The 72,089-nt window shown below is 31.4% G+C and overlaps 1 protein-coding gene across 1 annotated transcript; it reads right to left on the bottom strand.

The window, feature by feature from the left end:
• Positions 1–11,694: 11,694 nt before the first annotated feature.
• LOC145246607 (ER lumen protein-retaining receptor 2-like) lies at positions 11,695–58,108 on the bottom strand. The gene is made up of 4 exons (XM_080108274.1): positions 57,898–58,108; positions 27,200–27,459; positions 19,364–19,616; positions 11,695–12,049 (listed from the first exon to the last, which is right to left on the bottom strand). The coding sequence occupies exons 1-4, from the start codon at positions 57,986–57,988 to the stop codon at positions 12,015–12,017; spliced, it is 639 nt and encodes a 212-aa protein (XP_079964400.1). The 5' UTR covers positions 57,989–58,108; the 3' UTR covers positions 11,695–12,014.
• Positions 58,109–72,089: the final 13,981 nt, after the last annotated feature.

Here is a 72,089-nt window from a genome sequence, read left to right as displayed (position 1 = left end):
TACGAGTGATATTCCAAAAGTAACGCCTTTTATTTATTACTAGACTACCTGTGACCCGTTGGGTCAGTATGTTATATTAGCTTTGGAATTAATGTATGAGTGTGACACTTGTTACGTAAAGAAAATAGCTTTTTGTGACCTAACAGAAACATTTCTATGAAAGTATATTAAAATGAAAAAAGAATATAGATAGATTTCTATGAGTTGTTCTGTTTATAATTGTTTATTTTTGAAAAAAAAACAAAAAAAACTTACAGCCATTGAATTATAAGTGGTTTGCCATACTTATAGATAAATGTGCACTGAACCATAATACTTAAAGTTAAATTCAAATTTTGATATATCTTTTAATTTAAACATGAAAAAAAAACAAAAACAATTGGGACACTGAAAACGTACACAGTAAAATGCTCTTATGATTGTCAACGGGTTAAAGTAGATTTATTTGTAAGAAAATTGTGTTAAAATAACTTAAATGTAATACAGAAATGAACGAGGTAAAAAAAAGCAGAAAGTATTAGCAATTGTTTATTTGGATAATTTAAACGCGAAAAAAAAATTGGGACGCTGAAAATGTACATAGTAAAACAATATGTTTTATTGTCGCGTTGATTATTTATTTGTCACGCAAATTAAAAATAACATTTTCAGGGTTATTTATTTATGTTGGTAGTGTAGAAGAAAATGTATGAATGTTTATTTGTTCACACTGTTATGGGTTTATGTTTATGTACGCATGCGCAACCGGAAGTCGTAAACTGGATATTGGGTTGCAACACCTGTTACAAGGTTTTTGAGTTTTATAATCATATAGATTTCGCCCAACGGTGATTGCAAATTGCATTGTTATGATGACTGAACTTATGCATTCATGACCTGAAAGTTTAATCTCTCTGTTGCAGATATTGACGGTGTGAGACTCTAAGAAAGCAACCTCTGTCATAGATATACATTAGAAGCAGAGATGCGTCATTGGATTCTTGGAGAAAGTGCTTCAAGAATGGTGGTGACTTTGTAGAAAAATATATTCAGGATCACAAAACGTCGCTTGTTTTAATGGTACCACACCTATCTTTGTAGCTCTTTGCTCTTTAATATTTTTAGTTAAAAATATAGGTTTTATTTTTGACACGACCTACGTATGGCAAAGAACGCTCCAGATGTCCATGCACTGCCATCGTTCATCGCTGGGAAAAGTGCATAGAAAATGGTGATGAGTATGCAGAAAAATAAATTTTGGAGCACAAAAAGCCAATTATTTTAATGGTCGTGCTCCTATCTTCGTAGCTCTTTAACTTTTTGAGTTTAAAAAATAGAAGGCTTAACTTTTGGAATGATCCCTATATTAGAGGCCCATTTCCATGAGAAATAGCTGTTGTCATCTTATTTATTAAACTGACATGATTGTCATGGTTAAATTGCGTCAACTTTTATGTTTTAAAATGTAACAAAGAATCTAATTAAATCTAATATATAAAAGGCTATATGTCTGTCTGTCTCCAATTTTCAAACTCTATCTCTACCGAAACTAAGAGTCGCAGAGTGGCAATAGGGGTTTCAAACGATTGGATTTTTTATGGACTGTTCTTCTATGGGTCTTTAGCCAGTTAAAATAATTTTTAATAGGTCAAAATTGAAAAAATCGTTATACATTTTGTACATTTATCTTATTGTTTATTTTTAATTATAAATTTTTAATCAGTTCATATGCATGTCACGTTGATATAGTATAACATCACCAGTTTTGAATGCTACAGTTTTGCTTTTGGTTTCAATTCCAGCTGATGGCACTGAAATATTTTTTTACTTTTGAAATCACAACTCTATAATAATATAAACGAAATCTGGACGATTAAAATATCATATTTAAACGTATTTTACGACCTCCTCCCCTAGTGAATTATATTTAAACTAATAAAAAATTAGTGAAGGTTTAGCAAACTCCAAATATAAAGGGAGATAATTCATCCTTTTTTTCTTTTTTAAATTTTCCAATGATTCACCGTTCAAGATCCAAATGTTTGTACCAAGTGAATGGTGAATGGCGAAACAAACCATTTGAGGATTGCAGATCATGGATATCATTTTGGAAGAATTTAATTATTTAACAAGAACTTCTTAGTAATAAAAGGAAAAAAAGAAGAAAAAAAAAAAACGACCACAAGTGGTTTTGGATGCTTGTTAAGATATAAATCGATGTTTTAAATTTATCATTTTAAGCAAAAACAATATTATGTACTTAATTGTCATGTCGAAAATAGTAATATATCCAAAAGTTACGAAAATTCATCGAGTAGAACAACTGCGTTTTTAGTAAAAAATGTTTATCGCTTTAGACAACAAATATTGCAGCCATGACACAAGTAATCTAAAATATTTGTTTCAGAGTTATATCCCCTGCATGTAAACTCCTACTGTCTACTTTATAACGTCTAATAAAAATGCGATTTTACCTACTTTTCTGTAAAAATTACTTTTAATTATAAGCAACTTTTTACTTGATTTTTTGTAATTTTTTAATATATTACTATTTTCGACATGACAATTAAGAACGTAATATTGTTTTTGCTTAAAACAATATATTAAAAAAAAATAGATCTGTCGATTGTATGAGGTGCCTTTTATAAGATTCCAGACTTTTTTTCTGTGTGGGCATTTTTATTGATAGTACACACATGAAACTTTAGTCCCCTTTGAAGTAATCTCCTCCAGCTGCAATGCACTTGTTGTACAGTTCCAAAATACTTCTGGAAGGCCCAATGGAAGTCCATGGAAGTGTGAGCATGCCAATAACCTTCGTCACAGCCTCTTTCATCTCAGTTGTTTCATGACAGTCTCTAAGGTTTTCCTTGAGTCACAGGGACCAAGGTCTGGACCTATAGGGAAGGTAAGGAACTGTCTTGATGCCCATCTTGGTCAAATAGTCTGTGACAAGGATGGAGTTGTGGAGTGGTACATTAAGACAAACTTTGCACAAATCTTCTGCATCCCCAGCTCCTCACAAATAATTGTGTGTACAGTTCCCACACTGACATCAAACTGTGCACTTATTGTCTTTATAGACACACGACGGTCCTTATCCATGAAATTCTTTATTTGACCAATCAATTCTTGTGTTAAGACTTTCTTACACCTTTCACACCTCTCATCACCTATCACAGATTCCATACCTTCCTTGAATCTCTTATGCCACTCAAAAACTGATGCTCGATTCATGAAAGATGGTCCAAAAGTAGTCTGAAGCATTCCATACATTTATGTTTTTCTAAAGTGTCCTCACGTCCAGATTGTATTTTTGAAATTCATCAACTGAGACAATCAGGTTTTAGTAGGGTGTATTCCAATTCCTGCTGTGGCTATTCATTTGAATCTGGAATTATAAAAATTGGTCAGTTATCTCATAAGATGTATAGCAATAACATACTTAATTTTCAAGAGTCCATGAAAATTTTAAATGCTTGTACAAAAAAAAAAAAAAGCATCTGGAAACTTATTGAAGTCACCTCATATCTTAAGAAGCACCTGGTTTTGCATTCTGTTATGAATGCCAGACAAAAGTTATTACAGCTTGGCTGGGATCGGTTACCCCATCTTCCTTACTCACTAGATATTGCTCCTTCAGATTATTATTTATTCACATTTTTGCAGAACAATATGAATGGCAAACACTTCAATTTATTGGATCCCTTGATGAGTTTTTGCCATGAAACCATTGCAATTCTAAAAAAAATGGAATTTTCAAGTTAAGAAAAAGATGTGGAAAAGTTGTGAAGCAAAATGATGTTTGGTTGATTAAATATTTAATCGCGTATATTTTTTTCTGACTTTTCATTTCTTTTAAAATTTGGCACAAACCTTCTAGACGATTTCATATTTTAATTATCTGATCTTCTACGTTTCTAGTTTCACAATGTTTTTCGCCTATGTAACATCTGACCTTCTTCAGGTCCATCTTTTTTTAACTCGAGAATATTTATTTCGGACTCAGAAATATACGTGGAATTTCAAACTGAAACCTTTATTTAATTGATGAGGTAGATTTTTCTCATTCTGTCAACCATGAGTGTTTAAAGTGTTAAATAATGTTTTAGTTATCACCGCCTGTAAGTAGGATTGAACCTTCAATCTCCAGAAGACTATCACATAGAACTGGTCAATACTCAATACATTTATCCATTGTGCCATCGGTTCCAAGTAAATTGCAGTTTTTATTAACTTAACTATTTTATACGATTTGTCTTCTGCATTTCACGGCAACTTTGATAAGGGGAGATAATTCCGTCAATTTTATGGCAAGAGACACCAATCAAAATGGCTTTTAAATTGTGATTTCTACAAATGAAATCACGAAATACAATAAGCAAAAGTATCAGTTAACTATTTTCTTTTCTTTTATAACTAGCAGCCTGCCCGGCGTTGCTTTTTTTTTTTTTTTTTTTTTTTTTTACACAGTGGTCACCACTTATCAAGGCCCGGAAGCCACTCAGGGATAAGGGTTATTGCAAGTACATTACGTTAGTGTGGAGATTTGATGAAGTGTTTACTCAAGGGGGCGGTTCATTAGGAATTTGTTAACGTTGGACTTGAACACATCCAAGTTGTAGTCAGGTGGGAAGCAGGCAGACGGAACAGAGTTCCACAGGCGTGCAGTTCTAAGAAAGAAGCTTTGTTCATGGAATCCACGTTTTGATTTAGGCACAGATAAAGAGTGGGGGAAATTTTTCACAGTAGATTCAGCTAGACGGGTGTTTTTCGTGAAAGATTGGCAAGGGGGGACCAGAGATTGTAGTTCAGACGAGCAACTGCCATGGAAATAACGATAAAACAAGGATAGGCTCGCAACATCTCTTCTGTGGGAGAGAGGTTGCAGGGTAGAGAAAAGAGCATCCCCCACTAAGCCACAAAGTCTATTTTGTACTCTGTCAAGGCAGGATAGGCTATTTTTAGCAGCTCCTGCCCAGATATGGCAGCAGTATTCCATCCTTGGATGTACTTGGCTTTTATATAGATAGAGAATTGCATCAGTAGAGAGATATCTTTTGGAGCGGTAGAAGGATCCCACCATCTTTCCAGCGACCTTGGCAACAGACTTGATGTACGTGTTCTATTTCAGATCAGGAGTAAAGGTCAAACCCAGAAGCTTGTCAAAACACAGGGCCTCTCCCAGACGAGAGCCATCCATCCTAATTGATGCCAGATGGGGATCAGAGCGTTGATGATGTAAGGATAGGAGTTTGGTTTTGTTTGCATTAAAGGTAACCAGCCATGTCTTCCCCCACTGAACCACGCGCTCGAGATCAGAGGAGAGAGAATCAGAGAGAACTTTGTCATTTACAGCCTTTGATGTGTTGCCATAGATGGTCGTGTCATCAGCATAGATGTCAACGAATGATTTAAGTATGTGTTTAGGGAGGTTATTGATGTAGATCAGGAAGAGAGTTGGGCCCAGAATTGACCCCTGAGGGACTCCAGCATTAATACTGCAGGCCTCCGATTTTTGTCCATCGACCACTACTCTTATGAGCCTATCGGAGAGAAATGATTTAATGATTGAGAAAACATTTCCAGTTATACCATAGCTGGAAATCTTGTGAAGTAGACCCTTATGCCATACCTTGTCGAAGGCCTTTGATATGTCAAGAGCAATTGCCCTAGAAAGGAAGCCTTTGTCAAGAGATTCACTAATCCTGCTTGGTCATAAAATATGCTTTAACCCTTGGGCTATGATGGTATTTTTACACACATTGTCTACGATGGGTGTGATTTTTTTCACATTACATAAAGTCTAGGATCTTTGCAAAAGAATTTTTTTTATCAAAAAAACAATACAAACATGGGTTTCATTCATTGATTAATGCAGTTAAAGCAAAGAAGAATTCCATAGTCCTTTCAGACATCATTGTTGCAGTTGTGGCAATGCAATGTTGTCTGGCGTCTCTTGTCACAAAATCCACATCTGGTCAAAGCATTTGGAGCATGTGCAACACGCTGTGGAAATAGTTTTTAATAGAAAACTACATGTTAAAAAATTAACAGCCAGCGTAGCCTAAGGGTTAAATAAGATATTTCAATTCATGCAGATTTCATAGTTATTATTATAGAACCAATACTCTATTGATTATTATATAGTATCCAATATATACTAGTAATTTCAAAAGTGTGTGTGTGTATATATATATATATATATATATAACTTGGGTGCCACCAGCTACAATCAAAACCAAAGCATTTAGCTCTCCAGCCTAATTCATTACCAACCATACACATAAAAACTTAAAAAAACTAATGTATAATCATGCATGTATAGAAATAATATGTGTAAATTTGTTCCACAGGTCCAAATCCCCTACATATCAAGTTACAAGTCTGTAAACCAAAAATTGACAGAGTAGTTTCGTAGAGACCATTTCTCACACAGGCAGACAGACAAAGCAACTTTTATATATAAGTGAGAATGTGCATGTGTGCATACCTTTCCATCTAGTGTTCCTTTGTTTAGTATTGATGTTCTGTCTTGCGTCATAGATCAGAATTTGGGCTGCTTTTTCCTCAGTTGCTTTTTTTTTTTGAACATCTGGCTTCACCTGGAAGTTTTGTTACTTCAATTCTACTTCTTGTTTATACTGGCTGGACATATTATTTAAGATAACTCATTTCATCTTACCTGGAACACCTCGAGTAGGTGTTGTATATACCAATCATTAATATGTCCTCGACACTCAGTCTGAGCCAATTTTTATGAGTTGGTGAACTTGCTTCTGTATGGCCCTTCTTAGAGGTTCACCTCACAGGCTTGACCTTTTATCTCAGAAGAGGGGTTAGCTGATTGCCTGAGGCGCTCCTACTGGCAAATGTTGACAGGGTTGCTCAGGCATTTTTTGCATACTAGAGTGCACTGGCTTTATGATACCTACTTGGCCTTGTGTTTAACCTCCTGAAAGAGGTCAATAAGTTCATTTCATCAAATTTTTTTTAAAACTTGAACAATTTGGAGGTTACTGCGTGTAATACTGTGTGAAAACTGGCAAATGGTAATTGTTCCATCATTTGACAGAGGGTGTACACTCACAAAAGATCATAATCAAAGACATGTCCTCACATTTCCAGTGATCTTTTAAAAATCGCTTAAAAAATATTTAGAAATACGTTTCTTTATTTTTTTATTTCTTTTTTTTGTAAAGTTTTCCAGTTTTAGACGTTTTCTCTCTCTTCTAATTTCTCTCTTTTTTTTATTTTACAGATTCAGCCGTTGTTTCATATGACTAAAAGTGCAAACACTGGTGAACTTTTTATTATTTTTTTTATGGAGGGAATAAACCTTATAAAAATTTGTACCAACAAGTTCCTTACTGTTTCACAAACAAAATGTACAAGAGTATCATTATACAGAAAATAGCACCGAGACATTCATTATCTGTTTTATATTTTGAAACTAAGGCAAATTGAGTGTAATGAATTTTATCTCAAACTGTAGATTATAACATCAGTTCTGACATTTGTAAATTTCTATTTCATGAACAAGATGTAGCAGATTGATGCCATGAAAAAAAGCGTTTTTTATATTATGGTATATCAACAATTGTGAGATTATTTAATTTAAAAAAAAGGTGTTTTTTATATTATGGTATATTGGTATATCAACAATTGTGAGGTTATTTAATTTAAAAAAAAAAAATTTAAAGTCAAAACTAACCAACAATAAATATTAGACGGATAAATTCTGGCCCAGCGAGCAGCAATTTTTCACCCTTTGTCAGAAACATTGCTCATGGAATGTGAGAACCTAAGGAAAAAATAAGGGAAGTTGCTCTAAACAACTGAATACAAGTTATTTTATTGATAGCAGAAGAAATTAAAGGTTTTTAACATTCATTCTCTTTCATTGTTTTTGTGTCGCAAACGATCATTTCACGAAAATTTGTTTTCTTTCTAGAAATCTATTGTTTTAAACTGTGCATATTTCTCCTTCCAAGTATTATTTTATGAACATTATTAGATTATTTTTTTTTTTTATTATTGAACACGTGGCATTTAAATAAAGCTGGTGAACTTGTATAGAATGATACGCTGCTCAGCGTATCATTCTATACAAGTTCACCAGCTTTATTTAAATGCCACGTGTTCAATAATAAAAAAAAAAAAATAATCTAATAATGTTCATAAAATAATACTTGGAAGGAGAAATATGCACAATTTAAAACAATAGATTGCACAAAATCGATCGAGATTTGGCTGTTTTATGGTGCGTCAAACGTTTTAGATTCTTTTGTCAAAGCAGAATACCTACTGCAAATGATTGTATATATTTTTTATAACGGTATTCACTCTGGTTGAATTGACCTAGCTTCTTCCCTCATCTGCATTGTATCCTGAATTATGGCGACCATATACAGAAATCCAGATTAAGGTGGACCCCAAAAATACAAAGCCCAATTTCCAATTCTTAAATGAATATAATTAAACAATTAGGTAAGAAGAAAAAAAAAATTACAAACCAACTACAAAGTACAAATTGTAATTCTTTAAGTGACTAACTTATACCTGAAGTTCTGCACCTGTTGCTCTACTTCCTTTTCTGTTCTTGCTGCCTGCCTGCTCATCTGTCATAATCCCTCAGTATTTAAAGTTGAATTTTAAACTAATTCATCAAACAGGTTTGAAAGAAATGCAGTTTTACTTTCACTTTGATTTCTTGCCCCTCAACAAAGCCTGATGAAATGTATCCTGCTGATTCTGCTTCACTGTCATCAGTAGAAAGTAGATGTAAAATCCAATTCTTAAGTGTTTTCCATGTCATTTTTTTGGAAATTTAAATCTTGCATCTTGAAAAGTAGACACACACAAGTTTTTATCCCTTAGTATGAAAATCTTGTTTCCATTAATTCATGAATTGTTCAACAGTGGTAAGGATTCCAATAAAGTCAGAAATACAAGAATTAGATTGGACAGCTTTTGAAAGAAATAACCTCAAAGCTAAAATTGTAGGTATTTTCATTGATATGGTTGAAGCTGTGTGACTTTGATAATTTCTTCAAATGAATTCACAGTAACTGGACAATTTTTGGAACAAGTCCCAATTGATAAGTTGTTAAGGTAGGAATCTTATCAATGGCATACATTACAAGAGCTTTTAGTTGTAAATTTCTTTTTAGCATATGGTATGTTGAATTGCACTGTGTGGTCACATGTTGAAGGTATGTTCTTTCAAATTAAGCTGATCCTGTATTTTAGTTAATTTGCCAATGGAGAGTGATTAAAGTGAGAGACTATATTTCTGTTAATTTCAATGATTGTTTTAACAGCCTGTTGGGAAAATAATGAGTCATTTATTGGGAGTTGCATTGTATGTATGAAACAGTGATTCTAAACCATTTTCCCAGCAACCATATTTGTTCCTGAATCCTTCAAAACCTTTTAAGATTTTATACTCATCCAGAACATTGTGCAGTTCTTCACTTATTCTTGCACCTGTGTGCACACCAGGGAATGGAACGACTAAACACAGCTCTGCACTGTTCAAAGTCGTTTAAAAGCCAATGACCTGTCAAAATCCGAAAGGGGCATTATTTGTAGCAGCTGCTACAAATCTGTAGTCAAAGAAATGCTAATTTCATCAAATGATTGAATTTTTCTTTTTAATACTGTAAATATATTGGAAATTATTTTTTAGTGAAGTACTTCTTTGATGGAATACTGTAATTTGGACAAAGTTCTGCAATAAGCCTATTAACTCCAGTGTTAGATGTTACAGAATATGGTTGAATATCAACAGCAATCTAATGGTCAATCTGTGGTCATTAAAATCCCAAATTTTCTTTTTGGTCAATATTGATTTTGTAGTAGTTTGGCATTTTGCTGGAGGCTCAAAGTTTCTACCACTTGTTCCTTGGATGTCTGTCCCTGAATATTCATTGTTTCCCTTTCTTATGTGCAACTTTTGCTTCTTCTGGACGAGCATTTCTAAAATGGTTTAGCATATTAATCGTAAAATATTTTGCTAATTTGTCACCCATTGACATCCTGGTTTGACATAACTTGCAGAAAGCTGTATTATTATTCTTGGGATTAACATAATACTTCCAGCAGAAACTTGTTGCCATAATGGTTGAAGGTTGTTGTCAATATTCAGTTAATTTTGTACGTATTTAAATTACTTATGTCTGACATCTAATTAGTAATTTATCTCAATAAAATATACATTATCTAAACCAGAAAAATAAAAATATATATATAATGGTAGCAAGACTCCAAAAATGAGAAACAAGAGTATGACTGACGAAGAATGTTTTATTTTTGGTTCACACATTGTTGCAATTTACTGTACAATTCCTCAACATGAAAACCGAAAGATGAAGTAATAATTTTCTTTGATTTAAAGTAAAAAAATAATGTTAATTCGATAGGAAGAAAAAAAAGAGGGAAATTTTTCACATGCTTTCATCTATTTGCCTCAAAGTCAGTGCAGTTGTAAAAGTTTATATGTTAACAGCACGTCATGCCTGTTATTTGATAATATGGTGTAGACAATGCATGTCTTTGATAAATTTTCACTGGCAAGCAAAAAAAAAAAGGGAGTTAACTTATTTTCGTTTAATTGAATTAATATTAGTATCACATATAACAAAATCTGCTGCTAAATCGGCATTATAAAACCAATTAATCGGTACATCCCTAATATAGATTTGTCTCGGCTATTCGTGAAGATTGATCAGATGACATTTGTAGATACACTTGTTTGTTGATATTGCAAAAAAAAAAAATAAAATAAAATAAAAAAAAAAATAAATAAAAGACAGTAATGCAATAAAAAATAATTTAAAAAAAAAAAAAAAGGTATAAATAAAAACAAGTCATTTCTAATGAAATATGATTTTATTCACATGGAAAATCGGAATAAACAGTAGGCATACAAGAAATATGAATCATTGAGATTTTGTTAGAAGCTTGTATATATTTCTTCTTTCTCTTTTCAGATATTGAAAAATGGAAAAGAAAATCCAATTGCAAAGTAGTTCCAGTGAATGTCTATGAAAAAATATGACTAATTAGTTGGAAGGGCCAGGGAATTCAACATCAATATTATACATGGTTTTAGTGATGACAAATCTTGATAGTATTTTTTTATACAAGAAACAAAAAAATAGAAAAGGAAGAGTGTGAGGAAGACAGAAGAGCAAGAAGAATGAAAAAAAAAAAAGAAAAAAAAAAGAAGACATTTCAGTGTCTATATAAATTATATATAATATATATGTGTGTGTGTGTGAACATGTTTAGATATGTTTGTAACAATTCTTTTGAATAAGTTTTGTTCATTCTTTCAGCAATCGATTCTTACAACAAATATTGCCATTTTTTTTTTTTTTTTTTTTTAGAAAAATCTTATGAAATCATGTTGGAAGTGTATTTCATTTAAAATTTGTTTTCTTTTTCATAAAAAAATATGAAACAAGAGTTTTAAATGTAATGACTTACAGTGTGTGTGCGTATATATATATATATATATATATATATATATATATGTTTCTTTTGTATGTTAATGTAGATATGCAAGTACTAACTGGGAAGAAAATAGGTCTAGGAGATACACACATCTTTACATATTTCTATATATAAAAAGGAGTTTCAGGACCTTTGGGAAAGAAAAACCTTACCCAAATGATCACGATAAAGAATTATGTAGAGTTTAAGCAGCTATATATATATATATATATATATATATATATATATATATATATATAAATAAATGAGAGATAGTAAGAAAGAAAGAACTGAAGAAAATGTTGAAAGGGAAAGGGTCTAAAAGGGGAGAAAGAATGGATTACCACTGACATCGGCGATGGTGTCGGCGGCAGCAATGATGGCATTTAAGTGAAAGCCCGCCATTAGAGTCCCATAACAAGTCCTTCCAACCCGCCAGAGATTAGGAGATGGAGGAAGAGTAGTAGTAAGAGTAGTAAACTTGCAGCCTTTTTTGTTTTGTTTCATGCCTCAGGCAACTCTTGCATCCTCCTCGCTCATGCTGGTAGAGTAATCTTTTTGCCTCGTAAAACTGGAAGAGGAAAAAAAGATGAATGACATCTGAGAGCGTGTTTGGAGAAAAAAAAGGTGCGCGGAATTATTGGGGGGAGGAGGAATATATATATATATTGCAACACTGACATGTAAAAAATGAAAATTAAAAGTCAAGAATTGGAAATCATAAAAAAAGTTTTTAATCTACATTAATTGTTGCACATAACATGTTTTATTACAGAAAAAACTAAAATAAAAAAGTAAAAAACTTAGTGTAAAATATCCAATTCTATGGTTTAAGCAAAAACAAGAAAAAAAAAGTTTGGAATTAGAATATATATAAAAAAAAAAAAAAAAAAAAAAAAAAAATTAAATTTGATATGCAATCTTGAATTTTCTTGAAATCTATATTATATATAGAGCCATATAGACAGATCTTGTAAAAGTAGATGGAGTAAGAAAAAGTTGAGATGGAGAGAAGGCAAAAAAATATTAATATAGAAAAGGCGACAGAAGAAACTGGAGAATGAAAGAAGCGAATGGAAGAACAAGCAAATGACAAGATCTTTGTTCGGTTGGCATTTTGTGTTGGTGCATTTTGTGTTGTGCTGTGTTGGTATTTTTAGCTGGAGCGTTAAACAAATATACTTTTGTGTTAACATGTTGTAGAGTTAATATTTTCTGTTATGTGGGCATATTGGGGTGCATTGATTTGTGAAGTTAAAGGTGGAAGCAATTCTTTGGTCAACAAAGTCAGACAAAATATAGCCAAGGATGAATAAATTCAAGTTTTATATAATACAAATATTAGAATATTCTATTATACTCAAAATTTTATTTATTTGCAAGGGGGGGGGGAGGACATACTTTATAAATTTTAATTATTCATCTTTCAATTCTTTGGATTATTGTTCTCATCTTAAGTGTTATTCTCAGAACATTTTATTCAATGTGACCTTCGACCTTCAGGTTTATCTGTCCAACTCAGAATCTGCATGGATTTCAAATGGAACCATTTATTTAATCAACAGGGATAGCATGCCCTCGATCCAGCAGCCATGACAAGGTAGAAATATGAAGTAATTTGTGATTATATTTTTAGTGTCGCCACACTGAGGTTGAACCTTCAACCTCTGAAAGTGTAACTTATAAATTTTACCAAGTACTTTATCCACTATGCCACGACTGCTTATGTAAGGAATCATTTGAGACTTCTACCCATTTATGACTAATGAAATGAGAGAATGCTACCCCTCTGGATTAAATAAAGGGTTCCCCTAGTTCAACAAGATCAAAGGTTACACTGACTGAAACAGTGTGAAGATAATTCTCAAGATGAGACCAGTAGTCCAAAGAATCAACAATGTATTTTCCAATAATTATAATCAAAAGAATTATACGTTATCTTCACATGTTTTATGGATTTGCATTCGGTTGGCAATTTGTTTTTTGCGTTTTGTAACACATACAAATTTCATTTAGTAAAAATGTACAAAGAAACAAGCCGAGCATGTAAGGTCTCTCTCCACGAGTGAAAAATGTACTTTCATCATGACTAACGTTTGTGCAAAATTTAAAAAAAAAATCCAAGAAATGGTTATTGAGAAAAGTGCGAACAAACAAACGGGAGTGAATTACTAGGTCCAAATCCCTCCTTTGTTGGGGACCAAAAATTGTCATTTATCAAAAATGATGCAAATATAGAGATAATGACTTACAGTGGAAGACGACAAATACTTCAACGCTAAACAGTTTTCGTCATGGAATATGCATTTCAAAAAAAATAAATTCAGCCATCAAATTTTTATTTTTAAAGATTTGAATTCTAAAACATTTCATCTCATTCAATCGAATAACAAAGAAAGAAATACTTATGATATGCACAAGATGAAATGGACATTTAAATCTAATCATGAACAATATTTGAAAGTTGTTTTATATTTAGAAAAAAATTTAGTGAAATAAATTTATCAAAAGTATATAATGAGCTTTAAATCGATTTTATGAATCCCGGATTTTCATATGAGAATTATTAAAACAAAAATTGATTCTAATGTTTGTAGCTTCCATTTGTTTTCTGTGAAACATTCCTCTAAAAAAATATAAGCATAACTGCCAGACTTTTGCTAGCAGAGTGCTGTCAGTTTCATTGAAACAGATTAAAATATATCAATTTCTGATTTTGCTTATACAACAGATGTCAAAGCATTTTTCAGTTCAGTGAGATACATATATATATGTGTGTGTGTGTGTGTGTGTGTGTGTGTGTGTGGAAATGTTTCTTTTTCAATTATATTTCACCTTTTATTTATACCAATCCTTTAATTTATGAAGCTCAATGTAATTACAGAGTATATAACAAATAAATGACAAAAGTCTATCTTCCAAATTTTTGGATTTTATAGTCATGCCCAAATGTATTTTATTTTCTTTTAATGAATTGATAGGTGCTTTTTCTACTGAGGAGTTCAGGGTAGAATAATTCATTCATTGATATATTAATTAAATAATTTTGTGCTACAAAACAGGCGCTGTCAAGAATTGTGCATATCAATGTACTTCAAGAAATAAGTTATAAGATGGTCAACATCTTGAAATTTGGAATATAGACTTGTCATTCATTCATGAAGGTGTGTGTGTGTATATATATATATATATATATATATATATATATATATATATATATATATATATGTATGTATATATATACACATACACACACATACATAGGATTGCAGTTATTAAGTTCAGGATTCAAATCATTTGATCTTTGATCAACAGTAGGTATATGTAAGATTGTTGGTGAACATAAAATAAATAATAAATTTGAATAAATATTTATTAATAAAAAAAATAATCTATTATATAAAGAGCAGTTGTGTGTGTGTGTGTGTGTGTGTGTGTATGTTCAGCTAAAAGTTAAGATACACAACAAATTCTCACAAAGTTGGTATTTAAAAATTTTTTTTTTTTTTAAATGTCCTCGGAAAACTAGTATCTAAGATTAAAAAAAAAAAAGAAAAAAAAAAAAAGAAAAAAAAAAAAAAGAAAGATTCATTCTTTATGGGTCAACAAGGCATTTGTATGCTTAAATGGTATCATGTATTAATACAAACCAGGAAATTAGTCAGCATTTGTCTTTTTTTTTCAAATTGAAAGATGTTAACTTTAGATTTAATTTACATTTTAAAATTGTCATTTCGTTAAAAAAAAAAAAAAAAAAATAGTAGGAAGAGAACATGATTTTAGTAGTGCTCTTGAGAAAACCAAATTTGGCACTTTTAATAACATTGCGAAGGTCTCCTAAAACTTTTTTTTTTTTTTTCTCTCACTGCACATAAAATTTTTTCTTCTAAGGGATTAGTAAAAAATGTAACATCTTAGTTTTCATCGCTCCGGTCAATGCAGGGTAGCCCTGCTAGTTATATATAAAAGTGTTTTTTTGATACAATGTAAGATTTCACATGTTTTGCTATTATGAGGGATGGCAGACTTTAAGGTGAAAATATACAACAAATCAAAAAAAAAAAAAAAACAATCTAAATTCTAGTCAGTAACTTTTAGGGCAACAACTATTTGAATATTGTTTTAATAAAAAAAACAAAACAAAAACAAAAACTCAAAACAAGATAAAAGTTTCAACGCTGTATCAGTGTGTATGCATGCATATCAGTGTGTGTGCATATATATATATATGTGTGTGCGTGTGCAGATATGTATGATAAAAATCTTATCACTGACTATTTTGTGTTTTTTTATTATTTTTTTTTTTTTTAGAGAATAAGCAGAAAATGGCTTCTCACAAGGAGTTATATAATAACAAATGAAAGCAGTTTCAATCAAATCTAAAATATCACAGCGCAAAAAATGGACGGTAAAAACAGAAGAGAGCCAACAAGAGAAATTGGTTGCCAACGACGAATTAGCTCATCAAGAATAATGTTGAAATGTGTTTTCATCTATTAAAAAAAAAAATTTTTTTGACTAACCAACAGTTATAGAGCTAAAGACAACCCAACAAACATTATGTTACAATTGTTCATATGAAATTCTAGTTTTAACATCGGCTGAATACGCACATGATTGCGTACTTGTATCGAGCAACCGTCAGGATAAACTCATCATTGGAGAAATTAAGATGCTAAACTTATGTTGGACATTTCATCAAGCAAAGAACTACATGCTATTCAAATGTAGTTGCGGCTGGGGGGGGGGTTGCTAAAGTGGAAATAAGGGGGGAAAAAACTGTTGATGTCAAAATTGAAAAAGGAGGCGATTACAAACATCAAAAGACTAAATTACTTTTTAAAATTTATTCCGTTGAAGGTATATGCTATCCCTTTATATACAAGGAATTAACATTCCCCTCCTCCCACACATTTCTACCCTTATGAAATCGCTCTAGTACTGAGAGAATTCATTCTTCTCAATTTCTGAATTTTACATTAGAATGAAAATATGCTCTCCATTAATCCCTAACACTAACCTTAAGTTGAGAAATGCCAATCAAGAATCTCAAGACCCTAATTCAGAATTCAAGTGATGGTGCCGCTCAAATTCCTCAATATGGATAATGGCTAGCAACTAAGCTTTATTTAAAAATGGCAAATATTTAATTAAAATTGTCTTTTCTCGTCTTCGTGTTGTATTTCTCCTTGGGTGGGTTGAGCCAGCTTTCTTCACAAAACAACGTTCTAGGGAGCATCGAATTCTACACAAGTGGCACTCAATCGTATGTAAAAGTGACTGAGAATTATTGATCCAATTTATTGATAATGATTAAAATAAAGAATCATCTGATTAAGGTGATGGAAGCAATAAAAAAAAAATTAAATTAAAAGATAGCAGGCTGAGATTCTTGTCTAGAATTCAACCTAATTAAAAAACAAATACAGAAACATCTTTATGTACTCATCACAGAACAAAGATTCCAAAAATCATATAATTGATCAAGTAGTTCTATTTTTAACTAAGACAATTTAATTTTATAAGTAAAAAAGGACTGCTTCATTCACCATATTTAAAAAACGAAGGCAGATAACTCCACAATAATATAAACTTGCAAGATCAGCCTTCACATTAATTGTTTAAAATCATTTAAAAATAATTTTTAGTTAAAATAAGCAAAAAACTACTTGATCAATTTACGTGATTTTTTGGAATATGACATTTTTGTGCCATGATGGGTACATCTTAAACATTTTTCTGTAGTTTTGTGTTTTTATTTAGATTGAATTGTGGTTTTGCACCTAGTTTTGTTTCATATTAATAGAAAGAAATCAGATCTTGATAAAAGAAAAAAAAAGGTCTATTAAAAAATAAAAAGTTATAATAAACAATGGTATTTTTGTTTCATATATACAAGTTTTCTAAAAAAACCTCAATGATTAAAAACAAAACCTCATTTGGTTTTATGGTGAAACTTTTTGCAAAGAACAAAAAAGTAACATTTATATAATGTGTTTGTTTTTTGAAATCAAGTGAAAAAAAAATGTATACCATTTTTATGTACAATCCCTTAAATGTAGATGCTATTCGCAATTACTTGAAGACAATAAGATCCGAACAAACATCAACATCTTAATTTCAGACACTATTAATAAGATTGGTCGGATATAAAGAACCAACGTGCGTGAATGAACAGGTGAGTATAGTAAACACCACGTGAAACTATTAAAAATAAGATTTAAGAACAAAATCTAATTTAATAATACAATTGTGATGTATGAACCCTAACCCTATTTACCTTTCTAGAAATTTGCATAATGTTGTAAAATTTGTAGAAATAGAAAAAGCTTAGTTAATGAATGCTGCATTTTATCGATATAATCACAAACAACTAGACTAACTTTGAGAAGCTAAAATATAAAATTGATAATTTCAATATCAATAGTCACCACTACCCTAATTCTGGAATTTCTATGGGTAAAGCTATTGTAATAATATAAATAAGGGTAATACCTAATGATGGGACCATTCCAATACAATTACTGATTCTGATCAGATTTTGTTTAAAATTTCAGATTCTTTTAAAATATTTAAATATTAAATCATAAATTTGTTTTTTTTTGGGGGGGAGGTGGGGCATTCGATTACTGTAAATAACTAATATGATTTTTCAGAAACGTAAAAATACACCTGTGGGTGAGTGGAGTTACAGATATTAGTTTTACTGGTTGTTCAAAATACAAATAATTATTTTATCATTAGTACTAGTAACAGAAAATTAAGTCTTAAACACAAAAATAGACAATTGAAAGAATCGTTTTTGGCATCAGAAATTTGGCACAATTTTTTTTTCCTGCGATTCCGATACAGATTCTTACACCCCCAAAGTTCTGATTTTTTCGATCCGATTAATCGTCCCAATCCTAGTAATAACTTTGTGTGTGTATATATATATATATATATATATATATATATTTATTTTAGTGATGGAATGATTCTAATATCCTCCCCATTCCATTTCGAGTTTTGAAAAGTCTCTAAATATATATGTAAGAATAAAAAATCAATATGAAAAAGATATGTTTATATCTTTTTTGTATTGATTTCCTGTGTTGACATGTAGGAATACAAAAAGTCTTTCGAAAAAAACAAAAATATTTCTTTCAAAAGCATATAATTTTCGACCGATCCTATATATAACTTTACCCATAGAAATTGTTCTATTAATTTTTTTTTCTAAATTTTCAGATTACATTAAAAACCCATACAATATGTGCATGTATTTCCAAAGTGGGTTGGAAGATCTATAAATTTTAGTTTTACTGGTTGTTTAAAATTAATAAAATTCATCATTTTATTATCAGTACCAGAAAATGCAAAAGTTTGTTAAAAAAAAAAAAAATTTTTTTAAATTGGAAATTAGGAACAAATTTTTCAGATTCCGATAGATTTTTCTGATTAATTGCCCCAACATTATATATATAAAATCTAACACCCCATGCAATTTGGATTTTTCAGCAAGTTAAAGCTACAATTGTTAAAATATTGAAGATAAATAAGGAAAAGGATTTTGGCAACTAAAGTAAAAATAAATGTATGACCCATACCGGAAGTAAATGAAATAGATGAATCTACACAACTATGAAACAAATAAAAAAAAAAAAAATTTTTTTAACCTGAAGGCTAACACACATTTAATATGAGAATATGTTAAAAACTCCCTAAACCTTAATTTCAATTTACCCAATGGAAGACATTTTCCATAAAATTACAAAACATTATGAAAATGTTAAACTCATTTACGAAAAAATGTATCCGTGTTTTGATGAATTTTATACGTTCACATGGCCGTTTTAAACAGATAGTATAGCACCAGTTTCTTTTGGTAGCGTTTTGTAATTACCTTTTGTAATATAAAGATAGAAGAAGTCACAGTAGAGTATAGTCTGCACACATCCAGATACAACAGCAATAAGATCGAAAAATCCTTCAAAGGAATAACGGTAAATCCAGTTGAAAATGTAGAGAAGACGGTAGCTGCCGAGAGCAAACAAATAATGACTAGTGATGCTTTCGGCCTCTCCAGTTTTGCTGACCATGAATAACTGTGGCAGGATGGCCACAGACTCTAAATAAATAGAGAAGGTCCACAGGATCTATACAAAAAAAAAAGAAAAGAAAAAGTGAATTAATCAACTGAAAAAGAAAAAAGTGCAATTGTTTAATATCAGTACGACACTGCTGGCTCACCAAAGTTAAGCAACATTGAACTTAGTCAATACTAAATGGGTGACCATTAGGGACTTCCAGATGCTGTATGCACTCTCCGCTTATCTCGCCATTGTTTCCAGTCGTCCTGGACTTTTCCTTGTCACTGGACTCAAACAGTGTCGATTCAAGAGAGGTGTGGTTGGTGATTGTGCAACCCTTGCCTCACAATTACATGCGCAGCTGCCCCTCCAAGGAGCATCCTTTGTCTTTCAAGACTGAACGGAGGCATCGGATAACAAGTTCATCCATATTTAAAAGTTTGGTTTCATTTACATCAACAATGTTTCAAGCTATTTAGAACAAATGTGTAAATGTTTTTCTCAAACAATCTTCAGCGTTTGATGATGTAAGTAGTTACTATAAATTTTAGAGAAACTTTTTTTTAAGCTCTTTCCCTCCAAACAAGGCAATATTGTCAACTAGGAATGTAAGGGGCTACTATTTAGGATTATGTCCAACAGGAGACAGAGGGGAATTGAGCAGCGAGATATCTGTTTTATACAATAGAACCCTGGGATATAGCATTAAAAATTACTAACAAAATACAATACACTATATAATACACGTGTATATAATCAAATAATATTATACATAACACCGTAAGGCGGGGGCAAATACTGTAACCAGGGGCCGGAAAAACATTGTATTTCACATCGTAACCGAAAAAAAAATAAAGAAAGTGTATCCTAGGGTCACGATATCCCGGGATTCTACTGTATTTAAACTTCTCCAGGTTAAAGTTCTGAATTTTTTAGATGAGGGCTGATTGTTTATATTACTTATATTGATCGAACTATTGTTCTCATCTTTAGTTTTATTTGTGCAATAAATTTTGGTTGGATCGTCATCGACCGTCTTTAAGCATGTTGGTTGTTTTTTAGTACAGTCATGGAAACAGGAAACAGAGAAGGAATTCCAAAGTCTAGCAGTTCGAGGGAAGAAACATCTCAAATGGGGAGTTGTGCAGCAAGATATTTGTTCACATTACATTTAAATTTCTGTATCTTGGTACATTTTAGGGAAATGGGAAGAGAATTCAAAAGGCTCAGTATTAGATTAGAAATCTTTTTGGTATGCGAGAACCTCTACAGGGAGTAGGTAAACAATGCTGATTGTGGAATTGGCTGTGGGTATTTACGTCGAGGGGCACCAGTGCAGCAAGTTCATCAGATCATGTTACATTACTGATAAAACAAGCATAGGGCTTCAACACAGCAGTGATGGGACAGGGGGCTTAAGCTTTGTAGACAGTGTGGGACTTATTAGGTTAAGGATCTTTTTTAGATTATGTCCAATAGACAGAGATTAGTGGTTGCTGCACAAGTCCAAACGTGACAATATTCCATGCATGTATGAATGGTGGCCTTGTAGAGATATACGATACTGGCAGGTGTCAGAAATTTTCGAGCAATTCCTAACTGCTTTGCAGTTTAGTTCTGCATTCAATAAGAAAACAAAGTTAGTCATCTCTACTGAGTTTGTGAGTTTATCCTTAATTAAATTAAAATCCTAGTTTCATAGAGCTTTGCATTGCTGCTTACATTAATTGGTGATACACATAAGTTTGGAAAATGCGTAACAGAGCATGTATGAGCGTAGTGGAAAATAGCAGCAGCTCTAAGAAAAAAACACATATGCAAATTAAGTGTGCACGATCTGGCGTCTGAAGAAAGAAAAATGGTAATAAATGACTTGAGTTAAAAAAAAAGAAAAAGAATAAAAGAGAAAAATAAAAGAGAAAATAAAAGAAAAAAGAGAAAAAGAAAAGAGAAAAAGAAAAGAAAAAGAAAAAAAAAGAAAAAAAAAGAACAAAAAAGAACAAAAAAGAAGAAAAAAAAGAAAAAATAAAAAAAAAGAAAAGAAAAAAAAGAAAAGAAAAAAAAGAAAAGAAAAAAAAGAAAAGAAAAAAAGAAAAGAAAAAAAAGAAAAGAAAAAAAAGAAGAGAAAAAAAAGAAGAGAAAAAAAAGAAGAGAAAAAAAAGAAAAGAAAAAAAGAAAAGAAAAAAAAGAAAAGAAAAAAAAGAAAAAAAAAGAAAAGAAAAAAAAGAAAAGAAAAAAAAGAAAAGAAAAAAGAAAACAAAAAAAGAAAAGAAAAAAAAAGAAAACAAAAAAAGAAAAGAAAAGAAGAAAAGAAAAGAAAAGAAAAAAGGATAGAAAAAAGAAGAAAAGAAAAAAGAATAGAAAAAAGAAAAGAAAAAAGAAAAGAAAAAAAGAAAAGAAAAAAGAAAAGAAAAAAAGAAAAGAAAAAAAAGAAAGAAAAGAAAAAGAAAAAAGAAAAGAAAAAAGAAAAAAGAAAAGAAAAAAGAAAAAGAAAAGAAAAAAGAAAAGAAAAAAGAAAAGAAAAAAAAGAAAAAAAGAAAAAAAAAGAAAAAAAAAAGAAAGAAAAGAAAGAAAAAAAAGAAAGAAAAAAAAAGAAAAGAAAAAAAGAAAGAAAAAAAAGAAAAAAAGAAAAAAAGAAAGAAAAGAAAGAAAAAAGAAAGAAAAAAGAAAGAAAAAAGAGAAAAGAAAGAAAAAAGAAAGAAAAAAGAAAGAAAAAAGAAAGAAAAAAGAAAGAGAAAAGAAAGAAAAAAGAGAAAAGAAAGAGAAAAGAAAGAAAAAAGAAAGAGAAAAGAAAGAAAGAAAAAAGAAAGAGAAAAGAAAGAAAGAAAAAAGAAAGAAAAGAAAGAAAGAAAAAAGAAAGAAAAGAAAGAAAGAAAAAAGAAAGAAAGAAAAAAGAAAGAAAGAAAAAAGAAAGAAAGAAAAAAAGAAAAAGAAAAAAAGAAAAAAAGAAAAAAAGAAAGAAAAGAAAAAAAAAGAAAAAAGAGAAAAAAGAAAAAAGAGAAAAAAGAAAAAAGAGAAAAAAGAAAAAAGAGAAAAAAGAAAAAGAAAAGAAAGAAAAAGAAAAGAAAGAAAAAGAAAAGAAAGAAAAAGAAAAGAAAGAAAAAGAAAAGAAAGAAAAAGAAAAGAAAGAAAAAGAAAAAGAAAACCCGAGTTGGATTTTAATTTATTTTCGTTTGTTCTTTTGCCAAACAGCGTAGGTCTCCGAGAAAAGTTTGAACTGTAATGAACACAGGTAAAGAGTAACAGCCACGTTACAAGAGCCTGCTGTATCCTCACAAGGATGAAATGTGAAATATTCTGTGTGGCTTAATTGCCATATATATTTTCAAAACTTATTACCCAGCTCTACTAATGTACTGAGCACTGTCGAAGTAGATACTGAAAATAGTGACAATATAAGCTCTTTGTAAATAAATGAAGCACTATTTAGTAGATGTCAATGTCTATAAAGCATCGAGATGTCTCATCTGCCATACACTTCAGATCTCTCACTTATCAGCCACCACTTTTTTAAGCATCTCGACAACTTTCTGCATAAGAAATGCTTAATAAACCTAAGCGATATCAAAAGCGCCTTCAGCAACTTCATCGCCACCAAAACGCAAGATTTTTATGTTACTGGCATAAATACATTTGTTTTGTGTTGGCAAAAGTGATGGTGCTTATTTCGATCAATAAATTTGTTTGAGCCAAGATATGTTCAGCAGAATTTAAAAAGTTAAAAACCACAAGAACTTTCTTTTCAACCTGATATTATTTAGGCTGAAAATGTAATGCAAGACAAAATTTAGCATAACCATTGATGGATTCATTTCATCACCATTTTTCGTTATTCCTGTAGGGATGTAATTGTTGAAAAAATTGAATATCAAATGTAGCAGCAAGTTCTGGAAACATACCAGAAAGAACCATTCACTGTGACTATGCAATTTCTACAGCTATGTACCAAGAAAATGGGGCTATTAAACCCGACAGTGATATAAGACAAGGGGAAAGAAGTGATGCTGGGTTAAACCGAGCCTGAGAGGGAAAGATAACAAGATGTCAAGAACTTAAGTATGACATGAAAAGAAACTGAACTCTTAAGATCTCTATAATTTCAGTAATCATAGGAGCAAGTGGATTAATGTAAAAGAATTTCAAAAACCACCTGGCAAATATACCTGATGAACAAAGTACAAGAGAGATACAAACAATTGCACTTAAAGGGATGGCTGGAATCTTAAAAAGATCTCTTGGTTGAAATGTTTGAGATAGCAGGTGAATGTCTAGCTCTCATCCTTAGCTAGAAAAAAAAAATCCAAGTTTTTTTTTTGCTTACAAATGCTTATTGAGGCTTCAGATATGTTCACTTGATGAAAGCGGTTCCTCATTCATTAGAGTTAGATCCTATTTATCCTGTGCCATATAAGCAACAACATGCACGTTTGTATCTAACTATTATCATTGTTACTCACATTACGAGTTGCTTTTACCAGCAAAGGAGAGCAATTTTTTTGTCATTATTGAATTATCTCCCTTATTCTCAGTCCTGTTCTGCAGTCGTAGAGAGATAATGGTTTTGGTGTACTTATGCCATATTAATCCTATTTGAGTTATTTAATGTTGAAACAATATCAACAGATTGCATACGACTAATTGAACAAAAGTTGCTATTTTTACAACTATTTTTATTCAATGAAATCTTTATATTCTATCTTTATAGAGCTGAAGTCTAGCTGCCAGGAAATATGTTCAATCTAAATTAATATCTTGTCAAATGTCGTTAGTGGATCCGTTTATATTAAGCCTCTTTCTGATATTTCTATTTCCTACATTATTTTGAAAAGTTACTTCAAAAGATAAATATTTCAGAGACATTGAGCTTCGTATCCAGCTCTACTAATAATATAGTCCATGTTTCACTTGCATATAGAAGAATAGAAACTATCAATGCTTTGTACTTGATTAACCTCAGAGATGTTGATATGTTCCCATTTACTTGCCTCCCCACGAGGCCAGAGTTAGATAAGATCGGTTTTTAATGTGGAGAAAATCCAGCTTCCCAAAAAAGGATACTCTGGATAAGAGCAAAAATAAAAATTATCTCAGTCATGAAGGATTTCTCCTCCACTGATAGAGGACAGAAAAGATGAAGTGTAGCATCAGAACAGATGCTACACTGTGATCTTGGCCAGAAAGCTATTCGAACATATTTTCTTTTATAAATGCAAAACCTGCTATTGTTATTCTTCTGATAATGTCAGGAGAATCTTGAAACCACAGTCAACAAACACGTTCATTTAATATGGGGATATATTGTTCTTATTGCATCAGTTTCGTCAATGTAGAAGTGTTAATTATTTAGTTATTATTGCTTGTAGTAAGGTTTGAACCTTCAACCCTCAGAAGACCATACTTAAAACTGATTGTGAATCAACACCTTTCCATATTATTCGATTCTAATGCAGCAAAATGAGTCGAACTGAAGGTGGGTAGAATTATGAGAACAAAAGACATTTCAAGACATGGACAATGTTAGAGTTTGTAAACGGAAACCAAATTGGACACAAATGAAGATTATAATACTTGGCCATTACAAATGTACTAGATTGATACAAAAAGTTAAGATAAAAAAACAATTTTGAAGGATCATTTTCAACTGGGTTCTAATAAAGGAAAGAGAGAGCGAAGTAATTAGTGTCAAGTTGTTTTGTGTCACAAGAATTAGACTTTTTTTTTATTAATACTTTTATAACTTTCCTGTCATTTTCAAAAGAAAAAGATAAAATCATGAACAGGTCTAATATCTTTGAAGAATAAGTATTTTTGTAAGAAATAAAAAATGCTACATAACTGAAACTCCCTATTTTGTATATTAAATCCATACTTTTGGGACATTTTAACTCATCAGCTGCCATGGTCTATTCTTTTTTTTTTTTTTTTTTAAGAACTTTTTTTAGGACTAAAAGTATAATTAACCATATTTCAGAGATATTAATCATAAAGATTCAAATGTCTTTCAAATATTACATTTACTGTTTGGTGTAGATTTGCAGCACTGATGTCTCAGTTTTCAGTAATCTTTTTGATCTATTATTTAATCCAAACTGAACTGATAAGTAGTCCTTATAACCCACCAACATTTACATATACATGAACACTATCCTATAAAGTAAATCTTTGGAAATAATTTTAATATCAAATATTCTATTCACAAAATATAGTAATAAATAAAATAAACATAATTTGGGCATTAATTATTGAAGAAGCATGGCTATAATATTAGTGAATATGTTGGATATGTATAGCGAGAAATCATTGACAAAAGCGTACACCTGGCGGCAAATGTAAGAAACAAAATTATCAAATGTACCAAAAAGTTATTTGAATAAAATTATGAACCTAACATAGACAACTACTGTGATCAATTTTCAAAAAGACAAGTTAAAAGTATAACATTTGAATGGTCATTTTTGGCAAAAGGTTACAAGTATAATCAAAACCAAGCCAATCCAATGAAATGATAATGGCCGAAAAAAAAAAAAAAAAAAAAAAAAAAAAAAAAAAATGCCCTTGCAGTGTGACTAGTGTCAATGCTGTCCAAAGGGGCATTTCAAGTGATCACAAATGGTTACATAATAACTGAAAAGGATATCGTTGTTGGGTGATGATTTGGACCCGAGAAAAACTAATCTACCAAATTCTTGTACATGCATCCTCCTCCTAACAATGTACCATCCATCTAATATAAAGATATATATAAAGATATGTTCATATAAATCTCACCTGTTGGTTGGTTGTTTTACGGCATATCAACCCGTTTCAGGTTATTTAATGCTGAATCCAGTGATTTTGAAGAAAATTTTTTAATAGAATATATATTTGTTTTCTTTTTCAAGTCGGTTTCTATTTAATCCATAGTTGGAACCCTAACAGGTACTACCACTCCGGGTCAGAGTGAATCTGGGAGCAATGGCAATTAAGGGGTGGCTCCACACTCCCCAAAGCCTGCAAGCTGGGGCCTCACCATTGGATATAGTTTAAGGTCATATCCAGAACCAAATCTCACCTGTCTGTTTAAGTGTATGTATGTAGGTATGTATGTATGCCTAAAACTTTCGACAGAGGCGACAGATTTTTATGAGACTAGTATCGTTTTGAAGCTCGACCCTTTGGACGATAAATATAAAAAAATTGGCTAAAAGCATTAATTCCTTCACCCTCAACTGAGCACTTTTCTACAGGGAGGAGTGGCTTTTTTCGCCGATATTTTCGAAAGACGCAACGGCAAAGACGTCACTTTTTTTGCATGTTCTTTTCCTCCTTCGCAGTACGGGTTCGAGCCTGCCTGCCTACTACAACATTTTTTTTTTTTTTTGCTCAACACCCCCCCAAACACCCGAGCAACGTGAGGCACCCAGGCTAGTATCTTCATATCTCAGTGTATGTTCATTCTTTTGAAAAGTAAAAATACAACATACCTTTCTGAAGGGCATTAGTCAAAGTGCTGCAGCAGCACTGACCAAACTAACATGTCAAGATGAACAGAGTCTGCACAGATAATCATCACACCACAATTACATTTTTGTAAAGCAATCTAGTTTGACAAGAGAATGTAGATTAAAAAAAAAAAAAAAAAAATCGTAATAACAGATGCATATGCTTACCTCCAGGGGCGTGAATTCAGAGTTGACGAGGATGGAGAGTCCACCAACAGGAACGACAAGGAACTCAGCTCGGAAGGTGTCATGATTGCTGTCGTAGGTGGCTTTGAACTTGTAGTAGATTAGGAACACCGTGAAGTAGGATGATACAATGAAGAAGATTTTCATGGTTGTGTTATACACGGAGACGAACGATGTGAATAGATCTAAATAACGAGTCGTGAAAACCAAGGCAAACAAAGCCTGACTCTTGCCTGATATACCTGTGCGGAGAGAGAAAAAGAGAAGGTCATTTACTATGTAATACATATATACACTAGAAGAATACATGTCCCTCTTTTTAACAGAGTAGTCATTACTAACCAGCCGTGGCAATGTTCACGAATGGTCGCCATTGATTCTGGATCTGTGCCATTCTGAGCAACTCAGCTATGCTAATGCCTGTGATGTCCTTCACGCTGTCTGACATTCTTGTTTTTGGTCTTTCACATCCACTTTTTTTGTGAAGTTGTCTGTTCTGGCCACATGTACCAAAAATCGCACTTTCCTGTTATTGACGTTGTCTAGCAGTCCAATCGTCCAATCGTCCATTCGTTTGTATGTTTTCCACCGAGTTTACATAAAGTCTATGGCAACACCACAATTCAAAAGCAAAATTTTTCCTTTTGTCGACTTTCTTCAAAACCCAACATTCTGCTCCATATGTTGCTATTAAGAATATCAAAGTTTGTTTCTCTGTGCGTTGTGAAATGGATCTGTCTTTCCAGATACTGGTTAGCACAATCATTGCTGTCTTTGCCATTGCAATACGTCGTCTTCTTTGGTGTTATACTTTGTGAAAACTGCACCCAGATAGTCAAAATCTACATTTTCAAAATTTTGATTATCCATAAAGAGGCTTTTATCATTTGGTTCCTGTGTTATTTTCATTACCTTTATTTTGCTGACATTAAGGAAGAGTCCTGCAGCTTCACTGGCAACTTTTACCTTGTTAGTTAAGTCTTGTAGTTCCTGCATACATGTTGCAATGAGAACTACATCGTCAGGAATGGTAAAATTGAAGATATGTTAACCTTTCTGTATTATAATTTTGATTCTAGAAAATGTGAAAAATTAATGATCTTCAGAAGAAATTAAAATTCAAAGAATCTTGTTTAATTGGCGTCTAATGATCACGGATCCAATTTAATGCAAATCTGAAATATTTTTATTTTAAATTGGAGATTGTGCCATATTATTCTTCTTTAAATTGATCTAAAGAAACTGAAATTGAGGGAATATATATTAATATAGTATAAATGACCCCCCCCCTCTGCCCTACTGAGGATACAAGAAAATAGAGTCAATGGATGACATCATTTATATAACATGGTGGCAGGAGAAGGGGATCAATAGGATATTATCAAAATGATTTCCAGAGAGTAAGCACTCAATTTAGACATGGAAATTATGTCGACCCGTTGACTGAAATAGTATATAATTTCAAATAAATACATTTCAAAAAGTGACGTTTGTTAAAAGAATATTTAGCTGGCAACTATTTCTATGGTAATAAGGCAGAATATTTATTTTTACTATACATGTGCATACATGTATTAGATATAACATTATTCAAGACTAAGCTTGATGTTTTCTGATGTGAAGTATTAGGTTTTAAAATACCTAGGTATAAAGAACGTTTATAATCGCTATTTTTATGTTTTTCTTTATTGAATTGACAAATAAATTAATAGATATCTATATTTATCTATCTTATGTCTTAAATTTTTTTTTATATTATGCTAAACTCTCAAATGTTGAGCTTTATATGAGTACCTATATAAAGAATCTATCCATATTCTTTCTAGCTGTAAACACTATCAATAATTCCCCCCACTCTTTATCTGTGCCTAAACCTAAACGTAGATTCCATGAACAAAGCTTCTTTCTTAGAACTGCACGCCTGTGGAATTGTCTTCCGTTTTCCTGCTTTCCGGCTGACTACAATATGGTTGTGTTCAAGTCTAAAGTAAATATGTTCTTGATGAGCCGTTCCATATAAGTTATCAAATTTACCGAATTTTCATTACTAATGATTACTATATTGTCCAATTTCTACTGTACACTCTTTAACCTTTATCCTTGAGTGGCCTCTGGGCCTTGATAATGTGGGGATGCCTATGTTAAAAAAAACCAAAACAAAAAAAAAAACCCAATATGACACATTCAATCTGATACAAGAAGCATATGATGGCTTATCATTCGTTAAGTGAATTCAACTTTGTAAGAAAAGCAGGCAGCTGTTACCAGTAAGAGTGAAAATCCTAAGCTCAGTTCTTAAAGGCAACATAAAATGAATTGCAAGATCAATATTTAAAGGCGGTTTTGTTGACCAAACAATTTGATAGACTAAAAATTACTTTTGAAAAGTAAAAGCAGAACAAGGTTTCAGCAAATGGATTTCCTTCAAATAGTTCATATGTAAATATAGTGCAATTCCAAATTGATTTTTTTATAGATTATTTTCATAAAATTTAGAAACAAAGTCTTATTTTTTCTCATAATAAATGTGCAAATCTTCCACTTTTGTCAGTTTTTTTTTTTTTTTTCTTAGGTTACTTCAAATTAGGTTAGTATTTTCAGTGATAGATGCTTAGTAATTTTATGTGAAAAAAATGTTGGTTTCCTTCAAATTTCTTATGAATGTTATTTTGTGACGATACATATAAAAGACTTGAAAAGAAAAAAAAAGGCACTTATGAATACGGTGAAGTTAATAAAGCGTTTTAAGTTGTTTGTAAAAAAAGAATCAAAATTGAACATATTGGAAAAAATATATTTGCCCTATTATCAAGATTTCATCATCCAAATCTGAAAGTTTTTTTTTGTTTTTTTTTTTAATTGATTTATTAAAAGAAAAATCTATATTGATCTCTTATGCATTACAAGTCAGATTCAATGAGTTAGCTTTTGAAATGAACTTTATATGAACTTTTGTGCTTTCGTCTCATTTTTTGTACATTGTTTTTCTTGGGAATGAAGGTGCTAATGTTCAGGCCTGTTCGAATTTTTTGCTTCTGTAATAATTTTGTATTAATTTTTTTTTTCAACAAACATTGATTGGTCATATTTTGGTGTCTAATTGAGCCAACAATATAAACTTGGTACTATTGTTTACATCTTGCAAAGATGGTATTTATTTTTCTCTCACAGTGATAAATGTGACAAAGGTCAATCAACAGGGAATGACAGACTCTTGACATTTAAGATATATCAAAAGTAAAAGTTTGGTTTAGGATACCTATTATATACATATATATATGAATGAATCAAAAATTAAGTTATTTTGATCACAACATTTAAGACACTTTAATTTCATAAAAGGAAAAAGTTTATTTTCAAACAAAGCAAATCGTTTGCTTTCTTACTAATAAAGTTCATAACAGTTTTAGTAAAGGAAGGAAAAATATAATGGTTGTTACTTTAGTTCTCCCAATAATCTATATAATACAATTTCATGTTTCTACATAAATTATTACATTACACACACAGAGACAAAAAAAAAGCATCTATCAGCAAAAATGGTGATTTATGAGTAATGTGATGTTGCTAAAATAAAAAAATTATGACTTTACATGTTTTAAAATCATGTCGATCCGTCAACTAAAATAGCATAATTTCAAATAAATACATTTCAAAAAGTGATGTTTATTTAAAAAATATTTAGCTGACAATTATTTTACAATAAAAAGGCAAAATATTTATTTTGGCTACATATGTGCATACATGTTTCGCTATAACTTTATTGAAAGCTATACTCGAGATGTGGCTAAAATTTTGTATTTTATGATGAAATATGGCTCTACTTGAGTACAAACACAAACGGTTTATTGGATTAACTTCTATGAATAAAAATGTCACAAGCTATATATATATATATATATATATATATATATATATATATATATATATAAATAGAGTGTATTTTAGACAGCATTTTTCATTTAAGCAAATATTGTTAAAAACAATAGAAATCTTCTGCTTAATTATATTTTTTGATTTTTCTTACAATCATTTAATCACTTTATTTAAAATCTGTGATGAATTAGCGCAACACGATAAAATTTTATGTTAAGCATTTTTCTTGTTTCAATATTATTGAATTTTTATATAGTTAGCTTTTTATAAATTGGTTTCAGAATATATTATTTTAGTGTTATTAACTAGGATTTGTCTTAAATTGGAGGAAGGGCAGTTATGATTTTGTAGATATTAGTAAATTGAGCTAAAATTGTGAAAAATGGTGAGCTAGTGACCGTTTTTGTCTTAAACTGTTTTCAGCTAGAAGACAATGTAAGAATTTTCTTTGAGATGTTTGGATTAATAGTAAAAGAACAGGCTTTGTGAACTTGCTTAAAAAAAAAAAACTGTTCGGGATGTTTCTTGGCAAATTCCCTATCAAATTTGTTTTTCTTCAAAACTATCTTTATCAACTGGAAATAGTGTCTGTGGGTGGGTAGGAGATCACATTTTAAGATAATTAGATTTCAAGTATTCAAAATATTCTTTAGTTACCAATCTTAGAAAATTACATTTTGTCATATAGAGATTTGGAATCTATTCACTCTTAAACAAGGTCCCAAAAAATGTCACAAATCTAATAGGTCCCGCACTGTCAGTCAAGCTCAAACCTCTGTCCCATTGCCATTGTTTTATAAGTACTTTAATGGAATGTGCTCTGATGAACTCCTAGCACATGTGCCCCATACGCCTAACAGCAAAATCCCACCCCTTTACTGTTAAGGTCCTTAGATGACAGAAAGCCTTCTAGTCTAATAGTTTCTTCCCTTGGGTCACAAGACTTTGGAATTCCCTCCGTTTCCTGCTTCCCTGACTGTACTAATCTGACGTTTAAATGTAATGTGAACAAACATCTTGCTGCTCAACTTCCCACAGTCCCTTGTTATACACAATCCCAAATAGTAGCCCCTTACGTTCCAAGTGGTAATATGCCTAGTTTGAAGTGAAAAAGAGTGAAAACACGAATTAAAATAAAAATCATACAAAAATTTCATTTTGATAACAAGATTGTCAATAATTGATTCAGTCAATCTAGAGTTAAAAAAATGGTGGCATACATCATTTCAAGTAACGCATCGGAAAGAAAACTATTTGTCGTTAAAGATACATTACTTTTGTGTTGACAATATTTTTTGTTTGTTTAGATTTAAATCAGTTTTGTGATAAAACGATAAAAATTTCACGTGATTCCAGACAATTATCGTTATATGAAACCTGTTTTTCAGATAAAAATAAAGAGTTAGTGAAAATTATTTAAAATAATGTCTCCACATTATTTTGAAAATGAAATACATATCAAATTAAAATATTTACTGCTTATACTTGATTTATACTTTCACTAAAATATAAATTATACTTAGCTTAAAACTTTACTGCAATTATATGGATAGCCTAACCATCAAAGATGAAATACAAAGTGCCTTGAAATGTTAGAAAAACATTTGAATCAAGTTGAAACAGATTCTAACTTAGGTTTTTACTGGAATATATGTGTGTGTGTGTATTTAAAAAAAAAAAAAATTTATGGTCATTTCATCCTAAAAAAAGCACAGAGCCACTTAGTCATGAGGGGGTACTATTTGGGACCAGATTTGGGATACTATTTTAGGGAGTTGGGCAGCAAGATGCCTGTTTACATTACACTTGAATTTCTGCATGCCAGTACAGTCAGAAAAGCAGGAGCCTGGGAGGAACTCCAAAGTGCAGCAGTCCAAGGGATAAAGCTATTTGAGTAGAAGGCTTTATGGCATCTAGAGATCTCTACAGTATAAGGATAGGATTTTGCTGCTTGTTGGGGGTACTAGTGCTTTAAGTTCGTCAAAGCAATTGCCATTGAAATACTTGTAAAACAGGCACTATGATGCCACGATTTGGCAATGGAATTTAGTTGATAGTTCAGGACCTATTAGGTTGCCGACTTTTTTTAACTTTATCTAGGAGCAAGAGACTAGTGGCAGATACACAAGGTAAGATGTGGAAACAATACTCCCTACATGGGCGGACTGTGGCCTTGTAAAGATACAGGATACTCTCGGATATGAGCAGACTTTTAGCATGGTAGAGAGAGAGCCCACCTTCCTCGCCTTGGCAATTACTTCAATGTATTTATTCCAATTCACGTTGTCTGTGAATGTTAACCCTAGGAGTTTGAGGGAAGTACTTTCAGGCAGTGTATCATTTGCCATAGCAATCAATTGAAGGCTTCTTGTAATTATTAAAGGAAATAAACTTAGTCTTGGCAGCATTGAACATTACCAACCAGTTATGACCCCATTCTGCTATAGACAGTTTTAGCAATTTCCTTAGATATGTGTCCATTAGTTTTATCCTTGTGTATTATAGAGTGTGATATCTTCATCTCAGAAAAAAATTTTATCAGGGAGGTCATTTATGAATATCAGGAATAATAAAGTTCCAAGAATTGACCCTTGTGACACACCCACATTTATATCACGTTGTTTTGAAGTACAACCATCAAAGACAACCTGAATTTTTCTCTTATCTAAGAAAGATTTGATTATATTAAGTATGCATCCAGCAATAACATAAGATTTGATTTTCATGAGAAGACCATCGCGCCAAACCTTGTTAAATGCATTAGATATGTCTAGGACTACTGAGCTAGCTTCTGCCTTATCCAGTGCTTGGTATATATGTCCAGAGATTACAGTTAAGATATTTGCAATAGAATAGGCTTGTCTAAATCTATAGCCAGTCAGATAAAAGTTTATTATCTGTGAGGTGGTAGACTAGTGCTTGATTGATTAAGGACTCAAAGATTTTGGCAAAGAGAGGGAAGTGGCTAATAGGATGATAATTGAGTAGGTCAGTTCTTTTGCCAAAATTCTTGTAAATTGGTAGAACAGAAGCAATATATCTATTATAATAAAGTTGTATTCCTGTCTGTTCACAATTTAATTAATATGTACAAAATGGTGCACTTTTTCAAATTAATTTTCATACTGAAAACGGACCTATATACATTTTTATTCCAACATGATTTTTATATGTACTATTTATTTAAAAGAAATCTACCTTTAATGAGTAACCCCATTTGCATATTACATTAAAGAAAATCTATTTTAATAATCATATTCATGTTATGTTTTTTGTAATAGAATCGTTTTAATTGTTCTATTTAGAAATATTATTTAATGTTGATTTATTTAATTCATATTTAATTTAATTTCAATAGCTGACAATAATAGCATTCAAAACTGGAAGTTTAAGTTCTGAGAGTTATTTCCCTTTTAAGCTATGAAAGTTACTTTGTGTTTGATTTTCATAGACCAAGATATTCAGTGTATCTTAAATAGTATGTGACTAATCCTTCCGTCCGGCAATGTTTTGACTGGATAACTCCAAGTATATATATAGCTAGTATGCATATATATAAGTATATGAGGGACATTTCAGAAGTAATACCGCCTATATTTTTGTTCCATCCAAATGGATCAGAGAGCATTGCAAATTGTACTGTTATGATGACTGAATTTATGCATTCATGACCTGAAAGTTTCATCTTTCTATTACAGGTATTGAGAGTGTGAGACTTTAAGCAACACATGTCATAGAAGCAAAGATGTGTTATTAAATTCCTGGCAAAAGTGCATTGAGAATTGTAGTGATTATGTGGAAAAATGGATTCTGGAGCACAAACAATCACTCGTTTTAATAAGATCATTCCCGTCTTCATAGCTCCAACTATTAGAGTAAAAAAAAAATATGAGGCTTTACTTTTGGAACTACCCTCCAATATTTCATATGAGGGTAATATTTTGCACTTGTCCCTACCTCTCTTTAGGTGAAGAGGAAGTAGAGGTTCAAACAAGTCATAGACTTATAAGTATAATTTTTTGTGACTAAAGCAATCAAGAGTATATAATAATATGGCACAGCATTTTATGTATGTACATCACATTCCACACACATTTAAACGATACAAGACCGTTTAATTTGAAGCTGATTGGTGATAAATCTGACAAGTGATCTAAAGAATTTAACTATGCTCATGTTTTAGACCAATTTTGGATGTGTGCTTCTGCAAAATAGGCACCAGTTTGTTTGCTTTCAGTAACAGAAATTTTTTCCAACTTACCTGATTCTTCTAAAATAGTTATGTAGGAAGTTGAAGTAACTTTTACTCACACACAAAAACCTGCCACCAGGAAATAATCTTTATAGGATGCTTTTTATTGATATTGCTGATAATATTTAATTTCTGACTTACTGTTGACCTTTCCTACTATACTTCTATAACCTAAATACAGGTTCCTTCTGCTTTTGTAGCAATTTGATTGGTTATTCCAGACATTTAAAACAATTGTTTTTACACATTTCAAAATTCACCAAATTACAGAAGGACATAGTTGCTGGTTACTGTTTGCATATAATTTTTTAAAAGTATTTTTTCTCCTCACACAATTTCTGTAACATCTTTCTTTCTCAGTTCCTACTGATTACATTGTTACTTTTTGTCTCATGCCATAGAGCCACTGCTTATCAAGGCTCAGAGACCACTCAAGGATAAAAGTTAATGAATGCCAGATGAGACAACACTGTGACGATCGATGATGGTGGAAATTGGAGAGGAGGGCAATTCATAAATATCTTGTTTACATTGGACTTGAAAATGGCCATGTTATACTCAGCTCGGAAGCAGCTCCACATTATTGTGTTCCACAGGCGAGCAGTTTTAGGAAAAATAGAAAAAAAGCTTCGCTTTTAGAGTTTTCATTTAATTTTAGGCACAGATAGAGTAAATTGAGAGTGGTTGTAGCTTTTCGAGTGTTTACCATAAATGCTTTAGTAGCAATACACATGAAATAATTGAAATGGAGTAAAATATCTCAATAATGGCACACATAGCTAAAAAGAATTTAAAATTTTAAAATCTGACTAAAAATAAGTTGTGACTATTTTTGTACCTTGCATATTTGAATATTTTTCCCCTTCTTTAAAACCATATGTGTTTTGTCACATTCTTTACATTACTTTTTCATTAAAAATACTATAGCTTTGTGAAAACATCTTTGAGATTTGCCATAAATGTACTTTTGTACAAGGTATCAGAATATGGCATTGGAAATCTCCAGAAATTAATGGTTTCCAAGTAGAATCACAAACTGCATTAATTTTAAACAAGTTATTCTTTTTTTTTTTCGAAATAAATATAATTCACAAAATTCGATTTCAAACTAAGTGCTGCTGCTTAGGTTATAATTATTATTCTAGTTATATTGTTTATTTTCACTAAAAGTGGGTTACAATTTGGGAGGAGACCCTATTTAAAAACATTTCATACGAAAAGAGAAATCAACACAGAATTATAATTTTAGCACATAAAAATAAAAACATTAATTTATTCATGGAAAACATTTAGAAAAAAAAAATGTTCAAAACACTTTGTTAAAATTTTATTTTTAAGACAACAAAACAAAAATAGACCAATTTATTTTGTACCCTGACAAAAAGTGAGAAATGTTTGTTTTTTTTCTACTTGTTCTCCAAATTTCATTACAAAATTGCTTACAGGGGAATGGTACCAAGCTTCTAAACACGGCAGGAGTAAAAACAAAAAAATCTGACACAAAAATGGCTGTTTTATAGCCCTAACATTTTTATTAATTCGCTAAAAACTCTTTAAATATGTCATGTAGATTATTATTAAAGCACGTGAAAAGATATTCATTTGTGAAGGAAATGGTTAAAGTAGTGAAATATCACTATTTTAGTAGGACTACCTTATAAAAGGCACTACTTGGCCTTTTGACAAAGATCAAAGTGTAGTATCTGTTCTTCAGATGCGGCACTTTCATTTCTCGTTCTTTTTCAGTGGAGGAAAAATCCTTCACGACTGAGATATTTTTTTTATTTTTGTACCTTTTCTCCACGTTAAAAAACGACCCTGGTGTCTAACTCTGTCCCGTGGGGAGGCATTGTAAATAGGTACCTTAAAATCGTTAAACATCCAAAGCATTTTTATGGGCTTTACTACTCACAGTATGAGGAAGGGGTAGAGTGAAGCTCAGTCGAGCACAGGTCGTGAAAATAACGATAGAGCAAAGATAAACCTGCAACATCTCTTCTGTGAGAAAGGGGGAGCAGGGAAGAGAAAAGGACATGGCTCACTATATTTCGAAATTGGTTTTCCAGGTAAAAAAAGGTACTCAGAGAAATTCCTCTCCAGATCATACAACAAAACTCCCATCTTAGAATGTATTTAGCTCATATACAGGTAGAGGATTGCATCGGGAGTGAAATACCTTCTGGAGCAGTAGAATGATCCAACCATTTTTCTTTTGACTTTCACAACGGCTTTTATGTACATGTTCCATTTTAGATTAGGAATGAAAATTTCAGTTTGGGATTTTCATATCTCCATTTTTTTTTGTTACACACTATTCCCACATTACGCCTAAACCTATTTTTTCTAGCTCCTGCCGAATACATTTACATTCATCCTTGTAGTCGTCACATCTCCATTTACATTTTATTACACGATTTTACCATCATAATTTTGTTCTTAGATAATTGAATGTTATTTAAGAAAAGAAATGAGGTTTTCTTTGGAGTGGAGTCACATACATGACTATTTCAAAAAAAATTATTAAACAAAACCTACATTAATATTTTTACAAGTTGCTTTTGCTATCTATTCTTGACCCATTTGCATTACATATCAGGTCAACCGCAATGAAGCCACCCACTGTAGATACGTTTTCTTTCATTATGTTTCTTACAAAATATACTGTCCCTTAAACCTATTATGTGATAAAAAAATAAAGCAAACAAACCTCACGATGAAACAAAGTTTTCAGTTAGTGGTTTTAGGATCTTTTTACTTGGCAACTCTATTACTCATTATTCCAGATTTTTTCACAATATGAAAAAAATAAATAAATACCCCCCCCTCCCACAAGGATTGCTACTCACAATTATCTCAAATTGAATCGTCACTTTATATTTTCCTTTGGCAATACCAAACATAGCTCAATTCAATTTTAATCACCTAAAATGCAGTGAATTTTTTTTTTGTTTTTTAATATTTAACACAAATTCAATGGGTGATCTGATGGGAAATATTTTTAATGTTTTAATACTGAATTGATTTCTTTTCCAATTTTATTTTCTTTAAGCTAGAGATGGGGCATCCTACAAGATGCCAGACATTCACCTACTATCTTAAATATTCCAACCGAAAGATCTTTTTAAAATTCTAACCGTTCCTTTAAGTGCAACTGTTTGAATTTCCCTTGCACTTGCTTAACCGGATATATTTGCAAGGTAGTTTATGAAATTCTTTTCAGGAGTTCAGTTGCTTCTATAATTACTGGAATAGAGATCTAAGATTTCAGGTTCTTTATGTTATGATGCTGCTTATAGAGTCTTTCTGAATTTTGTATTTCTTGTTTATCCTCAATTTTGCAGAGTATATATATATATATATATATATATACATACACACACAAGCAAGCAAAACACCTGGCATTACCAGTCATAAAATATGCTTAAAGATATTTTAATTTATGCAGATTTCTTATTAGAGAATCAATATATAATAGTGATTTCAAAAGTAAAAAAAGTATGACTTGGATGCCATCAGTTAAAATCAAAACGAAAACATTTAACACTTCAGATTTATTCATTATCATCTGACCTAACAACAGATGCATATGAAAACTTTTAAAATTAATCGACATTAACATAAAAATGTATATTTGCACATGTGTAGAGAAGCACTATTACAGTTGACTTATGCCTGACAAGTTCCAATTTTTTTTTAAATTTTGACCCCTAGCAACTATTCTTACCAGCTAAAAACCAAATCGAATTTGTTTCAAAGGTCCAAATTCCCTATATATCAAGCTTGAAGTCTGTAGAAAAAAAAAAAAAAAAAAATTGATAGAGTAGTTTGGTAAGAACTGTTCCACAGACAGACAAGGTCACTTTATATATGCAATTTGTTACTGAATTTGTATTAAGCACTTTTGAAAAAAAATGTTGGTTTTAAATTTATCAACATATTTTAAACTTGCTTAATGCAGGTGTGTATACAGGATTCACTCCTAAACTAACCAATCATTATGAATTTTGGAACATAACTGCTAGGTGTAAAGGTGGGTAAGGAGAGGTTGAAATCTCTTCATGAAAATTTAGATACTTTCGATTTTTGTAAAATTTCTATCAATAGCTACTAGACATCAACTAATAAATATTCCCAAAATTTCCACTGGTGCGCTACAAATTATAAATTTAAATATTTCAGATTTGCATTAAATTTAGTTCAGTCATCAGACACAAATTAAGCAAGATTACCTAAATTTGAATTTCTCAAGACCCTTTTCAAGCTTAAGCGTTAAATTTTAGATATTTTCCAGACTCAAAATTAGAATACCTGTTCTAGTTTAGTAGCGTTGTATCTTGACTTGAATCTTTGAAAGAAGACAAAAGTAGTGCAAAGCTGTTCCGAGAAGCAATTTTACCCATTCTAGGGTGGATATATATATATATATATATATATATATATATATATATATATATATATACACACACACACACACATACACAGAGAATAAAGTATGAAAATATATTTATGATAAAAAAATAGAGAGGCACCTACATTTCATCCCCACAAAGCTAAATGAAGATTTTTTTTGTTACTGCAATGATGAAATACGGACACCTCTTTGTAGTTAAATTGACATAAAATGTAATTTTCATACTTTACTACTAAACTTCACTTGCATAGTGAGCACTGTCGAAGTACTGAAAATCTATACACAATAAATCATCTTATAGTATTATACCTGCACACATGAAAATTTATATTGTAAATGCCTACGTTAATGTTTAATTAAATGTAATTTGTGCAATATTTTTGAAGAAAAAGTACAGTAGTTTCTGTTCACTATGCTTTTACTGTGCATAGATGATTTCAATGAAGCCAACTGTTACAAGCTTTTTTTCCTTTCTTTTTTGCCACATCAGCTCAATTTGAAACAATGTCAAGCCATTGTCATATACAATCACAATTGTGTTTCTATAAATATATTTTAAAAGGTTGAGTCAATTTCAGACATGTTCATTCGTTTTTGTTGTCCTATAAAAATACAACATTCTAGACTATATAATTCCTTAAAAATTGATTTAAAAAACGTGTATCAATCCAATCAAGAATCTGCCCTTGACAGTGTCAGTCTGACATTACATTTGATTCTGTTGGGTTGAGGCATCGTTCTATTCAGTCCTAAGAGGTCCACCCTACCAGGATTTACTTTTTGAGAAAGACTTAGTTTATTGCTAATCACCTGAGGTGCCTCTACCGAGGAATGCTAATGGGGTTGCTCAGGCATACTTGTTAGCATAAGTGCACTTCACCTCTGGTTTTTAAAATATCTATCTGACCTCGTGTCTGACCTCCTGCACAAGAGATGTACGTGTGTGTGTGTGTGTGTATATATATATATATATATATTAACAATTATGTCAGACATATGGAAATTGAAAGAGTTTATTTCACCTTTGTGTGTGTACACATATATATATACATATATATATATATATATATATATATATATATATATATACACACACACACACACACACACACACAAAACTGAAATAAAAGCTTTCAATTTCCATGCGTCTGGCATAATTGTTTCAGGTTAACGCTATTCAGGCATTTCTTTTAAACCAGTTTCTATGCGGGCAAGGTGTAGGGTTTGTGGAATGGTTTACAGCAAACAGGTCTCATTAAAAAGAACAAGATAGAAAGCTTCCCATCTAATTATACCAAGTACCGTGAGAGGAAAAATGCAGAATGCCGACAAGCTATTTCACAGTAGAAACTGATCAAATCTTACGTGTATGAACTTACGTGTACGAAGCTGACAATGAATAAGCAAAAATAAGATACGTGTACAGTTTTAACTGAATAGCCAATTCACTCATAATTTCTACACTTGGGAGATTCACAGATGGATTGATAAACTTCATGGACTTCTGCCTTTACTAGCCAACAGAATATTACTATTATTGACCAAGGGAAGAGTCTATCAGATGTGTGCATGCAGTGTGATGATATATTGTAGTGAAACATGGCCAACGAGGATTGAGGATCCGCATTGCATGGAAAGAAATATGAAAATGATACGATAGATTCGCAATGAGAGTCAAAGACAGACAAATGTGACTTCAGAGGAAGATTAAATCTGAACAATATAACAAGATTTGTGTAGAACGTTACTGTAGAGGAAGACCAAGGAAAACATGGAAGAAACTGATAATAGATTTGAGAGAAATGATAAATAAAAACCTGGAGAGAGATAGATTAGATTGGAAGTTAATTTCTAAAAGCTGTCCCAATATATATCAACATGTAAAAATGGACATTAAACCAAATATGATAACATTGTTTTATTGACAATATAATAATGAACTTGGGTACAATTTATTTTAAAAATTACTTAGTCCAGCTCAATCATCTGGGCTGAACTATTTAAAAAAAAAAAAATCTAAAAATATGAATGAGCAAAGGAGATAACTCATTTTAAATTTAAAAATGTTTAAATAAATCGAGATTAAAATAGGTTGAGTTAGTAAATTTACAAACAACTCAAACTATTATTCAACTATTTTAAAGCAGACAATACCTAAATATATCATTTCTAATTTAGTGATGTGTTATTAAGTTACTGAACAAATCTACGAGATATCACAGAAAAGTAATGTTTAAAAATAAAATAGGGGAAGAGTGTAAGGCTCAAACTAATGATTAATATAAGATGTGTGTCTATCTGTTTGATAACAAGCAAATAGGATGAGGATTGATAACAGGAATGGAATATGAACTGTGATGAGAAGTTCAATCGGGGTACAGTTTCATCACATTCATGTACACTTATTCAATAATATCTAACCCAGACAGTGCTTATTAGGGAGTCGTTTTAAAATTTCTAAAAATACTTAGATTTTTTTCCCCCTTTGTGTAAATTTGAATTGGAATTTCTTAGTTTCAGAATCCAAAATAACAAAATATTAAAAAAAAAAAAAAAAAAAAAAAAAAAAGATTCTGTTGTATTGGCTTCTTAATCTTACATGTGAGCCACTGTGATTCTCTTGATTCAGACATTTGAAATTAAAAAAAAAAAAAAAATCTGTTGAACAACATATGGACATTCTTTTTCTAGTGACACTATATCATGAGGAAAAAAACAAAACTGTTTTGCTGAACCGTAGTTGATTTTACATAAATACTTATTGAAAAATAATTCTTCACTATATTGGATTCTTAAACTTAGAAATTCTAATTCTAAAAATATATTTAGCCAATAAATAGAAATTTGTTTTTCTACAGAGAAGAAAGATGAATACTGTGTTTTGTTATGGTTTTAAAATGGGTTTCCCCACTAGCCGTTAACTGTAATGGTGTAGCAGTTGCATTCGAGATCTTCGCAGCATCTTCGCTTATATAGAGTTGTGGTTTGACTTTGCACATGCATGCTTAGACTTTTAGTTGCATGAGAGAACACGATCGCACAGAATTTAAATCCATGTGCAGCAATGAAGCTTGATGCCAAAATTATGGTTCAAACCCATCCTACAGTTGATTGCCTCATGATAGAATGTTCTCATAGTTTTGCCACAAGCAGCCTGCTAGAATAGAACTCCAGGATAAAGCATTTATTTATTGATACTAGTGAGCCTACCAAACAATTCTTGTAATGTTCCAGTGTTTCTGTAAATAAATGTTGATGCATATTTAGAGCGAAGATGTGTGTGTTGTTTATGGAAAATACCAACATTTTTTATTCAATTTTTAATTTCAGTCAGATGCGGCCAAACACACCTAACTCTACCATGTTACTTTCTTCACCCTAACTTTCTTCCTAACCAATCCATCAACCACAAAACTAAAACCGCATTCACTCAGAATGGGTTGTGCTGGCTCCAATTAAGTTGACTTTCTGCATTAAGGCAGCCAACCTGCACCGATCATCAGCAGAGCACTTAGTATACTTTAGCAAGTCTCAGTCTACGTTATAGGAACAAACAAACAAAAACAAATAAATCCAGGTCAGCATTTTTTTCTTTTTTAACAAAAGCATTTGTAATGGTTAACCTACAGTTACGACACCACTTAAAAGTCTCTTGCCATCAACCATCTTACTCGGCGTACACTTTTTTTTCGCTGGCCATAGCTAGCTATTTCTCATCCAACTTTACATATCCATTAACTTTTTTCTCCCAATCATGGTGTCCTTTTTTTCTTTTTCTTTTTTTCAAACACAAACCTGAGCACACTTGCCAATTTGCATACATGTTCAAACGCTGCTCTTGCTGCTAATACAATCACTTGTCATCCATCCTTTGTTGCTGCTGATATTTTCATACGTACTCACATGTGCACTGTTACACCAGTTCCAACAATGCTAACCAAAGATCCTACCAACTTCGTCTTCACCGCTTTAATCTAGGTTTTTAGTTGTCCACCTTTGCACTTCCTCCAGCCAGTGGGTGCTATTGGAGTAAATACCTTGCAGATAAATTCCTTCACAAAATCTTTTTTCTCAGAAAGTCTCCATAATGCAGATGAAGAGGTTTGGTTGGAGACAGTACATGTCAAAAAGTTCACACTAGTTATTTGAATAATAAGCAGATGATTTAAAGCCACCAAAATTATTGCAGAACTTTTTATCTTTTAAATGCTCCTACCCTTTTAAGTTATTTATTCTGGAAAGCATCACTAACTCAACATCAATTTGTAATCTGTATACAAAGTGTTTTTTTTGTTTTTTTTTACATAGGAGTCACCACTCGAGGATAAGGGTTATTTAGTGTACAGAAGTCAATGAGACAATATTGTAGTAATCGTTAGTAGTGGAAATTTGGTAAATTCCTTAAGGGGATGGTTCATCAAGAACTTGTTTACGTTGGACTTGAAGACCAAATTGTAGTCAACTGTAAAACAGGAAAACGAAAGACTTCCACAGGCATGCAGTTCTAAGAAAACTTTCATGTTTTAGAAGTTACAAGACTATATTTAACATGTCGCAATCAGTATTGCTTTATCTTCTGTAGATCTATAAAAGTGAGAATGTGTGCGAGAACACTTCTCAACCTACATACTCAACAAATTTTCAATCTACAGACATGAAATTCGGTATATAAGTTATTCAGGCATGTGGAAAACTAATAGGTTTTCATCTAGAAAAAAGGGCTTTCAAGGGGTCAAAATTGAAAAATTGGTACATGGGAGTCATCGTTTTTTTTCCTGTTTGCTAACTGTTCTATAATTGCACATGTGTGAATGGTTCACATTAGAGATTCCTTATGTTAAATGTAAGTCGGTTTAAAAACACTGTTTAAAGAGCGTGTCAAGCTGGCTGAATGGTTATCATACCTTACTCATTGTCTTTAACTTTCGATTTCAAAGTATTTTTTTTTTTTTTTACTTATAAGTGGACTGTTTAGAAAAAAAAAAAAAAACTTGCTTGTACATGTCTCAGTTTCTGTATGAATTAAAATATAATATTTTTGCGTATTTTATAACCGGGCAACGTCGGGCGGCCTGCTAGTATTAAATATTTGAAAGTTTCAACATGTTAAGAATATTTAAAATTCCAACTTACAAACATGTTTAGACTATAGACATATAGATCCGCAATTCCTTAATGAATTATCAAGAAATTATATTTATTGCACACAAGTCATAACGGCAATTATCATTCATCCTTTGATATTCATTTTCAAATAAAAATATACATACACAGATGAAATGTGCACAGTGACAACAAACAAAATAAGATCCAGGGTTTTGGTAGCATACTGGAGTCTAAACTGTTATAAGTTATGAAAATATATGTGGCAATTAAACTACACAGAAGTTTCTGTAATTGATGTTACTTTTCAGTTTTATATATTCATGTGATGTTCAGTTTGCTAGTTAGCGAATATGGTTTTTTGTTCTCCCCACTCATTTTTAGCAGCCAATGTATATTTAAAGTTTTACTTGATGCGTATCTCACCGCTTGGTTCATTTTGGGGGGAAATAGGCCATCTTTCTTTGTCTATTAAAAAATTATCTAGTTTCACATGTTTCATTAAACAGCAGGGATAATTCCTGTTTGTTTCTCTTGTGATCTGATTTTTCTATTTGATGGGCCAATGTTCAAACATTCTGTTTGAGTGTAAAAAACGAAATCAGCCATAGCAGTAAACATTTTTGATTTCCATGAGTCATCTTCAAGCAAGTGATGAATTAAAAAATGCCATTAAGTGAATTTATTGAAAAAGTTGATTAAAATCGTTTGAAATCATTTAAAATCACTTAAGCATACCCTCCTCTCATTAAGTCTGATTGATGATCGGTTTGTTTATGCGAATGAGTAGGGTTTCTATAATTTGGAGGTGCAGGTTACAATGTGAGACAGCTAAAATGGCGATGTTTCTAAATTCGTTTTTTTTTGTGTGTGTGGGGGGGGGCATGTGCTACAAGGTGTTGGTAGATGGAGCTGTTAGGGAAAAACAGGTGACAAATCAGCGAGATATACTGGTTCTAGTCATACTGATGTACGAGTTGTTTTTGGAGACACATTCCCCTATAGGACATATAAAAACATATATGGCATTGCTAGTTTTTAGTAAATTGCTGTCGAATATTCGGTTATTGCTTGAGTAAAGTAGTTGTTTCAAATTTTTATAATAAAATAACACACAGTTTTAATATCAATGTCATCCTTTTCTTCTTCATTTATGATTTCATAAAGAATATTTTCCTGAGTGCATTCAACATGTTTTTAATGAAGGAGAAATATACTGCAGCAGATATTTTCAAGTTTCTCAAAATAGCCCAACTAGGCCGACACATATCAATTTTTTCCGTCTATTATTCCAGTAATTAACTGAACACAAACAAGCATTGTATTTTATAACCTGACACTCAACACCAAAACTTGATGTCAGTCTTATGTTAAGTTTTTTTTTTATATCACATTTCTTGATAAAAAAGCTCCTTAAAAAATATATGCAATACCACGGCTTATCAACGGCCTCAAATATAAGAAATTTAACCAATTTAAGAAACTAAAACTCCACCAAAAACAGGAAATCAGTTTTTAGCAAGTGTGAATCCACACATTAAGCGATCACTGAATCTAAAAATGTTGTTTTTAGTAATAAGTTTTTTCTTTTGAATTATTTAAAACTTAATTATTGTCTATGAGTTTTAAAGCAATAAACAAGTTTTTTTTTTCTTAAACGTTTGTTATTTTTCATTTTAAAACATGTTTCCAATTTCCAAAGAAATATGTCAATATATATATATATATATATATATATTGTATTTTGTGTACAGAAAGTTGTTAGTTGAGACAGACCATTGGTACCGTCGGTTTCAAGCCCGATAATAAGGCCCGTTTAAGGTATCCTTATCAAGCTCTCTTCAGACGAATATTGGCTGAAGAGAGCTTGATAAGGATACCTTAAACGGGCCTTATTATCGGGCTTGAAACCGACGGTACCAATGATCTGTCTCAACTAACAACTTTCTGTACACAAAATATAAATAAGCTCTTAAAATTTGGATTTTCCTTTTAATTGAGCACTCTGCTAGAATTCTTTTTCCAAAAAAAAAAAACTAATCATATATATATATATAAATAATGGACTAATTTTGTAAAATGGAAGAAGCTTAAAAAAATTGATATAAAGACAGTTCTATCGTAAATAAAAAAGTGTCATTAGTCAATATGATGGAATTAATATATGGTTTAAAGTTGTCTTTCAAAAATAATCTATCTTTAATGAATGAAATACTAAAGAAATTTATACTCTTATTATCAAAGCATGTTTCTATCTGTTTTTACATAATTAACTATAAAAAGAAAAAAAAATCTATCTTGATCTCTATCATGCTATCAATCATAGTACGAAGATCCAATGTGTTAGCTGTTTAAATGAATGTTAATGAAATTATATTTGTAAGAATGTTTTTTCATTTATTCAAAGATGTATTTTTATACACTGAAAAAAATAAAAATTGGCTTATGGAACACAAAATGATAAATTTTCTTATTTCCAATGACTTTTTTATATATTGGGACCTTATGCCAGTAGGTAGCGATTGATTTAGCTATTTTTAATTTTGGTGAGGGTCACATTAGTACATGTCAGGATAAGCTAGTGGTAAACAAAAATCTAAAGGGTCTGATTTAAGTCGAGACTAAAATTCAACTCCCTCAGACAAAACATGCTAGAAAATATGTGTTGAACGATATGACAATAGAGATGACGTCACGTGTAAGTGAGAGAACAGAGTTTCTGGTTAGTCTCAGTCGGGCAATGATATAGACAAGATGTGTTTGACAATGCAGAAATAATCTAAGTAAGCGTTACCTTGAGATTCTGTCAGTTCGGATCTCTCAATTCCCAAGTTAGAAAAATAAGTTAATTTTAGCCTAGGTATGCTTGACAGTGGAAGCCAGATGATTTTATTTTGGCTACAGCTGACAGTAGCCTCCACTAACAACAGTAGTTTAATTTGTTTCCAGGGTGGAGAAGAGGTTCCTTTACAGAATTTGTTCTGGCTTTGTATCATACTTCCACTAGGCAATGCCAAAACCAGGGTCCTGCTAGTTTTCAATGAAAGTACTATTTTATAAACAGACATTTATGTGATCATTTAACGTTTTTTTCATATCAGAAAGTCATCTGGGCTAAAGTCCTTTTTCAAATAAAGTCTAATCATTATATTTGAAATATACTTTTGGGTTTTAATACAAACGATAATTGGATCATCTGAACATTCATTAACCAAGATCTTCAGCCATACAAAATCTGATACGTCAAAATAAAATCTTATCTATTTTAGAGTAAATCAATTTCCCTTAAGGTTTTTTTTTCTATATTTTAATCACACAAAATACATGTTAAAATATTCATTGCTTTACCGATTTTTAAAAATCCATTTAATTGTTCTAATTAGCAATAAATTACAAGTTTTTTGTTTTTTTTTAACAAAGGAGTTACCACTTATCAAGGCCAGAGGCCATTCGAGGATAAGGGTTAATAAGTGTACAGTGATCAATGAGACGATGACGTAGTTTATCAAATTTCTGTCCATTACTCTCATTCTACATCGTTTGACCTCTTCCTTGATTGCTTTTTTTGTTTATTAATTGTTAAAAGCAAGAAAACTAAGATTGGAACAGTTCATTATAAACAAGAGGGAATCGCAACACAACTATACTATTTATGCTATAAATGGAGAAAAAAAAAGATTGAAATAGACTAATTTTGGATTTTGCCTTTATTTTTATAATCTTACTTGTTCTGCCAACTCACCCTATCAATCTAACCCAATCTCAACAGGCAATCGATAGGAACCCTGAAAGTGAACCATAGAAATTACCCACTCCTATATTTAACACCACAATCTAACTTTAATATAAAGTGATTATAACTTTTGTACAATTCAAAAGAAACAGAAACTTATGATTTAAAAAATGTTTTCAGCATACAAAAAGGAGGTGACAGTGGTTCAGTGGTTAACACAGATTGATGACCTGCATGTTCTAAGTTCGAATCCAGGTCGTTCCACAGAAATCACTTTCACTTAGGATGTTGAAAACAGTCATGTGATCTCTCTCCTAAATAACTCCTGCCTCTCTATAAATATTTCTGACTAGAAAAATATCGTGGAAACCAATGCCAACAATAGAATTTTCCTGTTCATACGATATGACGATGAGCATCCAAAGATATTGAAACGGATAAACTAAAATCATGTTTACATTATTGACATCTTGAAGTTCTTATGTAGTGACCATTGTTTTACATGCTGGCGGCACACATTCAAATCTAGAAAAATCAATGGTGAAACTTTCAAATTTTTTCATCATTAGATGATTATATTTTTAAAGTGCAGTTTTTGTAAAATATTAGAAAATATTTTTCTATGCAATCCTCCCTACTTCTATTTCCTTTTATGAAATACTAGCAAGGCTACCCAACTATATATGGCATAATCTTGTTGTCACACAGGTTCTCATTAGATCATCAAAGTTAAGAAATGTTGAGCCTGGTCAGTACCAAATGGGTGACCATTTAGGAATACCAGGCATTATATGCAGACGGTTGTCAGCACCTGCCTGCAAGAACAGTAAAAAACCTAGCGTTGTCATCTATCACTGGAATGTGCATGCGACTAGGGACTGCTTATTAATTTAATATTCCTTTGGAGGAAGCTGGTTCAACCCGCTGTTGCTCAAAGCAAAAGCATAACCTATTTCTATTAAAACTTCTTCATCTCCGTAGAAGTTTTAATAGAAATAGGTTATGCTTTCTCTCTCCAAGACCCTCTCTTCTCCGCCATTTTACTCCTCCCTTTCCCCAACCCCTTCTATTATCCCCACCTAGCCCATTCTTCTTTTCTCTAGATGGACACATGCATACAACTCCCTTTTATACAATAGGTTCCCTGAACAAGGAGTCAGCATTTTAGTACAAATTAGTAGATAACACTGAACGTTGACCCCAAGAATATTTGTTTCTAAATTTTACATATTATACATCCAAGATAATGCTGGTGAAAACAATATCAATTTTGTGGCAGTTTGTTTGGTATTTTATTTACTTTTAGCTGGACATACAAACACTATCCTCAAGTGTCTAACGTCTCTCTCTGTACAGGGTTTGTTAGGACAACCTGGCAGGAGGAAATTTTTCCATACAAATAAATCCTGACTAAATATTCAAAATTACATAGTATTCCCAGCTCAAATAAGATCTCTTCTGTATGGCTAACCCACAGTTGTTTTTATAAGGAATGGTGCACCTTCGTCAAGTGATGTTACCTCAAGAAACAGCAAAAAGCTGGACAATCCACCAGACATGATGCATTATTGTCCTGGAATCTATTAAGACCACGAGAAAGATATATTATAACATATTTAAATGGTCAATTGGGGAAAGAAAAATTATGTGCCCAGCTTCTTTACTAACTTAGCGTTTAAGAGGTAAATGAGAACTTTAATGGAATATTCGAATATCTATATATTTAATATGGAGACCAGGTGTTTACCCTATGAAGAAAGTCCCTTGATTTCTGAAAACTTTGAAATAAAATGAAATATGAGAGAAATTCTTTATATATCAGAACAAAATTATGTTTAGGTTGATGGAAATTTTTGATGTTGTATAAATCAAAAGAGTATGTAAAAATTATATCAAGAAGGCCTATGCACGTTGGTTAATAAGACAAAAGCATGCCTTTACTTCGGAGATATCTTTTTGTATGGGTAATTTTAAAATTGCATTCAAAAATTTCTGAATGAGTTTTATATTTTCTGATGTCACCATTCATCTAGCAAACTCAATTGTATTGTGTGCAAATTGAAATTTTCTGGCATCAAGACTGATGCCATTCCTTGCACCAAATCCAACCAATTACATGCGTCATCTACATATTTAACTTTATTGTTGAATTGTGCAAGAATCAAATCAAACCTATCACCGTTTGATAAAAATCCTTGCAATGCAATTCTGTAGCGATATAGTTGCCATATGAGGTGATAAACGTTTCACGTCTATTTTTGTTATTCAATGGAACTGAATGATAGCCGTTCCATGCATAAGTGATAGTGTTTTTGGAGGGGGTTATCTTGTGAGATGGAGAAGAGTTGACGTGCGATGGGTTTATCTTACAGAATTTTTTTGTGGCTGAGGATCAACTGTACATTCTAATGTGTTATCCGATTTAGAAATTACCACCATTCTGGAGCAACCATAGTACTAATGTATTTGGGCCCACTTTTTCAACTACCCTAATTGCAACATTCCTTTCAGGATATGCAAGTACTTTTTCTTAGTGTATAGGGAGCATTGCTAGTTAGCGAACTGTTAGTTTTGCATTAGGGTCAGTATATAATTCAAGGGTTCACCTGTCATTATTGGTGGTGGTGGTGGGGGGGTGTTCATAAGTGTTGAAAGTCCCTTTATCATATTTTAAGAGCCATTCTTTTAATTTATGGATATCTTCATCTGTGCCCATTATTTCAGCTAGAAGGGTTGTTGAAATGGGGAGATTTTGGACCCTTAACATAGCTGCATGTCCGGTTAGTCTGCCGATATATTCATGGATAGTTCCATTCTAATTTTAGGAAAATCACTGGATATTATATCTAACTGCTCAATGACTTCTCTGCATAAAAACACCATGGCCATTTTTGTTTGAAAAGTAGATGATTTCTTTGCCTGATCTTGCTTGCCCAGTTTCGTCTTTAATTGAAATATCAATGAGGATTTTGCTTTCTAACCGCTACATCTTCCTGTAGGATTCCTTTCATTGATAACCTGACATGTCTTGTCTTTTTGTAGACTGCAGTTAGTGATATAATACAACTGTGATAGTCAGAGTCGGTAATCATAGGTATCGTTGTTGGGTTTAGAGGTATCTTGGGTATGTTACAAGCAAAGTGCACATTTTTATCAAATAGTGGAGAAAATTTTGCCATGATAGTTGTGTAGTTTTGAGAGGTGGAAAATTCACTTGTCTCTATAGATATGATGTTCTACTGGAGTGATAACTGCTAATTGATCAGAGAACCAAATTTCTAGTTGCATTACCCTACTGTTTTTGCATCAAGAATGATGTAAAGTTTATGTTATGGTTTTTGCATTACCAAGAAAGACTGCTGGTATTTCTGGGTCTCAAAGTTTTACTAAATCATCCTTAATGATTTCCTTACTGTAATTAAAGGTGCGAGGGCAGTTTTGTTTGAAGCATTTAGTCGTAAAATTGCATAATGAAACTTGGCAGTGAAGATTAGCAAGGAATGTTATAATATGCATCCCACAAGTCTGTCATTTTACCCAATTTCGTTCAAAGGTCTTTCATTATGCATTGACAGCAATGCAAGAGTGCAATTGCTGTTTGGGCCTCTGCTATGTATTGTATGTACCAGTTTTGAACATGTCCTATTATCTTTGGAATGCCTTAAAATACCTCGGCTTCACCAATCTTTCATCTGGACATTTACATTCAAGAAAAATTCAATTCTCTTGCATGGATATACTTATCACAATTAGAGAAACTTAAATGCTACAGAACAATCACAACAAAAATAACCAAGAAACAAACATTCCAAGAGAAAGAAAATCCCAAAATTAAATCACTTGAAGCAACCACTAATAAAAGAGTACCTTTAGCATTAAGATGACCGATGCCAATGAACAGGCCAGAAAGATTTGAATCTCTGAATATTTTACCTTCTGAAATCATTTGTTTGCAAAAACAAAAAAACAAACTAAGCATTTCAATACCAATTGAACTTTTTGTTTTCAATTGGAGTTTCTTTTTCTCCATTTCTAATATAATCTGTTCTTGTAATACGTTCATGTATGAATGAATAATACATGCCCTATTTGGTATTGTTTCCTTACGAAGCCTGTTTTCATCATCTTTAGGGATGAAGGATAAACCATAAAGAAACTACGCTTGCCTTATGTCTTAATCCTGGAGAAGTTAGCATACACAGCTACAAATCTTATTTTAATCACCTAAATTATTTACAATGAAATTGGTTCTTTTGTGAGTTTTTTTTCAGAATTAATACGCTAATACTTTTTAAATTATTTTACATTTCTCCAGGCAATGACAGGACACAGGACCTGCTCATTAAATTTTATATGCAAGTCAAAATAAAACAAAACAAAAAATCTTTCTATTAATCATGTTCAACTAGTTCTTATATTTAATTTGATGAAATTTAAAACTTTAAGTGTTCATTATTTTTTTGCATTATTTGTATTATTATTCTCATTTTGGTTGTTTTTTCCACAACGTTTCGGCCGATGTAACCTCATTGCTGTCAGGTGCATTCACACTGGATGTTGTTATTGAAAATTTTTTGTTTTTTGCTTCCAACAAACATAACCGTAAGAAATTCAAAATACAAATAGCGCCAAGTCTATTTTTTTTTAAGCATTCAATTAGATTATTATATGTGTAATACGGAATTTTGAATACAATTATTTTGTGAAGGAATTTTGTACATATTGTACTATTAGTGTTGGAAATTATTTTAAAACAAATTAATTTAATGACTAATCACTTTCAAAATGTATAAAACGACATTAATTTTAGACAGGTCTGATTAAAAAAATATACAATGAGTAAGAAAACTTTCTTTTTCCTTTTAGTCATCCATAGATATTTAAAACCTCACACTGTTTATGTTGGTGCATAAACAGACCACCTTCACCGGATTAAAAAAATTTTTTTTTACTTATTTCTTGAGATAAAAAGGAGCTATATTTTTCCTGTTCGATAATTTAATCTTTAAATAAACTAATCTACTTTTCGTTTAAATGCACAATGATCACAATTGAACTCAAGTGTTCGCATCTTTTAAAAGAAAGCATAAACTGATGACGTAGATGGGGTAACACCTCTTTAGGCAACTGCAATATTTTCAACTTTGAAGTTAAATGAGAACTTCATTTTGATGAATATATATATATATATATATATATATATATATATTCAAGCAATTGTGACCACGAAAACCCGGCTAAAATGTTGCTCTAATCAGCCCTCCCGCCCCCTACATAGATTAAAGCAAAATAATTTTGATGTCCAAGTGTATTGAAATATTGCAGGCAAAACTGTGTGGAACAGCCCACAAGCACCACGTGTGCACACAATCATAACAATAATGTCAACCTGAATGGAAGGAAAAGGAAATAAAATAAATGCCACAGGCAAATTCTCATCGCCATGGAAATAGCAACATGTCTGGTAAAATGTTTCTCTTCCGCAGAATGCAAGGAGGTGAAAGGGGAGTAATAATAATAATACAAACTTCTTTTTTTCACTTACCCCCCCCCCCCAACCCCCTGCCGTCAGAAAGTGCTTACGGCAAACTTCAAGTCTGACCGTCTTAACGGAAGGAAGAAGAAGAGAGAAACAGTTGAAATCTCAGCCATTACACTCGCCCACACTTAAAAAATGTGGGTGAGACGCGGATGAGGGTGAAAGACAGTTGGGAAATGAACGACCTGAAGAAACAAAACTTTTTAGACACGTTTACTCCAGAGGTAAAGTGGTGAGGGAGAGTGGAATATAATATTAAAAAGTTTAGGGTCATTAAAAAAATAAAATAAATATAAGGTCATTGAATAAACATACAAATTCTTTTGTACAACAGGGGCACGTATGGAAACCGTTTCCCTTTGGTTTAGAAGCACAAATGAACAATAATACTAGACTTTTGCCTTTAATTATGTGTACATTGTACATCAGGTGTATTTTCGGTGAGCCTTAAGATTTTAACGGAATACCCATGAATCTTTATTAGTCACCAGTCATAAAATTGAGACTGTAAAAATGAGAACAGGAGTTATGTTCTCAACGATATAAAATAAAAGAAAATATAAACATGAGGATATTTTGAATTTTGCATTGTAGATATCAGTCCTGGTGTATTTTAAATGCTGAAATCTCATTAAGGAGTACTGTGGGGGCTTTAATAAATCGATTTAGGAAACTGACAGCGGACGGTAATTTCAAATGAGACCAATTTTCCTTTTATACCGACTAAAATAATATCACGTGACCTAAAGTAATCCAAGGCAGAAAATTGGTACCGATCAAATACACCAGTTTCAGTTTCATTGATTTAAAGTGTCCACTTTGGAGTGTGCAATGCCGTACAATAACAAAACAACAATGCCCAATGAGCATTGTTGTTGTTCGGCATCGCTATTCACCCTAGGGGGATTGGGCCAGCTTCCTCCAAAGGAAGAAATCTCCAATCGCCTGTGATGTTTGATGCATTTCTGGCCAGGAAGCCAGTATTTTCAGGCAGCCTGATCTGGTAGCACGAGTTTTGAGGGAGCATCATACACGCGTTCCGTTGAAAACTGGGTACTTATGCAGAATACGGACCATGCTGAAATAATGTTATTTAGAAAATCATTCTTAACATCGAGGGGCTTTTTTTAAAAACTATTTTGTACACTTTTTTTTAACCTGACAATTTAATAAACTCATCATAAAAATTGAATTTAACTTGGGCAAGAGGGGGGGGGATTCATTCAATTTAAAGAATGTAATTTAGTTTTAAATTCACAATAAAATGTCAATATATTTAATAAAAAAAAGGTAATAAAAAAGTTAATCAGCTAGAAATGCGCAAAGGAAAAAACGATAATCAACTTGCATCGATTTTATTGACAGGTTTTTGTTTTGACAACAAATAAAAAATATTTGGCACTTCTGGATGACAGTGGCATGAGGCGTATGTGTATTTTAGTTTCAAGAACGGCCGACAGATGTCACTTGTCAGCCAAAGAACAGGGGTCGATAACTCTTCCTTTTCTAAAAGTGCGTGCAAGCTAAAATTATATTTTTATACAATCTGTACAAAAAAAAAATCTTAAACCTCTATAAATGTTTAATGTTTTTAAATTTCGATACGTTTCTACAATCTTACTGTGAAAACAAAAACAAAAAAATCCATAAAAATTATTAAACCTCTAAACGTTTCATGTTTTTAAAATTCTATTTTGCTACATTGACTCATTGAAAAGAAATTATATCAATACATTAAAATTATATTTTGATACATTTTTATTCGATTTTCATATTTTTGTGTTATTTATTTTGTTACATATTTTTGCGTTATCGTAAACACTTGTTTATATATGAGGTTTCACATAATGGCCGCTAGATGTCATTTTTCTTTCGAAGAACAGGGGTCGATAACTCGTCTGTTGCTAATATGTCACTGTCATGCAGAAGTGCCAAATCTTTATTTTACAGTCAACTGGGTTAGACAGAAATGCCTAAACAAAGCTAAATCAAAATATATCGGATCTGACACAACACAAACATTTCTTTCATTCTCGAAAGAAATCTTCAGGATAATTAATCTTTGTTACTTTTCTAAATTTTTGAGATGAGGATTGATTATTCATATTTGGATTCTTCGGCAACTGTTCTCATTAAGTGTAATTTTCACAACGTTTCGATCGATGTAAACTCCGAACTTCTTCAGGTGAGGTGCAGGTGCACCTGCACCTTGTCGAACTCTGGAATCGGCACAGAATTTCGAACAATACAATCAAAATACAATTGGACTTCTACCCAGTCATGGATGACGAAACGAGAACATGCTAGCTATCCCCATGGATTTAATAAAGGGTTTCGTTCGAGACACACCTGAAGAAGATCGGAGGTTACATCGATCAAAACCTTATGAAAATAACATCCAAGATGAGAAGACTAACAGTAGTCCGAACTGCACGCGGTACTTGAAACGATTGGGTATTCAGATTAGAGTATCTACGAGGGATCTAGAATCGGTCCCGGAAATGGTCAAAGCAGTTTACGATTTGACAGACACGAAATAAGAAAGTGGACAATAGTTAAAGTTACATTTTAATCACAAAGATGGCTTTCAAATCGTAAAACTACTTCGGCCATTTCCGGAGCTGCCCAGTTAGTAGCGAAATCCTCTGGATACCAATTCATTATGCATGTAGTGTAATCTGTTACAAAAATAAATAAATAAAATAAGAGAAACAAAATGGTATCTAATACACGGACTGTGCTGAAATTTCAGATTAATCATCAATAATTTTTGACAATTGTTTAAAAATAAAACAGGTTAAAGTTTTTTTTATAAATAAATTTAAAAATTTATTTAATATTTTATTTGCAATTCATACAAGTACAATAAAATTTCGTTTAGCGTTTACTAAAAACACGCAACAAAATTATAAGCAAATGCTGATGTATGCATAAAATAAAGGAAAGAAAAAAATATATATATAATGCCCATTTAAAAAGTGTTGTAAACTTTTTAGATAGACATTTTAAAGATGGCAACACTAAAAATAAATAAAAAGGTGTCTAAAATTATTATTATTTAGATAGACACCGCCTTGTTTTAGATTTGTATACACTGACACATCGAATTGTATACGTTTTCAGCGTCCCAAATTCGTTTTTTTTTTCGTGTCTATTTTCTACAGAATTTCTAAGTTTTAAAACGACATTGCGATTTAATATAATATCGATTCTTTAAGAACTTGAATATATATATATATATATATATATATATATATATATATATATATATATATATATATAAACCAAGTTTCAAATTGGGACCTCTATCGTTCTCCTCTGCTATTCAGGAGTTTTATTTTTCCCTTCCATTGAGTTTTTCTTTAATATTAAAGTTACATATTTAATATTTTTATTAAAAACAAATCGATATTAAATCTGCGTAGACGTTGGTTACTGTTAAAGCATTTTAAATTATAATTTTAAAACTACAAATCGATTGAGACGTCTTTCGAAAAGAGAATTTCGGACGCTGAAACGAAGACAACTTGACTAAAAAAAAAAAAAATTAAATTAGTTCAATTACTGTGTTTTATCTATATAACGACTAATATCTTGCATCTTCTATTTTCTAAAATAGAAATAGACTTTATTAAGTAAAATTATAAGAAAAATAAAGCCGGAAAAAAAAACGGTAATTCACCTTAGTTTTTTCTTTTTGCTAAAAAAAAAAAAAAAACCACTTCGATTTTTATTTTAACTATTGAATTTAAAAATCGGTCATTACCTGCACACGATCTCGTCTTCCATATCTTCATGAGCAGGATAATAATTGCCAACAAATGTGACATATCCCCACAAAGCCTGAAAATATTCATGTTGGTAGGTGAGGTTTAGGAAAGGCCGTCCTCGAACTTGTGTCCACGTCGTGCAATGGCTCCTCCGAACTGAAGACGTGGCCGCCGCCGCTGTTGCATTCTGGGATTCCACATAAACCGGAAGTTCTTCACACATACGCGAAGTAAGGGCAGACAACTCCAATGGTTTCTTCACATGGAACTGACTCCGTGGCTGGTCGGAAGAATTAAAAAAAAAAAAAAAAAAAATGCTGATTTTTGTGTAAACCAGCTGGTTCACGTTATAGAAAGAAACATTAGAAAAAAAAAAAAAAAAAATGACAGAAAACTTAGTAAAAGTCAAAGTTGACTTTTTACATCTTTGGAAATATTTAGAAACTAATTTTAAATAATCCAACGCTTCCTTAATCGGATTTAAGTTTTAAATTTAATTTTCCGAAAGAAGAATAGCAGTAACCACCACCAACAGTACTAACGGTTATTATTATAGAGCGAATTGACTACGTAAGAGTGTAAGGAGACTTACCATCGTTTTAGCTAAGAGCAAAGTGTAGTATTTGTTCTGTCACTTACACGTCATCTTTTCTGTCTTGGGTCAACGAGGGTGAAATCCTTTTCGACCGAGTAAATTCAAAGTACCCCTTTTTGACGAAGCTGAATTTTCCCACATCAACAAATGATTTTGTGTCTAGCTCTGCCCATACTTGGAGACAAGTAAACAGGGATACTCTTGACCTTAAGTGTAGTATCTATTCTGAGATGCCACACTATCTTTTCTGTCCTCGGTCAGTGGAAGGAAATCCTTCTTGACTAAGGTAATTGTTATTTTTGTCCCAATCCAAACTGCCCTTAATTGGCATAGATAATGTAGGGAACTTGAATCTAAGTCGAATGTTATTTTGATGTTTGTCTGTCTGTGTCATTCATTTCAGTAAGTTACAAAGTTAAGTTTAAGAATTAAATAATTAGCTAAGGTAACATTAGTCTCTCTGTCTTGGGAGTCAATTCTCTCCAAATAAAACCATTTATGAAATCTCTCAGTGAACGTCTCCTTGTGTATTATTTTCTGCATCAGAAGAAAGAAGCTTACTTCTATAGCAAACACTAGACAATACGATGACAATGAAGAAAAGTGTTTGCATCAGACAAGCACATATAAACACTCCAATGTATGTATAAAAGAACTTTCTTTATTTTCTTATTGGAACTACCACAAGAAGACAATTTGAATAGTTACAAAATTTCCTGTGATCTGATCTCTCAAAATTGACTAATGAAAGACCTTCTGTCAACTGACAATAAATCAATCCATCACCCACCAGAGGAAGGTTGGGAGGATGGTTCCCTGAAACAAAACAGAACCATACTCCACTCTGATGTAAAGTCAACATTTTCTGCCAGATTGCTAGTGGATTACAAAAGACTACACATTACTTTTGGCCTTCACACTAAGATCAAAGTGTAGTATTTGCTGAAGCTTTAGAAAAGGAGAAATTTTCTTTTTCTAAGACTAGAGAAAATACTACACTTTGATCTTAGTATGAAGGTCAAAAAGTATTGATTGATTTTTTTTAGAGAAGATACTCCTTAAGCCTAACCTCCTACCCATTAATAAACAATTTTCTGCCTGAATTTGCTCTCGTAGGGAGGCAACTAAATAGGGATTATACAAGTTGATAAGTTTTGTTTTTTGTTTGTGAAAAGTAAATAAAAAATTAACACAAATAAATTCAAATAATATAAATTTATAATTTTTTAGTTCATTTATATAAAATCAATATTTGATAATAATAATAATCCATTATCGATTATAGATAGTATCTGTCTCTCTGGATCTATATACTATTACTTCTATATGTGTAGTTGAAACTACAGGGTGGAATGATAAAATTGTTGCGATAGAAAAGACAACGTGATTCCATTTCCATTTGATGAAAACTGATTTTCTTTTTTTGTTGCACACCATCTACTAGTTGGTCAGTTGTGTACAAATCTCAAGAGCGATAGGAGCCTTCCATCATGTCTGAAAGTGACACAGTGTTCAACGAGCAAGATCAGAGATGCACCGCTGCACAACTCATGCTCTCTACCGATTCAAGTTATGACAACAGAACCATTGCCAGCACTCTCAAAATGTATCGCTGGAGTGCCACAAATGACAGGAATATGCCCAGGATGAGGAAAAGAAAGTTTCTAGCCACAGTTATAGTCTTTGGTGTGGTTATAAGTGAGGACCTTATCATGCCACCTCACATCTTCGAAGTCCAAAAATACCATAGCTTGGCTTCAGAAGGAGTGCTACGACTTTGTATCCTTCTCTCACTAGCTGCCCCTTTTCCCCCAACTTGAACCTGCTGGATCACTTTGTTTGGTCATACGTTAAGAACATCACTAACATGACCTCCTACAACATCAAAGCCAGCCTGATTCTCGCCGAGTATTTGCTAAGCTCCTGTTTCCAGTTCCAGACTCATATCGAGATGATGATTGAGGATGAAGACGGCCACATTGAATAGATATCAGCTCTATTACATAATAAAGTTATCTGAATTGATTTTTTCAATAAAAGTTATAGAATAAAGCTGTGGTGTTGTTTTCTTTGGGGCGACACTTTTATCGTTCCACCCTGTATTTTATTACTTCTATTTCTGTAGTTAAAACTATACAATTACTAGATTTTAATGCTTGATATTGTTTCAGCCTAATCTACTTTCTTTCAGTTTAGAGTGAAGTGTAGTGTCTCTTCTGTTGTGATGATATCTTCCTCCCAGACATTACATCCTTCTTTTAAGAGGATTAGTGTAGTATCTGTTCTATGGTCATATGTGGCGAAGGTAATGAAAGACATGACTTACACAAGTGATAGCATCTTCATCTATCATGTAAAGTGATGGGATCAGGGAAGACAAAAAGAAAAGAAAATTCTCAGTCTGTAGATGGATCATTTATATACATATGGCATTAATTTGCATATGAAATGAGTGGCGGCTATAAGAAGGATGGATTAGAGAGGACAGAGGTTGAGTTTTTTTTACTACCAAGAGAGAGACAAGCAGAAAGAGAGAGAGAGAGAGAGAGAGAGAGAGAGAGAGAGAGAGAGAGAGAGAGAGAGAGAGAGAGAGAGAGAAAACATGTTGAGAATTACAGTTTAAGTTAAGAGGAGTTGGTATGAAGTGCGATATTGGTGAGAAGGAGTTCTAATGGAATTTTTTTTTTTTTTACATAAACTGTCTCAGTGTGCTTATTTTTTTATTTTCTCATTCTGCTTTGTTTTTGACTTCCTATAAATGACGAAAATAAAGCTCAGCAGCGACATAGTAAAGCCTTTCTATGGCAACTTGTTCGCCTGGTTCAAAAAGATGAAATTTTTATTTATTTATTTATTTGCGGACTTTTTTTTTTACATATGAATCACCACTTATCAAGGGCTGGAGGCCACTTGAGGATAAAGGTTAAAGGGTGTACATTATCAGAATCATAGTAATCGTTAGTAATGGAAATTCGGTAAATTTGTTAACTTAAGTGGAACAACTCATCAAGAACTTGTTTGCATTGGATTTGAAGACGGCCATATTGTAATCAGCTGGAAAGCAGGTAAAGAGAAGACAGTTCCACGAACATGCAGTTCTAAGAAAGAAACATTGTTCATGGAATCTACATTTAGATTTAGGCATAGATAAAGAATAGGGAAAATTAATGATAGTGTTTTCAGCTAGGCGAGTGTTTCTTGTGAAAGTTTGGTGAGGAGGGACCATAGATTGAAGTTCAGACGTAGTCGTAGTCATAAACATTTATGCTGACAACACTGCCATCTATGGTAGCACATCTAAGATCGTAAACGACCAAGTTCTTTCCGATTCTCTCTCCTCTGATTTTTAACACGTGGTACAATGGGGGAAGGAGCCACCTCTTTTCCCATTGTACCACATGCTCAAGATTAGAGGAAAGAGAATCAGAGAGAACTTGGTCGTTTACGGTCTTTGATGTGCTACCATAGATGGTAGTGTCGTCAGCATAAATGTCTACGAATGATGTAAGGATGTGATTTGGAAGATCATTAATGTAGATCAGGAAGGGAATTGGGCCCAGGATGGACTCCTCAGGGACTCCAACATTAATACTGAGAACTTCTGATTTCTGCCCATCAACCACTATTCTTATGAACTTATCAGAGAGAAATGATATGATAATTGAGAAGACATTTCCAGCTATACCGTAGCTGGAGATCTTGTGAAGTAGACCTTTATGCCATACCTTATGAAAGGCCTTTGATATGTCAAGAGCAATTGCCCTAGAAAGGAAGCTTCTGTCAAGAGATTTGCTAATCCTATGAGATATAACTGTTAGCATGTCTGCTGTAGATCTATCAGAACGAAAACCATATTGTATGTTACTAAGAAGGTTATTTTTGCTGAGATGATTGACTACTTCTCTATTTAACACAGATTCCAGCAACTTACTCATGATGCACAGGAGACTTATTGGAAGATGACTGACCACCTGGATTCTTAAATACAGGGCATACTGATGAGATTTTCCAAGGTGTTGAGAAGAAGTTCTCCTTAAGACAATGCTTAAATAGCTTTGTAAGTATGGGTGCTAGTTCTGGTTGAAGTTTTTTTAGCACTATAATTGAACTGCTTTACTGGAATCAAGGTTTTTGATTAGCTTGGCAACATCACATACAGATATTTGTCTGTCGCATAGTGTGTTTTCTGATACATTAGGAAATACTGGGGTTGGCGGCCTTGGTCACAAAGGGTAAAATTAGCTGCAAAGTTCTTGGCAAAGAGTTTGGCTTTGTCTGAGGCTGAAGAGATTACCTCAGGTCCATTGATAATAGTTGGGATAGAGCACACACTTCTGTTCAGGATTCTTTTGGCTATTTGCAAAAACTGGTGGGAACCAAGCCGTTGCTTAGTGACTTTGGACTTGACGGACTGGGCATACAACTCTCTCACGTTCTTTATTACTCTTTTACAGTGGCTGCTGGCAGTCCTGAAAGCGGCTTTAGTCTCAGTACATCTATTACGTTGGAAGCAATGGAAATAGTGATTTCTGTGTGCAATGACAGCAGCACATTCTGGAGAGAACCATGGCTGGCTGTTAGGTTTTTGCTGGAACTTTTTCAAGAGTATGGAAAGGTCTATACCTACAATTAACCATTCCGCCAGGTCTGATGCTATAGAGGACACATCCTTTTTATACATGGAACACAGAGGTAGATCTGATATAAATGTACGGAAGCTATCCCAGTCAGCCATAGAGTATCGATACACTGTACGATGGAGAGGTACGGCCGAGGACCTATTACATTTTGTTTTTATCTTAACTGATACAACAAAGTGGTCAGAAGATCCCAATGGAGACAGAACGAAAGATGAACATAACAGCCAAGTTGTGAGAAAAAGGTCTAGGAGACTTGCATACTGGCCGTCAGTGTCAGGCACACAGATGGATTCATGAACAATCTGAGTAAGGTCATAAGCAATGGAGAAATCGTGACAGAACCTCCCCTCATCATTGGTCTTGTTTGAGTGGGTTAACCATTCCACATTGTGAACATTGAAGTCTCCATATATGTGAATGTTTGCTGAAGGATAAGCAGACAGGACGCGGCCAATTTTCTCAGATAGGCTTTTAAAGATAGTAACTGCACTGTTGTGGGGGCGATAGAGAGCAAATATAAACGCAGTAGTGTGAGCAAGTGCAACTCGGAAGCAGATATAAGGTAAGTTAGGATCTTCTCTGGAGATATCCGTACCACATGGAAAGCCATCTATAATGTAGGCACATATTCCATGCCCATGGCGATCTTGGGAGTCAGATTTAGATTTAAGTTAGAGCATCCTTTAAGTACAAACTCATCTAGGGAAATAGTCGGTCCAATGCCAGTTTCACTAAGGAATAATAAGTCTGGTTTAATCCTCTGTAATTGGGTTTGAACCTCTGGAAGGTTGGAATGTTAGCCCCTGATGTTGGAGATGGAGACATGGTAGTAGGGGTCTAAGTTGGAAAATGGAGATCTGGGTTTAATTGTGTACTTTTTCTGAAAACTTTTCATGACTGAGTGTAATAGGTCGATAGACTTGCTTAGAGCAGGGCAGAGAGGGAAAGAAAGAGAGAAAAAGAAACGAAGAAATGAATTTTTTTAAATTTTTGTAGCACATGATAAGGTAAAGCTGTAACAATTACCCACTAATATGGCATCGAGAGGCCCCATCAGAAGCTACAGCATGGTCCAGAATCCATTCACCAAATGGTGATACAGCAGCCCCAGTACTTTGCACCTGCTGATAGGACAGTCTCCTTAGTGGTTAATCCAAGGTTCAGGTCCCTGAATATATGGCGGATAACCTCAGCCCAGATAAAACATTTACCTTCAGCACCCTTACTAATGACATGGCCACAAGGATAGACAAAGAAATAGAATTTCCAACATCTCTGGTGACTGTTCATTCAAAATACTGCCAACCTAGAACACAGCTTTTTCTTCTCCCTTTGTCAGAAAAATCACTCATTGAAAAAATCAGGACTGAGGGACAAATAAGGAGAAGCAAGACTAACGAGAGCTGCCGATAACACATCCACAATGCATTGTCTACTCTTCATTAAGAGAAAAAAAGAAAAGGATTAAAGGAACTTATTAATATTTACTTAGTATATTTGAAATTAAAGATATTATTTGAAGATACCTTCCCATATTTACATGTGAATTTGTATTGTGTAATCAACATGACACTGTTAGTTATAAATTTCATAATTTTTGTTTTTGAATATTCTAGACACATTTGCATTTTAAGTACTAACAGAAATAAGCTTATAATATATTAACCAAAAAATAAATAAATAAAATAAATAAATAAATATAATAAAAGAATTTAGCACAAAACTGGTGGGGATTTATCTCGTATTGAAATATTGTCCCCTACAAGCAGTCTGCAAAGGATACACTTCAGATAGTCTGTATTGAATTTAGCATCCTTTAGTCAGCAAGAAAAAAATATACATCTGTAATATTTACCTTTCTAGCTTCTATCCTCATCTACAGAGTTGTTGTTGTTTCACTATGTTTTCGGCCTTGAAGGATAGAGGTATTGAATCTCTATGGTTCTAGGTGAGCATTGTCTGAAGATAGTGGTTTCAATTCTATCCAAAGCAGGCCAGAGGATTAGTTGGCCAAAACGTGTTGAGAACAACAATAACTATGGAAGGCAGTAATTACTGAGGATACAGTTAAGAGACTCAACATTCCTATCCCATCACGGTTAACCACCTGAAGAAGGTCAGAGGATGAGTTGGTCAAAACGTGATTAAACAACAACATCTATGAAGATGAGGATAACAGTTCACAAATAAATAAATAAATATACAAATTACTCATCTCAAAGGATCCCAATGAAAAAATATATATATATATATATTTTTTTTTTTTTTACATAGACGTCACCACTTATCAAGGCCGATAGGCCACTCAAGGATAAGGGTTAAAGAGTGTAGAGTAGTCAAAAGGACAATATAATAATCGATAGTAATGGAAGTTCGGTAAATTTGTTAACTTAAGTGGAACGGCTCATCAGAAACTTGTTCACGTTGGACTTGAAGACAACCATATTATAGAAAGCTGGAAAGCAGGAAAACGGAAGACAATTCCACAGGCGTGCAGTTCTAAGGAAGAAGCTTTGATCATGGAATCTATGTTTAGGTTTAGGTACAGATAAAGAGTGGGGAAAATTATTGATAATGTTTTCAGCTAGTCTAGTGTTTCTTGTGAAAGTTTGGCGAGGGGGGACCATAGATTGAAGCTCAGTCGAACACTTTCCATGAAAATAACGATAAAGCAGAGACAAACTCGCAACATCTCTTCTGTGAGACAGAAGTTGCAGCGAAGAGAAAAGGACATCTCCCACCAGGCCTCGAAGTCTATTTTGAACTCTATCAAGGCAGGACAAGTCTTTTCTAGCAGCTCCTGCCCATATGTGGCAACAGCACTCCATCCTTGGACGTATAAAAAAGATATCCGTTTTATAGAAATTTTATTATAGAGATTTAAATAATTTTTCTTTGTATTTATTTCCTTGATATTTGATGGCATCGGATGTAAGGAAAACTGACTTCTATGAAAATTAAACCTGATAAAAGTCAGACCTAAATAGCATTTATGCTGACATATCAAACTTTCATTGTACTGTTATTATTTGCTCTATATCAACATTCTTTGTTACAGTTTGTTGGAAAAATTATATAGTTCCACCTGGACATGGGAACATTTCTAATGGTTACTGAAAAGGTAAAAGCAGCAACTCATTTTTAATTGAAGAATATAAGTCTCGCTTACAAGTAAAATTTTACTTTATTTTTCTGTATAACAGTCCACAATTAAATGAGTACATAAAGCTGAAGTGGGTAGGAAAATGCCTGGATGTATATGCCAACAAAATACAGCAACTTGCAGGAATGACTGAATTCACTGGGGAAGGTCTTGAAACTGCGATAAAGCTAACATTTTTGACAGGGTTCCCCAACAACATTGTAATGGATTTGCTAGGCATTGAGACTTTAACCATGGGCTATTTGCTGGTGCAGGTGAGAGTGCTCACATATGTATGTATGATACAATTGTAACATGTATCATACAACTGTATCATATGTATCATACAACTGTAACATATGTATCATGCAACTATAACATGTATCGTACAACTGTAACATGTGTATCATACGACAGTACCGTATTTACCATAAAACTGTAATGTATGTATCATACAACTGTAAGATATGTATCATGCAACTGTAATGTATGCATTGTACAAATGTAACATATGTATTGTTCGAAAGTAACATTCAACTATATCGTATGTATGATGCAACTGTAATATATGTATTGTACAACTGTACTGTATGTATTATATGGTTGTAATGTATGTACCGTACAACTTTAATGCATGTATCGTACAAATTTAAAATATGTATCATAGAACTGTAACGTATATATCATACAAATGTAACATATATCATAGAATTGTAGTCTATATATTATACAACTGTAATATATGTATCATACAACTGTAACATGTATCGCACAACTGTAATGTATGTATCATACAGCTGTAACGTATCTTACAATTGTAATGTATGTATTGTGCGACTAATGTATGTATCATACAAATATATCATATTCATCGTAAAACTGTAACATATGTATCATACAAATATAACATATTTATTGTAAAACTGTAACGTATAATATATTTTATCTTTTCTGTTGATGCCAGTGCACATAGTTGTTGGAAATGCATTTGCCAGTATGCTTGACAATTATATTTCGCTAAATGAGGAAACATAAAATCAAAGATAACTCCAGCAACAGGTGTTTGCGTTGCGTGATCTTGCTGATTCGCATCTGTCTATGTTTGGTGTGAGAAAACGTAAAAGTGCGACTAATGATTACGGTTGTACTTAATTGTCTTTTTTTTTTGTTCCGGAAAAAATATAAGTGTCCTGTTACATAATGAGGTTGCATTGCTAGGCTACTATCACAATGCATTATAAAATGTATTATTATAGTAGGTCCGATTGTTCGACTAGTATATATATTTTTTTATATTAAAAACTTATATACATCTGAAAGAAATTTACATGCTTTATTGTGTAATGATACATAAAAAGCTGAGATAAATATTTTTCTTGACTTTTTAAAGAAGATAAAAACTGTAGAAAGAAAGACAATATAAAAAATAATAAGAAATTCAAGAAGATTAAAACTGTAGAAAGAAAGACAATATAAAAAATAATAAGAAATTCAAGAAGATTAAAAATGTAGAAAGAAAGACAATATAAAAATAATAAGAAATTCAAGAAGATAAAAACTGTAGAAAGAAAGACAATATAACAAATAACAAGAAATTCAAGAAGATTAAAACTGTAGAAAGAAAGACAATATAAAAAATAATAAGAAATTCAAGAAGATTAAAAATGTAGAAAGAAAGACAATATAAAAAATAATAAGAAATTCAAGAAGATTAAAACTGTAGAAAGAAAGACAATATAAAAATAATAAGAAATTCAAGAAGATTAAAAATGTAGAAAGAAAGACAATATAAAAAATAATAAGAAATTCAAGAAGATTAAAAATGTAGAAAGAAAGACAATATAAAAAATAATAAGAAATTCAAGAAGATTAAAAATGTAGAAAAAAGACAATATAAAAAATAATAAGAAGTTCAAGAAGATTAAAACTGTAGAAAGAAAGACAATATAAATAATAAGAAATTCAAGAAGATTAAAACTGTAGAAAGAAAGACAATATAAAAATAATAAGAAATTCAAGAAGATTAAAACTGCAGAAAGAAAGACAATATAAATAATAAGAAATTCAAGAAGATTAAAACTGTAGAAAGAAAGACAATATAAATAATAAGAAATTCAAGAAGATTAAAAATGTAGAAAGAAAGACAATATAAAAAATAATAAGAAATTCAAGAAGATTAAAACTGCAGAAAGAAAGACAATATAAAAAATAATAAGAAATTCAAGAAGATTAAAACTGTAGAAAGAAAAGCAATAAAAAAAAGAAATTCAAGTAGATTAAAACTGTAGAAAGAAAGACAATATAAAAAATAAAAAATTCAAGAAGATAAAAATGTAGAAAGGAAGACAATATAAAAATAATAAGAAATTCAAGAAGATTAAAACTGTAGAAAGAAAGACAATATAAAAAATAATAAGAAATTCAAGAAGATTAAAAATGTAGAAAGAAAGACAATATAAACAATAAGAAATTCAAGAAGATTAACAATGTAGAAAGAAAGACAATATAAATAATAAGAAATTCAAGAAGATTAAAACTGTAGAAAGAAAGACAATATAAAAAATAATAAGAAATTCAAGAAAATTAAAACTGTAAAAAGAAAGACAATATTAATAATAAGAAATTCAAGAAGATTAAAAATGTAGAAAGAAAGACAATATAAAAAATAATAAGAAATTAAAGAAGATTAAAACTGTAGAAAGAAAGACAATATAAAAAAAAAAGAAATTCAAGAAGATTAAAAATGTAGAAAGAAAGACAATATAAAAAATAATAAGAAATTCAAGAAGATTAAAAATGTAGAAAGAAAGACAATATAAAAAATAATAAGAAATTCAAGAAGATTAAAAATGTAGAAAGAAAGACAATATAAATAATAAGAAATTCAAGAAGATTAAAAATGTAGAAAGAAAGGCAATATAAAAAATAATAAGAAATTCAAAAAGATTAAAAATGTAGAAAGAAAGACAATATAAAAAAAAATAAAAATTCAAGAAGATTAAAACTGTAGAAAGAAAGACAATATAAAAAATAATAAGAAATTCAAGAAGATTAAAAATGTAGAAAGAAAGACAATATAAAAAATAATAATAAATTCAAGAAGATTAAAACTGTAGAAAGAAAGACAATATAAAAATAATAAGAAATTCAAGAAGATTAAAAATGTAGAAAGAAAGACAATATAAATAATAAGAAATTCAAGAAGATTAAAAATGTAGAAAGAAAGACAATATAAATAATAAGAAATTCAAGAAGATTAAAAATGTAGAAAGAAAGACAATATAAATAATAAGAAATTCAAGAAGATTAAAACTGCAGAAAGAAAGACAATATAAAAATAATAAGAAATTCAAGAAGATTAAAACTGTAGAAAGAAAGACAATATAAAAAATAATAAGAAATTCAAGAAGATTAAAACTGTAGAAAGAAAGACAATATAAAAAAAAAATGAGAAATTCAAGAAGATTAAAACTGTAGAAAGAAAGACAATATAAAAAAAAATAAGAAATTCAAGAAGATTAAAACTGTAGAAAGAAAGACAATATAAAAAATAATAAGAAATTCAAGAAGATTAAAAATGTAGAAAGAAAGACAATATAAAAAATAATAAGAAATTCAAGAAGATTAAAAATGTAGAAAGAAAGACAATATAAAAAATAATAAGAAATTCAAGAAGATTAAAAATGTAGAAAGAAAGACAATATAAAAATAATAAGAAATTCAAGAAGATTAAAAATGTAGAAAGAAAGACAATATAAAAAATAATAAGAAATTCAAGAAGATTAACACTGTAGAAAGAAAGACAATATAAATAATAAGAAATTCAAGAAGATTAAAAATGTAGAAAGAAAGACAATATAAAAAATAATAAGAAATTCAAGAAGATTAAAAATGTAGAAAGAAAGACAATATAAAAAGAAATAAGAAATTCAAGAAGATTAAAACTGTAGAAAGAAAGACAATATAAATAATAAGAAATTCAAGAAGATTAAAAATGTAGAAAGTAAGACAATATAAAAATAATAAGAAATTCAAGAAGATTAAAAATGTAGGAAGAAAGACAATATAAAAAATAATAAGAAATTCAAGAAGATAAAAACTGTAGAAAGAAAGACAATATAAAAATAATAATAAATTCAAGAAAATTAAAAATGCAGAAAGAAAGACAATATAAAAATAATAAGAAATTCAAGAAGATTAAAAATGTAGAAAGAAAGACAATATAAAAAAAAAGAAATTCAAGAAGATTACAAATGTAGAAAGAAAGACAATATAAAAATAATAAGATATTCAAGAAGATTAAAACTGTAGAAAGAAAGACAATATAAAAAATAATAAGACATTCAAGAAGATTAAAACTGTAGAAAGAAAGACAATATAAAAAAAATAATAAATTCAAGAAGATTAAAAATGTAGAAAGAAAGACAATATAAATAATAAGAAATTCAAGAAGATTAAAACTTTAGAAAGAAAGACAATATAAAAAATAAGAAATTCAAGAAGATTAAAACTGTAGAAAGAAAGACAATATAAATAATAAGAAATTCAAGAAGATTAAAAATGTAGAAAGAAAGACAATATAAAAAATAAGAAATTCAAGAAGATTAAAAATGTAGAAAGAAAGACAATATAAAAGAAAAAAAGAAATTCAAGAAGATTAAAACTGTAGAAAGAAAGACAATATAAAAAATAATAAGAAATTCAAGAAGATTAACACTGTAGAAAGAAAGACAATATAAAAAATAAGAAATTCAAGAAGATTAAAAATGTAGAAAGAAAGACAATATAAAAAATAAGACATTCAAGAAGATTAAAAATGTAGAAAGAAAGACAATATAAAAAATAAGAAATTCAAGAAGATTAAAAATGTAGAAAGAAAGACAATATAAATAATAAGAAATTCAAGAAGATTAAAACTTTAGAAAGAAAGACAATATAAATAATAAGAAATTCAAGAAGATTAAAAATGTAGAAAGAAAGACAATATAAAAAAAAAAGAAATTCAAGAAGATTAAAAATGTAGAAAGAAAGACAATATAAAAAATAATAAGAAATTCAAGAAGATTAAAAATGTAGAAAGAAAGACAATATAAAAAATAATAAGAAATTCAAGAAGATTAAAAATGTAGAAAGAAAGACAATATAAATAATAAGAAATTCAAGAAGATTAAAAATGTAGAAAGAAAGGCAATATAAAAAATAATAAGAAATTCAAAAAGATTAAAAATGTAGAAAGAAAGACAATATAAAAAAAAATAAAAATTCAAGAAGATTAAAACTGTAGAAAGAAAGACAATATAAAAAATAATAAGAAATTCAAGAAGATTAAAAATGTAGAAAGAAAGACAATATAAAAAATAATAATAAATTCAAGAAGATTAAAACTGTAGAAAGAAAGACAATATAAAAATAATAAGAAATTCAAGAAGATTAAAAATGTAGAAAGAAAGACAATATAAATAATAAGAAATTCAAGAAGATTAAAAATGTAGAAAGAAAGACAATATAAATAATAAGAAATTCAAGAAGATTAAAAATGTAGAAAGAAAGACAATATAAATAATAAGAAATTCAAGAAGATTAAAACTGCAGAAAGAAAGACAATATAAAAATAATAAGAAATTCAAGAAGATTAAAACTGTAGAAAGAAAGACAATATAAAAAATAATAAGAAATTCAAGAAGATTAAAACTGTAGAAAGAAAGACAATATAAAAAAAAAATGAGAAATTCAAGAAGATTAAAACTGTAGAAAGAAAGACAATATAAAAAATAATAAGAAATTCAAGAAGATTAAAACTGTAGAAAGAAA

The sequence above is a fragment of the Euprymna scolopes genome, chromosome 24 (genome assembly GCF_053919585.1).
Source record: "Euprymna scolopes isolate OS-2025 chromosome 24, ASM5391958v1, whole genome shotgun sequence".
Lineage (NCBI taxonomy): Eukaryota > Metazoa > Mollusca > Cephalopoda > Sepiida > Sepiolidae > Euprymna > Euprymna scolopes.
Note: the sequence above shows the minus strand (reverse complement) of the source record. Positions and strands in the feature narration are given on the sequence as shown.

Coding starts and splice junctions, on each gene's coding strand:
- LOC145246607 (XM_080108274.1), bottom strand. CDS start 57,988: ATGAATATTTTCAGGCTTTGTGGGGATATGTCACATTTGTTGGCAATT. Junction 27,460..57,897: donor GAAGACGAGATCGTGTGCAG/GTAATGACCGAT, acceptor CTCTCCGCACAG/GTATATCAGGCAAGAGTCAG. Junction 19,617..27,199: donor CTGAATTCACGCCCCTGGAG/GTAAGCATATGC, acceptor TTTTTTGTATAG/ATCCTGTGGACCTTCTCTAT.